This window comes from Sinocyclocheilus rhinocerous, unplaced genomic scaffold (assembly GCF_001515625.1).
Source record: "Sinocyclocheilus rhinocerous isolate Xijiao unplaced genomic scaffold, SAMN03320098_v1.1 scaffold28, whole genome shotgun sequence".
NCBI classification, from domain to species: domain Eukaryota; kingdom Metazoa; phylum Chordata; class Actinopteri; order Cypriniformes; family Cyprinidae; genus Sinocyclocheilus; species Sinocyclocheilus rhinocerous.
In genome coordinates, this window is record NW_015652416.1 from 1940729 (window position 1) to 2007088 (window position 66360).

The 66360-nt window shown below is 34.9% G+C and overlaps 2 protein-coding genes across 5 annotated transcripts; both read left to right on the forward strand.

Annotated features, from left to right (window-relative positions):
• Positions 1 to 115: 115 nt before the first annotated feature.
• cmtr1 (cap methyltransferase 1) lies at positions 116 to 14443 on the forward strand. 4 transcript variants are annotated; one of them, XM_016521046.1, is made up of 24 exons: positions 116 to 175; positions 1502 to 1634; positions 1740 to 1879; positions 1978 to 2136; positions 2224 to 2316; positions 3473 to 3544; positions 3656 to 3750; positions 3828 to 3912; positions 3981 to 4170; positions 5126 to 5244; positions 5334 to 5430; positions 6471 to 6603; positions 7991 to 8170; positions 8279 to 8335; positions 8453 to 8510; positions 8682 to 8750; positions 9641 to 9772; positions 9898 to 10023; positions 10173 to 10264; positions 11604 to 11672; positions 11868 to 11915; positions 12002 to 12114; positions 12204 to 12312; positions 13613 to 14443. In XM_016521046.1, the coding sequence occupies exons 2-24, from the start codon at positions 1526 to 1528 to the stop codon at positions 13746 to 13748; spliced, it is 2481 nt and encodes an 826-aa protein (XP_016376532.1). In that variant the 5' UTR covers positions 116 to 175; positions 1502 to 1525; the 3' UTR covers positions 13749 to 14443. The 4 variants fall into 4 exon arrangements, with proteins under 4 accessions (XP_016376532.1, XP_016376531.1, XP_016376533.1 ...); XM_016521045.1 differs by lacking the exon at positions 116 to 175 and adding an exon at positions 183 to 326; XM_016521047.1 differs by lacking the exon at positions 116 to 175 and adding an exon at positions 183 to 326 and having other exon boundaries at positions 3828 to 3900; positions 3972 to 4170.
• A 2978-nt stretch (positions 14444 to 17421) lies between these two features.
• On the forward strand, positions 17422 to 59557 carry LOC107715020 (copine-9-like). Its single transcript, XM_016521049.1, has 21 exons — positions 17422 to 17928; positions 23353 to 23393; positions 26300 to 26346; positions 30796 to 30899; positions 30991 to 31030; positions 31151 to 31153; positions 31600 to 31676; positions 42621 to 42684; positions 46595 to 46698; positions 48196 to 48300; positions 50003 to 50044; positions 50233 to 50308; positions 51117 to 51170; positions 51424 to 51485; positions 53325 to 53371; positions 53523 to 53704; positions 55035 to 55162; positions 57863 to 57965; positions 58067 to 58124; positions 58210 to 58283; positions 59069 to 59557. Exons 1-21 carry the CDS (start codon positions 17852 to 17854, stop codon positions 59249 to 59251), a joined length of 1671 nt encoding a protein of 556 aa, XP_016376535.1. The 5' UTR covers positions 17422 to 17851; the 3' UTR covers positions 59252 to 59557.
• The last annotated feature ends 6803 nt before the right edge of the window (positions 59558 to 66360 follow it).

Genomic DNA, 66360 nt, shown 5'->3' on the forward strand with positions numbered 1-66360 from the left:
AAGCCTTTACTAAGTTATTGGAAGGTTACTTAGCGACGATTGCATATTGTTGCAAGTAAACTTTCACCATAAGGAAGTTTTTTTCGGCACAACCTAATTAATGTTAATCATTTAGCTTTCAGGCATTTGTTGTCCAACACCATTGGTGACGTAATTATCATGCGCCAGGAATACGGTAAGACCCACTGAAAGTGGAACGCGGGCCAGATTTGACATTTGAAGTAGAACCTAAAGCAGAATTGGTCAAGGAATTGTACAGATTGGAGACAAATATGAGTTTACATTTCGGAGGTGACTCAGGATTATAGCTGCGTATTTCATTTTCGGTATGTTTACGAGTGTCGCAGCATCATTTCTTATGAAATCGAAACCTAAAAAGCTGAGTGTTGATTTCACATTGTGTTTATGTGTCACACAGTTACGTTTCTAAGACCATTAACTTTGTCAAATTCCCCAATAAATCTGAACATTTAAGTTACAGAAATGCGATAGCAAGAACGATAAACCTAGCTTAATAATTTTTTATTATGGCACATTTGAAACCGAAATAGACAATATAACTTAGTCATATTGCCAAAGCAGCTGAATAAAGCTAAATAATTAATTTTAGCTTAATTTTTATACAATGGAAGAAATAAATGATACATGTTCTGCTTGGCGCATGTTCAGTGTTTAATTACTATTAATTCTACTTATAGTTTTGACCTAAATATAAAAATCGAAATGTCGAGAATCTTGGGAAGGAAATGTATAGATTGTAAAGATTGCAGCAGTACTATTTATTAATATCACATTTTAAGGTTTACAGTTTTTAACTGTGTTTTTAAACTGTTTTCAAAGTTTTAAATCTAAAGAATGATTTGATGAAGAGAATAAAAAAAAAAATCCAGCTCAGTTTTTATTCACTTATATGGATAGTTGACGTAGGTGACAGACTGTACTCAAGGTAAAACTGTTTTAGATCGCATTGAGCTGATTCTTTTATAATTATTATGCTTGCAGCTTTTATGATTTTATGAACTATTTTGAAATTTTGGGCTATTTTTTCTTCATAACTTGTTTATTTTATGAATTATACTTTCAGACTAGTATAGAACATATGCAACATACATATTTAAGTGTTTATTTTATTAGAGTTTATCTGGTACTGTTAGTCATAAGACGTTTTTAGTAGTAAATAAATAGTTTTATTCTGATGCACAGTGTCTGAAATCTCATACACCATACTTTCTATTTTATTCCTATCTCTATTCTGAAGGTTTTTATAGAGGGATTTGACATTTATGGATTGTGATATATAGAGATATCCAAACCCCTTTGTGTTAAACACCTTACACTTAAAATATACTTATACTTAAATATACTTATAGCACACTTATAGCACCCAAAGTATATACTCTTTTATATGTTAATAGAAATTGTAACCTAAAATCTTGATGATTGTTATGCATCTTTGTTTTGGGTTTTAATCCAGTGATTTCGTGTTTTTGAATGAATGCAGGTTCTTGGACCTCTTGAATTTAAGATGAAGAGAGGGGCACAAGCATCGGACGAGCCTCTGAAGAAGAGGAAGGTTCTCCATGAGGACTCCTCTGATGAAGATGAGGAGTCTTCTCAAAGAACCCCCAGTCAGGGTTAGAGAGGAGTTTCCTTATGACACTTTACGCTCTTCACATGGCCATATTCTTTTGGTGGTATACGTTTTTGTAAGCGTGTTTATTTATTTTTTTGTCTCCCAGACTCAAGTCAGAGCGAGTCTCTCAGCGATGTTGAGGATCACAAACCCAGTTTCTCCAGACCTTCTAATTCCCAGAATGCCGAGGGCAATGAGGCCTCTTCCAAATTTTCAATGTATAACAGAGTCTCTCAGAAACTCATGGTAAAATAAACACCTCCTGTCATTCTTTTACTCTCTTGTCAGCCTGTTAATCATGAGTTAACACATATTAAAATGGTCTCCTGCTCTGTTTCCTAAAGGCCAAAATGGGTTTCAGAGAAGGCGAGGGTTTGGGAAAGTTCGGTCAAGGGCGGAAAGAGATCGTAGAAGCATCCACCCAGCGTGGTAGGCGAGGTTTGGGTCTGACCCTGAAGGGCTTCCAGGGCAACCTGAACATAGACTGGCAAGATGAGCCGGAGGTACAGCAACATTTCCAGAATGTTTCTTTAATATTGAAACCAAAACAATAGTAGACCAGGACCTTTATTTCTCATTTTTACTCTCAGCCAAGTGCTATAGAATCAGTGACGTGGTTTCCAGAAAGTTCTCCAGAGATCCCAGATGCAGATGAGCTGAAGGATTGGATGACTGTGGGCCAGGTATTGCAGCACATATTACCTGATGAACTGAAATGATTAGTTTAAGATCAAATGCTCATTCTTTAACTTTCTATGGTAAAAGTTGTTTTTGCTCAGCTGTTTGTTGTCTCTTGTTCACATGGGTCTGCTGTGCAAACAGTGTTTTATAATTATTAGCTTCACTAATAAACCTCACTATATAATAATCTCACCAACTGTAAATGTTTCACCAACTTCAAATATTGTATCATTCTTGTACAGTTATTACATGCTGGGTTTCCTTCATTTCCATCTTGTTTATGTGCATTTTGACTCCAGAAAATTCACCTCAGTGTAGTGCATAAACACTGATTTTATGTGCATTTAAATGCATATCAAGTGCTGCCATTCATGTTTTCTCAAGTGAAATTTTCAATTTGCATAAAAATGATATCGATTGAAACCCACTTCTTCATGCTGCTTTTATGACCTTGTATGAATTAAGAGATTAAATTAAATATTTGTACTTTATTAAATGCACCTCTCATACTGTAGTACTTTTTTACCTTTTGCAAAAAAGGCAAAATTAAAATGGCAAAAAAAAGGAAATGTGACAAGTTATAGGCCTAGTGTGTAAAAATATATACTTTCCCTTACACATTAATATAAATTCCCTTATGCTCTATGTCAAAAGTTTGGGGTTAGTAAGTTTTTTTTTAAATGTTTTTGAAAGTAGTGTCTTATGCTCACCAAGGCTGCATTTAAAAATACACTAAAAACACTAATATTGTGAAATCGTTACAATTTAAAATACGTTTTGCTAAGCTAAAGACTCTAGTTTTCAATGATCCTTCAGAAATCATTCTAATATGCTGATTTGTTGCTGAAGGAACATTTTTTATTATTATTATTGATGCAGAAAACAATTAAGTGTTGCTTAATATTTTTGTATAGACTGCTGCATTTATCATTCCTTGATGAATAAAAAGAACAGCATTTTTTTGAAATATAATTTTTTTGTAACATTACACATCTCTTTACAGTCACTTCTGATCACTTAAATGTGTCTTTGCTAAATGTATTAATTTCTTGTAAACATTTTTTACCTTTTGAAAGGTTATGTACATTCATATAAAAAATGTTATTTATCAGCTTCTAATGTTAATATGTATGACTGTACCTTTGCTTATATTTTTAGAAAAAATTAAAAATTGATGATGAAACTGAATTTTGCTCAGAGAATCTACTGCATCTCCTTCTTCGCTGCAAAGTGAGTGTCAAACATCTCTTATGTTTCTCCCGTTCTTGCATAAGACCAGACATATTGTGCTCGGTGTCTTGTAATAATGTAACATGTCTTTTTATTTGTATTTCTTTTCAGACAGTGTTTGACGACTTGGAGGGGGAGGAGATGAGGCGAGCACGTACTCGATCAAACCCTTATGAAACAATCCGAGGGGCTTTCTTTCTCAACAGGTGGGTGGCGTCTCCACATGCATGTAATAACAGAAGCATATCTTTTCTAAATTTCTTTCTCTCGGTTTTCTCCTCAGAGCTGCTATGAAGATGGCCAACATGGATCATGTTTTTGACTATATGTTCACTAACCCAAAGGATTCTCAAGGGGTGAGACCACAGTTACACAAGCTAGAAATATGTGCTGTGATTACGTTTTTGAATCGGATGTCTGTGTGCAGAAGCCCCAGACGCGTGATAAGGATGGTGAGTTGCTGTATTTTGGAGACGTGTGCGCAGGACCGGGAGGATTCTCTGAGTATGTGTTGTGGCGGCGGCGCTGGCATGCGAAAGGTTTTGGGATGACGCTCAAAGGATCCAATGATTTCAAACTGGAAGATTTCTATGCTGCTCCCAGCGAGCTCTTTGAGGCCTACTATGGTATGAGTTTCAACCATTTAAACATGAAAACACAACAATCTAATATTTTTACTGTATTGGTTCATATAGAAATATTAATGTAATACCTACACTGCTGTTCAGAAGTATGGAATAATTAAGATTTTTCAAATGTTTTTTAAAAGAAGTCTCTTATGCTTAACAGTGCTGCATTTATTGAATAAAAAAAAACGAATTTTGTGAAAAATTGACAAACTGTTTTCTTTTTAATGTATTTTAAAATGAATGAATGCAGAATTTTCAGCATCATTACTCCGGTCTTCAGTGTCACATGATCCTTCAAATCTTTCATGATCATTCTGGTATGCTGATTTATTGGTGCTCAGTTATTGTTGTTACTTAATGGTTCTTCTTATTATTAATAATTTAGAAAACAATTTTTGCTGCCTAATATTTAATATCAAATTTGGAAATCATGATAGAATAGAAAAAGACCAGCATTTATTTGAAATAAAAAAATATTTTGTAGCGTAATGTCATATTTTAACAATTTCAGTATTTAATCAAGGTAACTTGAATGGTAGGGTATCGCGGTTTACACAAAAATATTAGGCAGCACAACTGTTTTCAACATTGATAATAATTGGAAATGTTTCTTGAGCATAAAATCAGCATATTAGAATGATTTCTGATGGATCATGTGTAGAACTGAAGACTGGAGTAATGATGCTGAAAATGACCCGCTTTACCATCATAGGAATAAAAATATATTAAAATAGAAAGCAGTTATATTGTAATAATACTTTACAGTATTACAGTTTTTACTGTCTTTTTAATCGTGTAAATGCAGCCTTGGTGACTCTTTTAACAACTTTAAAATTAGTTATTATTCCAATTCCATTTACACTGGTAGTGTAAATGTTTAATCTAGTAATCGAAATTTTTTTAAATGAAATATTATGAATTTCTTTTGAATGTCTCATTACCGGTGTTTCAGGTGAGGGTGGGATTGATGGCGATGGTGACATCACGCGGCCGGAAAACATCACTGCGTTTCGTAACTTTGTCTTAGACAGCACTGAAGGGCGGGGCCTGCACTTCTTAATGGCAGATGGGGTAAGACATGCTCTTCTCTGATTGGTTAAAATGTGAATATTGCTTTTGTGTGATTGGTCGATATATTCTGATGGTGTGTTGCTCCTCAGGGTTTTTCTGTGGAGGGCCAAGAGAACATTCAGGAGATCCTGAGTAAACAGCTCCTTCTGTGTCAGTTCCTCACTGCCATGTCTGTCGTCAGACCAGGTATTGTGTGTGTTTTTGTTTGTATGCATATAAATAAATTGGCAATAAAGAGTATACATTCTCTTGGACTTTTTTGCAGATTTTTATTGAGGTACATTTTGCAATAATTGGTACAAAGAAAAACTCAACATCTCTGGTTTTCATGGGCCTCCATTTTTTGGGCTTTTTGTGTATGATTTGGCCATTTTCTTATTGGAAGCTGAGTTGTCTTCCTGGTTAAATCACTCAAAATCCTTGTTTTCCTCAAGGATGTTTTTCATTTCACTCAGTCTATTTTTTTCTTCCTCTTCGTGAGTTTTCCTTCCTTTGATGTTGAAGAAGTATCATTAAAGCTTGATCATGCTCCGCTCTAGGGACGATCAATAGTGCGTCTTCCATCTCTGTCATGACACACTATATCCTCTTTTGGGTTACCATAGGTCTCATGGCTTTTCTCAGTCCCAGACATTCTGTTTTGGAGGACAGCCAGTTCTTTAACAGCGGTTCCAAATGATTTAATCTCTTTAATGATGTCTCTCTCAAGGCTTTGAAGATTATTTCATGCTTTTTCTTGCCTTGATATTATTGTACAGCCTTGTCTCAGATCTGTTTGGATTTTATCTTGGGATGCGCCCAGACACGAGTCTATTTATTCTGAAATCCTGTAATTAGGAAGGTAATTATGTGACTACTGTATGTGAGAGAAGACTTGGTTACTTGAGAGCTAATTTTAGGTGTATCAAATCAACGGTAATACTTTTTACGGTTCTAGCATTGAAGAGCCATATTTTAAAACTTCTCTAGAGTACATTGTTTTTCTTTTTCTGAAGTCTACCTTTTTTGTCAAAGTTTGTGTTTAGTTTTACATGAACATTTTTCCATCGTTTCTCTTACCTCTTTATTTTAATAGGCTTTTTTTTGTTACTGTGCCTTTAAGATTATGTAAATGACTTCTGTTGTGATTGGTTGTTTTCTATTATATGGTCCGTTGAAATAGATGAATTTTAATTATTTAAACACTTTTGCTTCCATTTCTCCACACAAAATCTTGTGTTTTACAGGTGGCCATTTTGTGTGTAAGACGTTTGACCTGTTCACACCGTTCAGTGTGGGCTTGATTTATTTGCTGTACCTCTGCTTTGAGAGGGTCTCGCTCTTCAAACCCGTCACCAGCCGGCCTGCCAATTCAGAGAGGTGTGTGTTCATTGTCCATGACTTACTTTGAAAGAGAGCAGCTGGCAGTGGACACTGAAACTATACCTTTATACTTTATATAACTTTAAAACGGGTGTCACAGGATGAATTTTGAGTGTTTAGGTTTTCAAATGATAATACCTATATATTTATACCTATATACTATATATAACTTTAATTTGTATACCTTATACCAGTATATGCATTTTTTCCTGAATGAATATGCAGAAATTGGCCTTAACTTCAATGCTACATTTTATTTATGTTTGATTTACACTGCTCGTCATAAGTTTGGAATAATTTAGATTTTTTAATGCTCTCATGCTTTATACAGTATATTAAAATAGTTTAATAAAGTTGCATGAACAACAACGTTGCCATTGTCAACATGCCTAACAACGCCCCTTAGCTGTTATAAATTCACTGTAAACCACGGCTTCTTGGGGCTTATTACTTTTATAAAACGGTTATTCCATATATCTAGTTAGGTTTCACAAAATAAAACAGAGCAAATAAAGTGTAATAATATGAATAAAAACAGTATTCTTCCACCAAACAATGTAGTTCCTCAGAAACAGTTGTGGTTGCAACAAAGTGGTTGCCAAGCAACACACAAAGTAAACAAAGGTGTAAGTTTGTAGAGTAATTTACAACAGCTTTGAACGCAGCTCAACCAAATCAGAATCAAGGACCGGAACTATCTGTTTTATAAAATGTAATTTATTCTTGTGATGTGAAGCTAGAAATCTTTTGTAGCATTTCCTGAATTAATTTAATTTTCTTTTTTCCCCCCAAACTTTTGAATTGTAGTGTATCACGGCCTCCAAAATATTAACTTTTTTTTTTAACATTGGTAATAAATAAAATATTTCTTGAGCATCAAATCAGCATATTAGAATGATTTATGAAGGATCATGTGAGACTGAAGACTGGAGCAATGATGCTGAAAATTCAGCTTTACATGACAGGAATAAATTACATTGTAAAATATATTATAATATATATAGAAAATAGTTATTTTAAATTGTAATACTGTTTCACTGGTTTATACTATTACTATATTTTTAATTAAATGCAGCATTAGTAAGCTTGAGAAGTCTTTTTCAACATAAAAACCCTAATTATTCAAAGAATTTGACTAGTAGTGTATGATTATTTTTTTACATTTTTTATGATCAATTCTGATATTTTTGTACTGGGTCTTTTTTTAATAATAAAACCGTAAAATAATAATAAAACCCTATTTATTAATGCACATCCCTGATTATATTATGCATGCTATTATTATTATTATTATTAAAAATAAAAAATTTCCACTAATGTCGCATAATGTCACTATTGGTTAATGAGCACGTGGTACTGATTTTTAATGTCTGTCTGCATGCAGATATGTGGTGTGCAAGAGTTTAAAGCCAGGCACTGATGCTGTCAGAGAATATATGTTCACCATCAACCTGAAACTGAATCAGTTCCGACACTCAGACAGAGACGTTACCGAAGTCGTGCCTCTGGACATCATTAAAGGAGACACTGACTTCTTCCAATTCATGATCAACTCCAACGAAAGGTATCGCCATCGCTTTCTGACCCTCTTTTGTCTCTCTCTCGCTGGCTCTCTCGATGCATTCATTCATGCTTAGGTTTGTTTATTGAACTCTGATCCCTTGTCTTGCAGCCATTGTGCAGTACAGATCAAAGCCCTGGCTAAGATCCACACGTACGTCAGAGATACGTGAGTCACACATTCTTCCTCTGGTGTGTTTCAGGGCATTCATCTCAATCTCTCTTTTATTTGTTTGTGCACACGAGTCTGTATGAGCGTCACTGACAAGGCTGTGTGTCTTTCTAGGACACTGTTTGAGCCCAGGCAAGCAGACATCCGCAAAGAATGTTTCAAACTGTGGGGGGTGAGTCCAAAAACTACAGCCACGAGCTTCATAGTGGACTGAGGTTTAGTTTAGTGCTTTGTGGTGCAGTCTGAATGATTTCAAAGAACATTGTTTTGCGTAGGTATCTGTAAGGACAAACTGATGCTGATTTGAATGATTGAGACCTTGAACGTCTTTATCTTTGTGCAGATTCCTGATAAAGCCAGAGTCACTCCTCCAACATCAGATCCGAAAACAAAGTTCTATGAGCTTGTGAAGGTAAGAGTGTGTGTGGGCTTTGAGAAGTTAGCTGGGAATGTGGCAATGCTCTTGTGGACGTGATGTTCTATAATAGAAGAGCTAAGTGGGCGAATCAAATGAAGCCTATAATGTCAGGGTCATAATTCATCTTAAAAAACAAAGGAAAAAACAAACAAACCGAAATTAGAATTTTGGTTGAGAGAAATTAGCAAAAGCTTTTTAAAACTTTCATTTGGACGTTTTCCAGTGAGATTATTGATATATTATTTAAAATGTAAAGTTTAAGTTTACTGTAAAGAAAATGTACTGTACTAAATTTGTTTCATTTTATTTAAAATAAATGTTTTACAAAAAAAAATTGGAATCTAAAATTGCTGTAAAATCAAATGATATATGATAAATGATATAAAGTGAGTTATGTTCCAAATTTGAAGTTGATATCACAAAAATGGAGGTTCCTGAGAGGTTTTTTGCATTTTCCTGTCACAAATGTATACATTTCTGTCACAATATTTCTTCTATTACTAAATAGTCACTAAATATGGAACCTTGAAACTCAAGACCTTTCCAACGATATGTGTACTGTAAAGATTAGAAAAAGTTTTGGTTATAAAATACTATAGTAAATTTTGTAATATGACACGTGACGGGAGGAGCCTGGTAAATGGATTTTTAGTGCCATTTCTATGGTAAAACAATGCCCAACTTTAAAACGGGTTTCACAGGATGAAGTTTGAGTGTTTAGGCTTTCAAATGATATATAACTTAGGATAATTACATAAATGTGTGATAAGAAAAAAGCTTATAAAATGAGTGCCAAGCTGACAATTAACAGTTTAAAATACAGTTTATATTTTATATAAATGAACTATAACTGTATTTCTCTGCTTACTGTCTTTTTATCTCAGGGCTCAGATATGGACAGTTTTAATTCCATACCAACTGCACTGAACTCAGGAAATCTGGATAAACTACAGCACGTACTGGACTACAGGTGCATTGTGGGAGGAGGAGAACAGCTCTTTCTCCTGGGATTTGGGGTAAGGAATATGTCTATGAATGTGATATTTATATTTATATAGCCTATAATTATAATGTGTTGTTTTCATGTATATCCTTATATGCTGCTTAAAGAGTGAAAAACCTAAACTGTGGGTGTATGCAGAGATCTCAGATCTACACGTGGGACGGCAAAGCCCCGTCACGCTGGAAGATGCTGGAGAACTTCAAACTGGAGCTGCCCAGAGACACACTACTGAGCGTAGAGATCGTCCAGGAGCTGAAGGGAGAGGTGAACAGAGAGAATTAGTGTTGAGAGAGAATTGTTAAATGACAGCTTTACATTAATACTGTAAGGGGAAAGAGCTGTTATTTCAGTAAAATAATGACATGCTTATTTGTAAGAAGTTTTATTTTGAGTCTTTTTATCTATGCTTGTAGGGAAAAGCCCAGAGAAGAATCAACGCTGTGCACGTTCTCGATGCTCTTGTTCTCAACGGCACTGACGTCAGAGATCAGCACTTTAACCAGAGGTCTTTGCCAGAACCTCTTCCCAAATTATTACATGTAGAAATCATTTTTTATATATATTTTTCCTGTCTTTCACTAACTACAAAAATCAAAAAGGAGGAATTTTTCATTGAGAAGTTATTTTATTAAGCAGGTTTATAAAGTGCAATCTTTCCACTAAGATACAGTTTGTGACGTGTAAACAATAACAGAATATCGCTGTGCATTGCTGTATTGATTTAAAAACATTGCTATAATTCATTATTATTTAAAAGACTTCAAAAGGTCTTAAATTTGAGTAGAAAGTCCTAAATTCATGAAGTCATGGAATTAAAATTAGCATGCACTGCTAATTTGTTTTGTTTTCCAATACAAATATCTGAACATCTTTAAATCAACATTTACTTGAGATATAAGGATGAAGATATGACGCCGTGGTTTCTGAGAAACGAAAAAATTGAGCTTATGCAAATATCTGTCAATGGGGAATAGGGCTGTGCAATTAATCAAAATACCTCCCAACGATTATGAAAATACAATAATCGAGATGGAACGATTATTGCGCCCCATTTCTAGCGGTGCGCTTTCGCACCTCCATAAAAGCCCAATTTTATGTGCAAATCAGTAAAATCGTGTAACGTGAATTTTGCAAGATGGGACGTGCTTGATTTATTTAAATTGATTAGATGTATTCATGTTTTTAAAAGCGCAAACAAAAGAACTTGCGCTGGTCCTCGGGAGGGGGCTCCTGCTGCTGACTGTGCTTAATATTAATCAAACAACAAAATACAAAGAAAAAATCACTCACTGTTTGCGCTGGTCCTCGGGAGGGGGCTCCTGCTGCTGACTGTGTGCTTAATATTAATCAAACAACAAAATACAAAGAAAAAATCACTCACTGCTCTTGACTGAATGACTTTAGCTTTAATAAGTAACAAATTAAGTTTAATTATTACAGTGAAGACTATGCTGTATATTGGAAATTATATTATTCATATATATATCGATCGCTATCTTTAAATAAATCATTCATTTCAAGTTTTGGTTATATGGCCCACTCATGATTACAATATTGACCAAAATAAACGTGATTATGATTTTTGTCATAATCAAGCAGCCCCCTAATGGGGAATAAAACCATGTTTTCCCTTTAAATCTATTTTTAAGTTGTCTGTTGACACATATTTGTTTTTGTTTTATTCATAAACTCGCTTCATCTTGATCAGTTTCTCCAAAACAAGACTTTTTATCGAATGTAATTTTGCCTCAAGTAAAAGAGCATCTTTTTTGTTTTTTAATAGATATGATTGATATTTTGACCTCACAAATCAGAAAATAAAAACAATGTTGTTCTTGTTGCAGAATACAGATGGCCGAGAAGTTTGTGAAAGCTGTGTCCAAACCCAGCAGGCCAGACATGAACCCCATCCGGTAATATTCCTTTCTCTTTGCGGTTGTGCTAATTGCCATGTCAGTGACAGCCCTGGGGGCCAGGAAGTCCTATGAACACCGGAGTGTGCAGTATGTAAAATGAATGAAGATACTGTGTTTTACTAGAGCCTAGACAGGATCTTTCATGTTTACGATGAATGACATTCATTAATTTATTCTCTCTATATTTTTTAGAGTAAAGGAAGTCTATAGGTTAGAGGAGATGGAGAAGATCTTTGTGAGGTGCGTTTAACCATGGCAATCACATACATGTAGATTATTTACATTTTTTTTAAATTAGATATTTTCATTTTATTTTTTTCCCTCAGGTTGGAAATGAAGGTAACCAAGAGTTCGGGTGGGATGCCAAGACTGTCGTACACAGGCAGAGATGACCGTCACTTCCTCCCTAGCGGCCTTTACATCATCAAAACAGTCAATGGTGAGAGAGGAAGACGAAGTAACTGGATTAAATTAGTGAAGTGCCTTGTTAAAGATGAATTTGTCATTATTTGTTTCTCTTTTTGACAGACCCATGGACCATGGCGTTCAGCAAAAGTTCTAAAAGAAAGTTTTTCTACAATAAGCAGACCAAAGAATCAACTTATGCACTGCCGCCTGGTTCTGTGGCACCATTCCAGTAAGTATTAAAGTGCCAATATGAAGTAATCCTGCATGACTGGCACTACACTGGCAGCCGATTTTGGATCGAAGCCCTGAGCAAGAAAAATTGCATTACATAGCTAGAATTTTCAAGAAGATTTTGCACAAATATTTCTTGCCTTTATGTAGCATCTGACCTTCAAAGAAACGAGTATCTCTCTAAACCCCCAGCATTCTTTTAAATGTCTTTTTTAATCGTATTTTTTCTCAGATACTGGTTGGTTATTGCTCTGTAGTTTCATTAAAGTAATGTTCTGGGTTTAAAGCAAGTGACATGCTGTGGCGTGCTTTCGATTACAATGGAAAATAATTTTGACTATTCCTGTTTATAGTAATGTACTATAGAGCAAGGCATTCCAAAGTGTAAATACTTTTTTTTTTTTAACATTTAAAATAATTATCCCACACAAAAATCTGTTTTGTGAGCTTTAAATGAATTTGCGTTGTCCTTTTAGCAGTGGGAATTCTGGTTATGTGTAATTAATGTAATAATATTTGTGATCATAGACATGACAGAAGGTTTGAAATTCAATATATAATTTATAACTAGTCCAGTTACTTATTTTTTATCAAACTAGTCTCATGTTGAAGTTTGTATGTAATGTATATTAATTTGATCATACTACAGTACAGTGCCTTTCCTCATAGGTTTCTGTGCGCACAATTTTTTCTTGTCAAAACTTTTGGTATTAATCGACAGACACCACAGATGCAGTCAGGAGAGTTTAACATTCCTTTAATATTCATTGTTAATGTTTAATTGAATATATACACTATTATTCAATAATTTGAGATTGGTCATATTTTTTTTATGTTTTTGAAATAGGTCTCTTAAGTTAAGACTTCTATTATGCATTTATTTGGTCAAAATACAGTAAAAACAGTAATATTGTGAAATGTATGTTGTATGTTTCATTTTAAAATGTAATTTATTCCTGTGATGCAAAGCTGAATTTCAGCTGTAATTTTTAAGTCTTCATTGTCACATGATTCTTCAGAAATACCATTCTAATCTGATTTGGTGCTCAAGAAATATTTCTTATTATTATCAACGCTGAAAACATTTAATATGTTGTTAACAGTTAATATTTTTGTGTAAACCATGATGCAGGATCCTTTAATTAATAGTGAGTTCAAAAGTATTAATTGCTTAAAAAAATTGTACTGACCCTAAACTTGTATTTAATGTAAAGCATTCTCATTCATAAATCACCCGTATGCTTTCTTATTTCATAACTTTTTTTAAATTTGTTTCTCTCTGTTCTCCTGTTTCTCAGTGCATGTCATCAAGACAGGCTGTTTTGGGCTTGGGAGGAGGGTGTCCGAGTTCATGACTCCCAGACGCGGGTCAACCCCGACAAACTGTCTAAAGATGACGTACTTTCCTTTATCCATCAGCACTGTCAACAATAAAAACACAAGTACACATCACACGGAACATAGCATAGACTGGACGTTCTCCTCACCACCAGGGGGCACTGTAGCTTTCACCAGAGTCTGCTGAGAAACATTCAAACTCATTCAACGTGTTTCTTCACACTTCAAGGCTCTCTCCAAAATAGCCCCTGTGAGTTATACGACAGGGCGTCTTGGTGCTCGGTGGTGTGTATCTGCGTGTGTCCATTATCTTCAGAGGAGAAAGAAACTTAGATGACATTGCTTTTCCCTTGTCCACATGTTTTTTTCTCCTGAACTTCAAAACCTGCTTCCTCACATGAATTATTCCTCCACTAATCGATCAGATGTGTAGCTGCAGATTCTACTCATCAGTGCAAACCATTAGATAACCATGTAAAACAGCATGACAGTGTGCATTCGCTCTACTGTGTGCATGCGCTGCCTTGTTTTGCTCATTTAGTTTTTTCAAACATTAGAATGGGTATTACTTGCAACGTTAGAATGGGTATTACTTGCCATTTCTGGTGGTTTTGGAAAAGGATTTGAATTTTAAACCTGTTTGTGATGTTGATTACATTAAACCACTGAGGAAGTTTATTCCTTGAGTAATCGTGGTCCGCTTCATTATTCGTCTATTGGGTTTAAAGTCAATGAAATGGAAGCAGCGACAGATGTTTTCTTGCGTGTAAAAAAGAACAAATGAAGGGCGGTGGGACTACGTTCTATTCATCGGTTGTTGATTGGATTTTGAGATGTGGGTGAGACACTCAAAAGCTGTTTTTTTTTTTTTTTTCGACAAAAGCTGAAAGACCAAGAAGAGCATAACACTTGATTTTATGCTCCATTGTAGGAAAAGAAAACTGTGACGGAAGATTTGGAGCTGGGACCTCTGCTGATAAGACACACTGTCTGAATGAAGTGTTTGAACAATGAAAACTTACAAATGCTAGAAGAGAACTAGAATTTTTTTTTGTATGCGCTATTCACGTTACATGTAATTTCAAATCAGCTGTTCAAGGAATAGTTCACCCAAAAATGAGAATTTGCTGATAATTTACTCACCCTCAGGCCATCAAAGTTATTGATAACTTTGTTTCTTAATCAGAACGGATTTGGTGAAATTTAGCATTACATCACTTGCTCACCAATGGATCCTTTGCAGTGAATGGGTGCCATCAGAATGAGAGTCCAAACAGCTCATAAACGCGTCACAATAATTAACATGTAATCCACACAACTACAGTCCATCAATTAATGTCTTGTAAAGCAAAAAGCTGTAAGAAATAAATTTATGAAGATGTGAAAAAAAGAAAACTCGTTTGAATCAGGAGAGAAATATGCTCAGATCAAACACAGTTTACAAACAAAAACTGTTCAAAATAAAATATACATTTCTCCAAATCTTGAATCTACATCTTGGATGGCCTGAGGGTGAGTAAATTCTGAACAAATGTCAATTTTGGGGTGATCTGTTCCATTAATGTTTATATTACCGAAAATTTTCATGCTTTATAGTTGCATATAGTTTACGTTTTGTGACGATACATGCAATCATACATTTGAGATTTGTGATATAGTATACGTCTCTTTTGTTGCTGTGCAGTAATACGGTTATATTCTGTGATGAATTTAAAAAAGCAGGTGGTTGAGAAACTGAGTGTTTGCTTTTGCAAAAGTCACCTTAGGAATGGTGTGGCTACATGTTTGCTAAGGTGCCTTGTGGTTGTTATGGTGTTTGGGTGGTTTCTTGCAGATATTCTGGTCCCTAGATGTCCCTTCTTTAATAATAAGTCCATGGTATTTTTTTCCCGCCCATTTCATCCGCCACCGGTCTGATTGTGTTTTTCATGTCAAACTTTAATACTTTAGGCTTAGGAGTTTCTTCACATCTGAACCCCAGGTTTTATGATTCAGGATAGCGATGCCACCTTCGCAGGAGGAGGGAAAGATGGAGCATGGCAGGTCCAATTTTTTTGTTATGTCATATTCAGTACACTTTTATATCTGTATTTTGCTTCTCTAGAACAACAATACATGAACTGTCACCATGACTGACACATCACTAATGAGCATATTGTGTATCTTGCTGTGTATTTTCATTTCTTCTCCGAAGCTGTAGGTTTCTGGCATCTCAAGGACGGCAGGACACAGGCGGTCTTTTGTATGCAGGTGTAATGAGAGTCTCCCACACCCTGTTTCCCTATCCATCTCTTGCTTTGAGTTTGTGACTGGAAAGCTAAGCAGAGATTCACCTCAAAGGACAATTAAATTTCCCTTTAGATGGCTTCCGTTAGAGAGGTTCCTCTCAGCCGAGGGCTCGCTTGCTCGCTGGCTGGGTAACCAAATGGGAACTTATATAAACTCTGTTTTTCCCCCCTCCCCGTCTCCATTCACACACTCTTTCTTTTCTGGCCAAGAGGCTCAATGTGCCATCTCCCGAAAGCAATTGAGCAGCGCCGCAGCAATACTGCCCATCACTAGCCGGTAGGGAAAGCGTCCAGAAGATATAACAGTATTCTATCTTCCCGCTGGGCACCAGAGTTTTATTAAAATTAAGGTTAAAAGTCTGGTCATAGCGAATTTGTCTGGAAACTCAAATTAAATTGACCAAAGGGGATTCAATTACAAAAAAAGAAGAAGAAAAAAAAAATATATATATATATTAATTTTTTTAGAGATGTTCTATAATGTTACCATAGAAGTTGTGACATGGTATCATAGTAATGATATGTTTTTATAAATATTTATTTATTTTATTTTTATGATAATGCATAGTCCACAGTTGGTTATTTGTTAGTTTACCATTTTTGGGCAACATAAGTGCATTTAGACATTTGAATCAAACATTTTGAAAGTTCAAATGTTCGGTAAATTTCACTTTACAAAAAGCACTGTAGTGGTATATCATGCTATGGTAATGATAATATTTGGTAATATGATTAATATATAATATATCAAAGCTACTAAGATTTCCTAATTTTTAATCATGCCATTCCATTTTATTTAAATAGTTTAGACTATTTTTGAGCAACTTAAGCACACATTCAGTCATATGATGCCAAAAATGGCTGTCTAGATAGGCAGATCACTAGAGGTAGTTTCTGATTTATTGTCAAAACAATAAATTTATTAGTATTAAAAAATGGCCATCACATACATAAATAAAATGGTGCTTTTATATAGTGAATGATTACCAATTTAGTGTAGGCTATAGTATTATGGAACTTAAAATATTTAAACTTTTTTTTTAGCATAGCAGCATTTTTTTTTTTTTTAGTTCAGACGTTTAAATCGAACATTTGATGGCCAAAAATAAGCTATTTATGTTGGCAACTCACTAGATTTTGACACAAAACATATCGATGTATCAGCAAAACAATATCCTACTAATTTATTAATATAGAATACATGACTTTAAAGAACATTTGGAGCTTTTTTGTTAATTTAGACAGCATTTATGAACATCATAGATGTGCTTAGATGTTTAAATCGAACATTTGATGGCCAAAAATGCTGTTTATGCAGACAGCTCACTAGATTTTGAGACACAGCCGTAGTGCTTTCCGATTTATCAGCAGATTCAGAACTCGTGTATTGACATGTGGTGCTGAGGAGTAGCCTACTTGAGTATTTTTGCTATTTATATTGCGCAACATCGACGTTTACCACAGCTCAGCCGGATTTTAAAAGCCGTGGGTGTTTGGAAAACGGGATATTTGAAAATCGTTTCCCCACATCAATAGATTAAACGTCCCCAAAGGTTTCAGATCCATATCTGACACCACATCTCATAAATATTGGATGGCTTTTGTAATATTAAAAATTGATGTTTTCAATTTAAGTTTTCAAAGCGGAGTCGGTGTGTCCTCGCTGAGGGAGGGCGAGAGGAGGTCCAGTCAGACTCTACCTACCTGCCGATCAAACGCGCGCTGTCTCCTCAGGTGCGCGAAGGGGTCAGACTCAAACGGACCGGTGATGCTCGCTCTGCCCAAATTGTAAGGAAAGCCAAATTTCTGCGCCGATTTTCTGGGTTATATTACACGTGTGACGCCTGAGACGAGTGAGACCTAGATTTGGGAGTCATTTGAAGACTTACCTCAAACTCCCGAGCAGCTGCAATGGCATCGATCGGGGAGTTTGATCCGTTAAACAGCAGCGTACCTGCCACCAAAATAGAGATCACCGTCTCGTGCAGGTAAGAGCGAATATCGCTTATTATAATAGTACTGATGTTCATAATTCGGTATGTCTTAAAAGCGGTGTGTCTTTTCTCTCTTGGCTTTCGCTGTGTATGTTTTTTGTTCGTTGGAAAAATATTAGTAACTATTCAAATACATTTGCATTTGGCCATTTAGAAGATGCCATTAAACCAAGCGTCTTAAAAAATATACAAAGCAGCGGCTGAGGAGTTAAGCAAAAAATAAACTATTGGAAATGTTGGGTAGACTATGCATTTGCGAGACACGTATCACTCTGGCTTGAGGGGAATTCGAGTTTCGTATAAATACCATGGTACATGAATATGGCAATCTTTCAGCATCATGGTAGGCTATATAGGGCAGCAACAACCATACCCTTACAAAACAGTACTGTGGCAGTACTATGGTACAGTCAGGCAGTGTTGGGCAAGTTACTTCCAAAATGTAATACATTATATATTACTAGTTACTGTCTTTTGAAAGTAATTAGTTACATTACAATATTACTCTCTCTGAATTGTAATGCATAATATTCAAAATAGTGGTCAGTCTTTTTTTTCTCTATATTTTCCAGGTCATTAACTTGACATTAGGTCAATCTTGATTTTTTGGATATATATATATATATATATTGACAGCATTACTGTACCTTGGTATTACCACGTTCTTTTTTTGTAAGGGTTTTAGGTGAATCTGTTTGTCCGAGTTATCTGTTTGCATTCATGACTTGCAGATTGTGTCTCAAAATCTAACGAGTTCCCTACGTAGACAGCATTTTTGGGCATTGTACGTATGGTGCATTCGACCTCTTTCTTGGTCATATGTGATTTGTGGAGTTAGATATCATAATTATGTTGATCTTTGAGTCATATTTTATTTTTGTTATCTATTTGTGCTTAGCTTTCATGTTGAAAATCGCTCGTAATTGTCTTCTGCTGCACGTCAAGTCTTTGCTGCCTGAAGAAATGATTGTTTAGAGGCATGTTTTGAGTATTTTGCATTTTATGATTTGTTGCTTTTCATAAAATGTAAATTAAACAAACACTTAATCCAAATCACAGTTTAATCTGTGTTTATAAAGGGCGACCTTTTTTAATGCCTGGCTGACCTCTTCCCTTGCTGTGTCCCTCTGGACCGTTCTCTCCTTGTTGGACAGACACCACTGGCAACAAACAACAGCACAGACTCTTTCCTGAATAATGAATGTGTTGACTGCTGATGCTGTCTGTGTGTTTGCATAAAGCCTTCACTTCAGACACTGCTTGCCCAGATATCCAAGGGAGGTCTCTTTATACATGAGACACATCTGCGGCCGCCAGGCTCTGCCCGCTGAGCCTTCAGCAATAATTTGGCTGAGGTGGAAGACGGGGGCAAGAAAATAGAACAAGTGGTACCTCATGGTACATATTTCATAGTAGCCTGCTGGGATATGAATGCAACAGATCAGGATTTATGAAAAATGAAATACAGCAACGAAATAAGCTCCGCTTCTAGATGCCCAATGGGTTTCTGCTTCACTTTGAGGCAGTGTCTGGTGGCATGACTTCTCAGTGGTAAAAGAAAGTGTATCAGGACAGGGTACAAATGGCTTGAGTTTGTGGACTTAATACACTACATGGCTGAAAGTATATGGACATCCTGTTTAAATTCTACTGAAGGGAAATATTAAACAAAACAAAAAAACTAAAATTTAAATTGACTGGAAATTTAGTGGCCCTCAGGCTGTTCAAGATCTATATGAGTTTATTATTCATTGCAACAGGTTTGGAGAAATGTAGCATTACATCACTTGCTCACCAATGGATCCTCTGCAGTGAATGGGTGCCGTCAGAATGCCGTCCAAACACCTGATGAAAAACATCACAATAATCTACCAGTAATCCACACAACTCCAGTCCATCAGTGTCTAGTTTTTATAAGAAACAAGTTCATCAAGATGCTTTTAACTTCAAATAATTGCTTCCGGTTAAAATATAATTATACTTCTATCCATAATATTGCTTTCTTCAGTGAAGAAATTGTCTCATCTGTTTTTGAAGAGAGATATGCACAGATCAAGCTCTGTTTACAAGCGAAAACAGTCCAAAACAGTTCTAAACACACATGTTAGTGGTTTTTGATGTGAGAGGATAATAGGAGATGGACTTTTTCACTGGAGAAAGTGTCATTATGAATTATGGACTATTATATGGATGTTTTGGCCAGAAGTGATGGTTTAAGCAACTAACAATTTTTTCAAAATATCATCTTGTGTTCTGCAGAAAAAAAAGAAAGCCATAGAGGTTTATAATTAAATGAGGGTGAGTAATTAATGGCCAAATTTTCATTCTTGGGTGAATCAATAATTTATTTTACAACCGAGGTTAAAAAACGTGACTCTGCCTACATTTCCGCAGAACTCCAAAAATGAACCTATATATAATTCACTGCATGAAATGCCTGCTAGTAGCAGTAAAACACCAACGTTTATTCCTTATCACACAAATGATGTTTACAGGGACAGATTATTATTTAATAGACTTACTTTCACATGTTTTATTGTGCAATACAATGTTATCTCAAAATAATTTTACTATATGGTGCATGATTTGTAAACTAATACATTTTGACATGTGCATCACATAATCAGCTCCATATATGGCTTTTCTGATATATGGTATATATGGTAGCTCACCTGGTACAGAATTGCACTTGCCATGTGGAGCGTCCCACAAAAAATGAGTCACAATCTGGGTTCTCTACTGACATTCTAGAGAATTCTGTGCATCTAACTTTGTTGCAATAGTTTGTTGCCCACCAAGGTCCTCAATGGTGTAGCCTACTCATAGAACCTTGGAGAGAGGCAGCCCACTCATTAAAATGATGTCCCGGGCCCTGTGAATTTTAGCGTCAGCTCTTTATACTTGGTGTCCACATACTTTTGGCCATTTTTAATTAGTATTTTGCGTGCTAACTGTGCTTTTCTCTAGGAATTAGCGATGAAAGCAACCAGCAATTACAGTTTTGATGGCTTTGAATAGTTACCCATATTCAAAACTCCACAGGAAACTTTAATCTATTATGAAGTCGCATACGAGCATTCAAAACTGATACCACTTTGCAAGGCAACAAGTTAGTGAAAGAGTGTCTTTCTGTCACTGCATTATGCCGGCAAATTGTGGAAGCTGTTCACAGGGGAAGCCAATTCATCAAGGTTGTTTGTCACTGTCAACACAGATTGCAGCAGATGCCGTCGTGTCACTCGATAAGGGAGAGTCTGGAGGGAAACCAGAACGAGGGAATGTGTTGAAGACTCTCAGACCCGGAGATCTTAAAGGATCTGTTGCGTTTGTCAGGGAAAGCTTGTAAATTCCTATCTTCTCTATCATATTTCGTGAAGCAAAGGAAAACAATTTCTCTGTATATTTTTTCGAACGTATGACTCAAGCCTGGCAGCCTCAGAAAGGAAAATGCCGTACTGTATTGTCAGTCTGTTTTCCTTTGAGTGAAGATTTCATGGTGTCTTGTTTAAAACGACGACAGATATGTAGGTCTACTGGGCTGTTTTTGAGTGCGTCAAAGTTTGAATTATATATCAACTGATCTTCATAACCTGATTTGGAGGTTGCTGGCTGGCTAGGTGATTTGATTACATCCAGTAATAAAATTCAAATGTTTGACTAACGTGATGAATATGCCCAAACATAACGGAGGTGAATGCGTAAGTAGGAAGTTTTGCGGTGTGTTGATCAAGGTCATCACCTAAAACCCAACGACCGAAGCCACACGGTATGTCAAGGGATCCCCCTCAGTAAGGTGCACGTGAAAGCGCTCCCTGTTGAGATGCCAGAGCTTCAGGACCCGTTGATTCGGGTTTAAAACGTCACAGCTGGCGTCACACCAGATGTCAGGCAATACCTCCTGTTGCTCAGAGCCGCATCCTGCAGACTAGAGATGGAATCGATTCTCTGCTCAGTCGGATGGATTAATGTGCTCTCTGCTGTACTTCCCTAGCCTTTCTTCTATTCCTCTATCTATTTATTCCACAAACACAATTCTCCTGTGCAAGAATATCTATGGGTTCCTGTTACTGGCCATCCATCATGTCCTTTTTAACGCGGTCTGATCTTTCAATTTAAATGCACCGTCAGAGACCAATAACAGACTGAAGGATGGAAACTCAAAAGTTAAATAGATGTTGTTGCTGTCGGAGCAGTTATGAAACATTACTTTTGTTAAAATATATTTATTTTGACAGAGTTTAGGTCAATTTGAAATGCTGTTCACAAGCCATTTAACTGCTGTAGCGTGATGCATTTTGAATTGAAACAAGATATGGAAAGAGACTTGATTTTATCAAGTGGGAACTGATAGGATTGTGTAAGCTGGCTGTTATGTGCCAGAATGGAGTCGAGTGGTTGAAAAGGAAGAATTTATTTGCAAAGGAAAGTCATTTTGAAGAACTCCAAATTATTACATTTTGATAAAAGATTATAAAGACAGATTAATTTTTCTTTATAATGGCATGTCTAAAAACCAGGAACATGCATGAAAAAGTAAATGGGGTTAGCCATATGCTGACAAAACATCCCAGTTAAGTTCATTATATATGCTCATAATTATAAAAAATTTTTTTTATAATTTCTCATAAATAAATTTTTTTCTTATTTATTATCAAAGGAAACTACTGTTTTTAAGTCAGTGTATATGTTTTCCACTAAAAGATCACAAGGCAACTGTATCATTAATAAGAATAAAAACGTAAATAGGGTCAGTTTTGATTTCATGTGTACTTGTAATGTTCATGACCTTCATTATTGATGTTTGGCAGGAGAAAACTCAAGCCAAGCCTGCTCTGACCTGAGCATCAATGAGTCTCTTTGTTCACGCAGGACAAACATAGAAGCTGCTTTTGTTTCTGTGAGGAACATGCATTAAAAAGTAAATGGGGTTAGCCATATGCTGACAAAACATCCCAGTTAAGTTCATTATATATGCTCATAATTATAAAATTTTTTTTTTATAATTTCTCATAAATAAATTTTTTTCTTATTTATTATCAAAGGAAACTACTGTTTTTAAGTCAGTGTATATGTTTTCCACTAAAAGATCACAAGGCAACTGTATCATTAATAAGAATAAAAACGTAAATAGGGTCAGTTTTGATTTCATGTGTACTTGTAATGTTCATGACCTTCATTATTGATGTTTGGCAGGAGAAAACTCAAGCCAAGCCTGCTCTGACCTGAGCATCAATGAGTCTCTTTGTTCACGCAGGACAAACATAGAAGCTGCTTTTGTTTCTGTGTAACCATCTGTTTTATCTGTTACAATAGTTACAGTAATCTCCTCTAGCTAGGTTTTGTTGGTTTATTATTGCCAGCGATTATTTTGTTCCGTCTGCGTTGTGCTTGAGCATCTCTGTGTTTCTGTTTCTCCAGGAATTTGCTGGATGCTGATGCATTCTCAAGGTCAGCGCCAGGTAAGTCCTGGTCTTAGTGATTGCTCCTTGATGTGAGACTTGACACAAGTAGTCTGTGGATATGTTTGAATAATACATTATCATAATACTCATACTGTTTGTACATTAGATATGCACAGTATGCAGATTTTTTGTATTATGCATGGAACACCTGGGATAACCTATTATTTTTGCCAAAACATTGACATATACAATAAAGGTGCTGTGTACTGTATCCCACAATGCAATATGCTCAACAGTGTGATGACTGAAACTATATATTTTATTGCTTCTATTATTAAATAGGAGCTTACACAAAATTGGATTTAATATTTTAAATAATTGTTTTATTTTTTAGTATTTTAAAATACCTCTTTTGCTGAGCTAAAAATGAAATGTGATCAGATCATATGACAACATTGTCATTATCATGTATGATTTTCTTATTGTTTTATAATGTGTTCTAGCTAATTTTAAAGAACGAGCATATTGTGTACTGCACAGTATACAGGAAACTATTTTATTAAAACTTGTCTGGTGTCTCAAACATCTGCATGCATAAGCTTTAATATAACTAGCATTTAAAATGTAGCAATTACATATTCATTTAGAGCTTTGTGATTTTCTTGACTGACTAATGAGCATATAATAATTCTGACTGAGTTGTATTTACTATTCTTAAGGGTAATAAAATGGTCGTCATGCATGATAATATAAACGTGGCCAAATTTTATTACTGCATTATTCAAAGTTTTTTTCTCTGTCTCTCAGAGGGTCAACCACTGAGCAGAAACACAAAGCATTTTCCCTTCCCAAATGATGTCAATAGCCATGAATGCTATTCACATTAATTATTTTGCTGTTGCCTTGAAAACAAGTGAAGGTTTCGGATGAGTGTTTCATGGCTATTTGGTATGTGAAGCTATTGCTGAAAGTGTTGTACCCTTAAGGCATATCTTTTTTTCCTACTGCTTTTTCTAGTAGTATCAAAGGGGCTACTTTCCTTCCAAAGTAATCTATGAGCTGAAAAAAAGCTTGCCATTTTAAACCTGCCTTAGTCAGAGAAGCCAAAATTATAACATGTATTAATCCTTCACCCTAATGCTCATACAATCAAACGCTTGACTGACATCTGAGTTGCCATAATTTGCACTGAGATTTATTCTAAATCAGTTCCTCGGTTGATCTGGCAAAGGTCATACCTGAATAGGTGTCTCTACTCTTCCTGAAATGCTTTTTGTGCTCTGATGGTTGTTCCATGTAATTGATGTGAAATCGTTAAACATTAGCCGGCCCAGTGTAGTTACTGCAGATTTTTCGAGGAGTTGAAAATAATGAATGTGGTCAGTCTCATCTTGTTCAGAGATTATGCATTCGTAATGCCCTGCTTCGAGTAACATTTGCATCTTGAAAAACAAGAAATGCTATTTTGGAGTGATTTTGTTTTGTTAGTTATGTCTAAATTCCTGGGCCATGAATTCTCAGGGGAAAAAAGACAATTGTGTCTATTGAGTGTTAACTGACATAATTAACAGGATACTTATTTGCATACAGGATACTTATTTTGAACTTATTTACAATACATGACCTAATTTACTGTCTGATGCAAAATACATAAACATCCATTTTGTTTTTATAATTAGAATCTCAGCCAATTTACATATCCCCATTCATAACCATTACCTTTCAAGAAAGATTATATATAATTTAAATATAACCTTATGAAGTGTTAAAAAAAATTTTATGCAGATTTTATTCATATCCTCGCATTTTAGTCATAAAAAAAGAATGGTTTAATCTTTTTCATGACATCATTTTAAGGGACTGACATTCCACTGAATCATTCAAGAGGAGTCCAAACAGGAAGTGCCCTGACCAACAAATGGACTGCAGCTAGTAGTAGTTTGAGAAATGTTCATTTGAGAAAACATTATTTGACACACAGGGTATTTTTCTCTTGCTGTCTTATCAGAGTTTATTACACGGCTCTGTGGAATACTTGATTCTGATTGGTCAGTCGCGACATTCCGAGGTATGTTTTTCACGGAAGCTTTGATTTCAAATATTTCAACTCAAATCAATATTTTGCATCTAATTATTTACTTATGTGGCAAGTAGCCATGTAATAAGTGGGATAGTATGGAGGGAAACCAGAACGAGGGACCCCTTCGCTTCGCGTCGGGGTCCTGATCACCCTGTCGGGGTTTATTCTGAGATAACAACCGGCTGGATGTACATTATCCCTTACTTAATTTATATTTTCAGTTCTTGCAATGAGAGTTGCTTTTGAACATATATATTTCAGGATTTATCTATTTATTTGAAAATGTTACTCTGAACATTCAAAAAAATATGTATAATTGTATCCTCGAGAAGGATCATTTTCGAATGAATGAATGAATGAATGAATATTCATTCGGACACAAATAACAGTTTTTCTGAGAATGAATCTCATGCTACATTTTTTTTCAGTGAGATTCACAACTGATTGCTCTTTCACAAATATTCAAGTCCAAATTCTTTATGCTCGAATTTTCATATTTTCGCCAAAAGCTTGCTGGCCGGAGACATTTCGGTCATTTTCTCAAACTACCACCCACAGAGCTGCAGTCCATTTGTTGGTCAGGGCATTTCCTGTTTGGACTCCTCTTGAATGATTCGGTGGAGTAATTGATGAGTTAGATTCTCACACCTGCTGCTCCACACTTAGACTTAACAGGCCTGGAGTTTGGACTAATACTCCATACTGGTCACAAGTAGGCACTTCTCCAAGCCATTTTCTAATTTAGATGGTAAGATGAAGCTCAGTGAAGCACCTCCATTAGCTTCATTTAAGGAAACTCACTGTGCACATGCTGCAAGTGTTTTTTATCAAATTATTGATTGTTTCTCTCTGTTTCCATTATTTTTCCATTTTCTCTTCACAGTGGTTGTGTTGTATGTTCAAGGAATCGGTACTAAGGAGTGGAGAGAGGTTAGTATGCTTTTTATAGTATATACAGTATGAGCAGAACATATAGTGCTCAGCATGTTCGTTTTTTTGTCTTTTGAAAAACTGTATTATCAATTAATATGGTCCATTGGCCACAACTATAGAAGCTGCAATCAGGACACAGTTTGCAGTTATATTGATGTGATCCATTGTTGTACTTTTAGATCCACCATGAAGTTTTTTTTTTTCAATTCTGCTTATTATCAGATTGTAGTGTCTATCAGTCGATATTCTCCTCCATCCTCCTCCTCTATCTGCTCTTGTGTGGATGTTCTGTTTTTCTTTTTCTTTCATGATGTGCGTTCTTTTATTTTCCTTCCAGATAAATCTCATGAGACTGTTTCTTTTAGAAACAGTATCCATAAACTTGCAGAAGCTTTTAATTACAAAACATGAATAAAACATTAAATAATACTATATTGTTATCTTCTGAGTTGAATTTTTTTTCTACATATACACTACCGTTCAAAACTTTGTTCTTTCTTTTTTTTAATTGAAATTAATACTTTTATTCAGCAAAGGAGACAATAAATTGATCAAATGTGACAGTAAAGGCATTTAGAATGTTACAGAAGGTTTCTATTTCAAATAAATGCTGTTCTTTTGACTTTCTATTATTCGAAGAATCCTGAAAAGAATTCCACAAAAATATTATGCTGCACAAGTTGCACAGCTGTTATCAAGATTGATAATTAGAAATGTTTCTTGAGCAGAAGGATCATGTGACACTGAAGATTGGAGGGATAATGCTGAAAATTCAGCTTTGCATCACAGGAATGAACTACGTTTTAAAATATATTAAATAGAAAGTAGTTATTTTAAAGAGCAGGTCATATGGGTTTTTGAAAAATATCTCTTTTGCAGTTAATAACGTAGCTATACTTAAATGAAAACAGTCTGCAAAGTTGTTAATCAAAAAAGTGCACGATAAATAAAGACATTGTCTCTCAAAAGAGAGAGTCGATTCTGAATCGCCTTAACGAGTCGTCATATTTTCGAATCTTTTGCCTGTTACTGGTATACGTCACTGGGTAACACATTTGCATAATCCCCGCCTGCCCGAGAAATACGAACAGAGTCTGACCTGCCCACAAACACTTCCGCTAGTTAGTGTGTTTACATCATGTTGAGAAGACGCTGTGTTCAAGGATACCACAGAAATACAATTCCAACCTTTTGTTGTGTGCATGTCATTTTACCAAGGACTGCTTCTCTAATCTTGCCTTTTATCTTCGTTGGCTTCTAATACGTCACTGGGTAACAAATTTGCATAATCTCCGCCCACAAACATTTCCGCTAGTTAGTGTGTTTACATCATGTTGAGAAGACGCTGTGTTCAAGGATACCACAGAAATACAATTCGAACCTTTTGTTGTGTGCATGTCATTTTACCGAGGACTGCTTCTCTAATCTTGACTTTTAACTTCGTTGGCTTCTATCTATCTTTATTTGGACTAACAAGCTCTCCGAACCACAACCTGTAAGTACAAAGTTACAAAGTTACAAGTTCATTACATTTTATTGATCACTTTGAATTTACTGAAGAAAAAAAAACTTGAAGGAAATCAAATTGAAAAGTTCACTGTCAAAGAGAAAGAAAAAACCTGTGTTGTGAATCTGATTGCAGAAGCTTTATTAGAGATATCACACAATAAGCACAGATAAGCTCTGACACTACCAAACTGAAAACACAGGGAAAGGAAGGAATTAAACAAGGTACAGGTGAACATAATCAACCAATGAGTAATTATTACAAACTGGAAAAATGAAACGAAGGAAACAGGTTCGAAATACAGGAAGAGAAATTAACACAGAATGTGACACTCATAAAATTGAGTAGAAATTATTATGCCATGCTAAATGGATAAAAGCAAAGAATTCGTTTCCAGTGCTGAACTGTCCAGTTCGCTGTGCTTTTGGGTGTTTTATTACCTCCCAGTGTTCTAAAATCAACTTAAGATGACCCTTTTGGCAGAATTGTAAATGCAGCTACTAATTGTATCCCACCACCTTGCCAGGATTCGAGGAATCAGCATTCAGCAGTCTCTGGGAAAGTCTCAAATTGAGTATTGGAAAAAATAAAAAAAGTGTTGTTTGCCATTGGAAATTTGAGGAATGCAGCGAGCAATCTGGACTTCTCTAGAGATATCTCGCTCTCCAGATGGCATCATGAAATATTCACTGTACTTTTATATAGCTGCCGTGTATCTGGACCAGTGGCTTTCTCCGCATGCATATCAACACTCAAGTGCCCACTCACATTACAAGTACCTCCAAAAGCAAGCATAGCAACTGCATTATAAACAGCCAGCTCCCCTAAACAGATAATGCAGCAACCAACGGTCAAGGACCAATCGGCTCCAGGAACTTCTCCAGGAGCAGATAATGGAAAGCGTGGCTACTAAGTTGATAGGTGGGATTATGTGTCTGGGGTGTTGAGAACATGATCTTGGGTCTGAATCTGAGTTAGGAATCAATAGTTCATTACTCTGTGCCGTCGGTGAGCTCCAGCGAGGACTCCTGCCCAATGGGAATTACTGTCTGATTGCTTCAGGGATGTGTATGTTGGCAGGAAGCATGTACGAGCTCACACTGAGCTGCTATTCCTGCCCCACATTCATGCAGAACTCAGGCTGCTGTTAAGTCTGCCGAGAGAAGGGAAGTCTGAGGGCTGATTTTGCTTCTGATCATGAAAATATGATTATAGCAACTGTTATAACTTATTATGCTTCGGAACATCAGTAATTCCTTCAGTGCAGATTTTACTTGCAGCTGAGTGAATAATATTAGCTTCTTTTATGCTTTTCTGTTCTATTCATCTCAAGTGTCATGTTTCATTGGAGGATAGTGGCATTTATTGTATATATATATTTTTTTATTGTGGCAATAAAAATATAATGTTTTATTACATTAACTATAACTACATTATAATGTTGAGTGTATCAAATCAGCAGGAACCAGATTCCGCCACGGAATACAAAAATAAAAGAGGAAATTTTGACTTTTTTTCTCACAATTCTGAGTTCATATCACACAATTCTGACTTTGATTCTTGCATTTTTGAGAAAGAGAAAAAACCAACTAAGTCTGCCGAGAGAAGGGAAGTCTGAGGGCTGATTTTGCTTCTGATCATGAAAATATGATCATAGCAACTGTTATAACTTATTATGCTTCGGAACATCAGTAATTCCTTCAGTGCAGATTTTACATGCAGCTGAGTGAATAATATTAGCTTCTTTTATGCTTTTCTGTTCTATTCATCTCAAGTGTCATGTTTCATTGGAGGATAGTGGCATTTATTGTATATATATATTTTTTTATTGTGGCAATAAAAATATAATGTTTTATTACATTAACTATAACTACATTATAATGTTGAGTGTATCAAATCAGCAGGAACCAGATTCCACGGAATACAAAAATAAAAGAGGAAATTTTGACTTTTTTTCTCACAATTCTGAGTTCATATCACACAATTCTGACTTTGATTCTTGCATTTTTGAGAAAGAGAAAAAACCAACTAGCAACTGCGAAATGTAAACTCAGAATTCAGAAAAAAAATATTGAAAAAAATAAAATAAAATAGGTGATTGTAACTTTTATCTCACAATTTTGACTTTGATTCTTGCATTTTTGAGAAACAGATAAGAGAAAAAAAAAATTGTGGGGGAAACAAAAACAATTGCGAGATGTAAACTCTAAAAAATTACATAAAAAAAAAAAAATAGGTAGGCTGTTTGTGACTTTTATCTCACAATTTTGACTTCTCAGAATTGGAAGTCTGTATCTCACAATTTTTGAGTTTGTCTCAATTCTGAAAAAATTCTGAAACTCAGAAAAAAAAATTCTAATTGTGATATCTCAGAATTGCAATAAAAGGAGGGGCAGAATTATGGGTCAAAGTCACAGTCTATTTATTTTTTATTTTTGTATTCCATGGTGGAAATAGACTTCCATACAGCCCTGTTAGCCATGCCGGTGTTTTTCAATTTTAATAAAAATGTTGTTTTTTTTTGTTCATTTTAAAAACATTTAAATTAGCTTTTTCTTGTCTTGTCTTTTTAAATATATATATATATATATATATATATATAAAACAATCACACAATTCAGAGTTTTAAACTGTATTTATACACCCCAAATTTTGGCAGCAAGGTTATAAATATTGCAAATCTCATATAAAATGAATGCTTAAAAATATTTTAAAATAAAAACAATGATTTTAAGTTATTATGTTTTAGGTATTTGTTTTGACCTTCTGACAAGGCTAAGCATGCTCTTTCACTAATAATTTAGGCTGAGAAAAAAATTACTTCACCTTCAAGGCCTGTTTTGCACCCAATTTGTGGAGAATGACTTTTATATATTATGTTTTTATTATCTAGCCATGAAAACATTTAATCTAATGATGCATCTTTCATTCTTATTTAGTTTGGTCGAACAGAAGTGATTGACAACACTCTCAACCCAGACTTTGTGAGGAAGTTTGTCTTGGATTACTTCTTCGAAGAAAAGCAGAACCTTCGGTTTGACGTGTAAGTGGATGACAACACTTTTCCGCCTTTAGTTTCAGGAAAAAAAACATTAAACAGTGATAAAATGCATTCTTTTGCTTATTTGACACAGATACAATGTGGACTCCAGAAGCTCAAACATCTCAAAGCATGTAAGTAAACTTTAATGTCCCACATGGCGTGCTAATGGATGGACAAGTCACGATGCAATGCCTGCAAGTTTTACTCTGTTGATTTAATGTCTTTTCTGCTACAATGGACGTGGATGACAGAAGGTACAAGCTGTAAATGAGTGTAATTTATCCATTGCTTGTTTTCTCTGTCATGCCAAAAATAGTTACAAAGAGAATGCAATTTGTTTTTTGAGTTCTCATTCTTTGGAAAAAAATAAGTGTCACGTTCAAAGCCCAGACCCTCTGCATCCTTTAAATCTGCATGAAAGAGTCTGTCGTAGTCTTCAAAGTCTCGTCTTGTTTTTCTGTTGTTTTTTCGCTCGCTTTTTTGTATGCATTTCCATGTCATTGATTCACCCCTTCCATTGCTTAGAGTTTCATCAGCCAGACCTCACCTGTCTTTATACTCAGTGACATAGAGTATCCAAGGTGAGTCCTCATACCATCTTTCTGAGATTTTCCAGACTGGACTGTCACTGCTGATTTGTGTCTGTGGAGCAGGAACCCCACAGTACTGTGATTTACCTTCATTGTTTTGTCTCCCACAGTCCTTCCTCGGCCAGACTTTCTGCACTCTAGGAGAGATTATTGGGTCCTCTGGGTCAAGACTGGAGCGGGTGCTTTCGTAAGTCTTTGATTATTTTCCACCCTTGATACGACGTTGACGAAGAAACCGCACCATGGAAACAGTTCTTTAAAAGTTCTCCAAATCCTATGGGGTCTCTATTCAGGCCACAGACTTAACCACATGGAAGACATAAGTTCATCTGGCCCACATGGCCCAGCTGAGCTCATTTATATAGCAAGTGCTCTCACGACGATTATAAGACAAAAGGGTTGATAAATTGGTCTTTTTCGTGCAGCTCACGGTTCGAAATCCTTTTACGCTCTCCAGCTCTTTGACGGCGCATCTAAAATCAATGCTTTTAACCGCAGTCGAGGTGCTTGTTTGGGGTTTCTTAGTATAGCAGACCTTCTGTGTCCATATCAATCCAGAGCAGGTCTGTGTACGTATAGATCCCAAAGCTTTGGCGAGGGGTTAAGAAGGGAAACTAATTAAGCTTCGGCTCGAGTAAGGAAGGCACTCTGGTGACTGGGGCATTTTAACATTAAGATGCAGACTGCCACTGTCCAGCATATCTGGGTCACATCAATGATCTATTTCAGTAGCACAAAATAGGGTGTCTGGATGATGCCTTCAAAGGGATTTGCTTGCATTTGGTCTTGCAGAAGAACCACATTTTTCTTGTCATTTTACAGAATCATATGTGATTTTGCCAAATGACATGCCATTTTCACAGAAAGCCTCAAATGCTGTTTTATATGATGACATGAGTGTTATTGAAGTGTTTTTATATACAATTATAGCATTTATTAATATCTTGAATTAGCTTTTTTAAATTTCAGTTTAGTAATTTTTTATGTGCTTTTATTTTAATTAGTTTTTAAATGTTTCTATATAGCTTTATTTCAGTTTTAATACTTCAACTTCATTTAAATGTATACGATTTTATGTTTTTCATCTAATATTTGTTTTATTCATTTATTTCATTAAGTTTTTTTCAGTTACTGAAAACAATTTTTAATAGTTTTAGTTAAAAATAACAACTCTTGATATGAAATAAAAATGCATGATTAATGCTTTCACATGTAAAATCTGAATATAAGCAGTTTTAAGTTGCTTTGTTTCAGTTGTAAATTTCATTTAGGTTTTTTAAGTTTTTCAATGTAATATTTACATTTTACTTAACAGCTTTACTTTAATTACTGAAAACAATTGTTAATAGTTAACAATAACAATACTGCATATGAAGCAAAACACGATTAATGCTTGTACAAGTGAAATCTGAATATTTAAAAGGTTTCAAGTCACTTTATTTCAGTTGTAATTTCCATTTACATTTTTTAAGTTGAAGTTTTTTTACTTACTTTACAGCTTTACATCAATCAACGAAAATTATTTTCAATAGTTTCAGTAAACAATAACAATACTGGATATGAAGTAAATTTAAATCTAAAATCTGAATATATAAAAGGTTTTAAGTCACTTTATTTCAGTTGCTATTTCCATCAAGATTTTAAAGTTCCCTTTCAGTCGGTCACTCTCGACGTCACGTCGGATGACCGACGAATTGGGATCTCGCTTAGAGGTACCAATCTACTTCGAGTGTAAACTAAACGAGCCAATGCACATTGGCATGCGATTATTGCATCCAGCTGCTGCTGATCACAGCGTGAGTATAAGTAGGCAGCAGATGCAACGCATATTCAGCTTTTCGCTTCGGAGCAGAGCGGTCTCATCGTTCTGCTCCTGATCTTCTGCTTCAGTGAAACTACGAGTTCGATTACAAGCACGCTCTTAGGAAGCTCTCGTTCTGGTGGTGAGATCCCAATTCGTTGGTCATCCGACGTGACGTCTCCGTTCCCTCCTTCAGGGAACGAGGGTTACATACGTAACCGAGACGTTTTTTTTTAACTTATGTTACTTATATATAAGCTATGTTTATATTTTTCTTTACTTTACAGCTTTATATCAATTACTGAAAACGATTTTTAATAGTCAACAATAAAGACAATGGATGACATGTGAAGCAAAAACACGCAATTAATGTGTTGAAATGTGAAATTCACATGCTTTTCCATAATGGGGCTCAGTGATCGGAATATACGCTGTTTTAAGTCACTTTAATGAGAAAGCAAAATGAAAAACATTGAAGATATGGCTAGACAGTGTGACTAAACCCCTTAAGAACATGAAAAATAGTTTGTAAGTCCCTTCCAACAGCTGATTTTCTTCCTCGAAGAACATGACAGGCGCTGTGCACGCGCTCTGTATCGCAGCATGGTAGACGGGGAGCTTTTTGCGAATGCGTCTGATGGTGACACGGCATGGGGCAAAAAACACTAAATGGGCCGTCTCCTTTTGGCCTTTGTGTCACGCTTTCTGCTGTGCTGTGCAAGCGGCGAGCAGCGGATTAGGAAAAAGGTTGGCGGCAATAGGCATATTTTAGTAGGTCAGCCCGTCTCTCTAAAGAGTTAGTGGGCAGATACTGTAACACACTGGGGTGGAAGTGTGGAGGAAGAGGTACTACTCTATTACCTGCTGGTTTCTATGGCAACCCACCAAGACTAGTGGCTTTTCAATTACATAGCACTGCATTTGGGCAAATACATCTAATTCCCTCTGTTTTCGCAAGATAAGGCCAGGGAGTCCTAAGGACAAAGAGATGCCACGGGAGGTTCGGAGATGGGGATTTCAGGTTCCGCGCCACATTCGGGGGCCCTTCGGGCTTGATTTTTCTCCAGCCTCATTTCCACGTGTGAGCGTGGTGGATTTGTGGAGAAAATGTGTGTGGATAGAAGAGAGCCATATACTGTCAGGCTGAGCAAAATATTTTTAGACAACCTGGTTTCGGTCCAGGAATGTTTGAGATGAGAGAATGTAAAATGCTGTACAATAACAAGACCGGGTGTCAATATTTCAGCTCTGGGTTTTAAATTGTCACAGAATGCAATCTATTTGCCAAGTATGAGTATTGAAAATATTTCAAATAAGCTCCAAAAATACATCTCGCCACGCAGGTAGGAAGATTTACTCCATCAGAAGGTGGGTAATTTGTCATTGGTCACTGTTGAAAAACAAATTACCTAATGTTACGCCCATGTGTTTTTCTACACACTCGATCAATCTGTTTCATACTTAATTCGCTATTTAACTCTCTACCCCCCCACCACACACACACACACACAAACTGAGCTTCTAATTAGCTAAAAAGAAAGCATGACATTTTCTGTGAAAATACCCTCAGTGTTGGAGACATTCATCATAGTAGCGGCGCTGTCACAGGTTTATACTGAGATGTATGAGGGTGAAGTGTGTCCAGATAAACTGCCAAACACACTACTGTCAGTGTACTGATGGCTATCACACTTAGACATCACTAGCTCAAATGGATTTTCACACTCCATTGCATGGAAAACAATTACATGTTCAGTACACTACAGATGTTTAATAGATTTATAACACATTAGACATCTGTTGTGCATTAAAAATATATTATATAAATTAACATTACTTAAAAGAAATATATAGAATTTTTATATATTATGAATGTATTATCTACTGTAGTCAATGACCAGTACATTGGATATTGGATAGGCCAACTATTGGCTCATATTTGGCTATTTTTATATTATCAGGTGACATTCATGTGGCTCAGTATGTTGAAAGTCACTGATGTTCAGTACACACAGTAATTAGTGATATATACTCTATGAACAAACCAATAACTAAGTATTACAAGTTGTGCTGTACTGTTTGTGCTATAAATGAGATGTTAGATAGTAAAGTTTGTTGAGGAGAAGTGTGCCATAACTTTTCATATTCCATGGTCTATCTGAATACTGGATTCTGATTGGCTGGCAGGTATGCAGTAAAACCGTTTAATGCGCAGGTAGTTCCAAGTCAGTTTAATCACCGTTCTATATTAATGCGCTGCTTTAATTGATACACACTAACCAAGTCAAATATTGTGCTGCAAAGAGCAATACTAGTTTTAACTTGTCTATAACTTGGCAAATGACCATAGAATAAGCGGGATAATCAACGGCTAGCCGTGCATTATTATCCCTTACTTATAAAAATAAGTGACTTTTTTGCCTCTTGGACAAAATAGAGAAAAAGTCCATTAGAGTCGCATTGAAGAATGGATCTGTGCCATTTTTAGAGACCAGAATATCATAGAGTCTTGCTCTTTTGACTTAGACAACATGGTAAAACCATAGCAACCATTTAGCAAAGACCATTCCAAGCATTGTGGAGTCACTTTTACATCAAATTTTGAAAAATTCTTGTTAAATGTAAATAATAGAAAAATAATTCCTTAGCCATTATTAGTAATACCTGTATGAATAATACTAATTATACATTTTTTTCTTTATAATGGTAATTAATGATAACTTTAATACTTTTTTTTATTATATTAAATATATTAAAATGGTTCATTACAAGTAATACAGTTCATTAACCTATCTGTAGACTATTTACACACTGCAAAAAAAAAAAAAGTTCAGTAAAATTATTTGCCAGTGGGGTAAGTAAAATGCTCTTAAAACAAGATTATTTTTCTTACCCCACTGGCAGATAATTTTACTTATTTTAAGCAAAATGCTCTTAATTTAGTTTTTTTCCTCCAGGAAACAAGACTAAATATCTTGTGTCATTTTGCTTATCTAGTAAATGCGTCTTGATTTAAGAATTTTTAGATATTTTGAATAGAAACAAGACAAACCTTTTTTAAGTGCATTTTTGTATATAAAGTACATACAGTATACGGTTAGAAATATTTTTTATTGATTTTTGAGTAAATATGTAAAATCGCTTTTTGTTTTAAATAAATAGTTCACTTTAAATGGGGAATTCATCAATTAATGATCAATTATTCACTCTCATTGTCTTCTCTGGAACATGAAAATAGATATTCTGAAGAACCTTGATGCCAGATGTCTTAAGAGTAGTCCATGCAAATTGTGTGCTGCTGTATGGCATACAAAGTCTTGACTCTCAAAAAAATATTGCCCTGTGCCATAGCTCTTGAATATATATGTAGAAGATATTTTTTAAAAATCTGTTTTTTTTTTCTTCCGTACAATGAATGTCAGTGTGGTCCAAAATCTTTTTTTTCTGCAGAAGAAACAAATGCATACAAGTTTGAAACGACATGAGGGTGAGTAAATGATGACAAAATGTGCATTTCTGGCTGAAATACCCATTTGAGTTCCAAAATCCAAAATCACAGGAATATCTCAGTGTTTACTTTGTATTCTGGTGATGCTATTTTAGTGGATGAGGTTAAGCGTATCTCAAGATCTTTTTATCTGAGGACACAGCTGTTGCGTTTGACCTTCAGATGCCTTATTAAGAACAAACCACAGGCTTAGAACTTAAGCACAGTTCCTGATTCCTGTGCCAGATGTGTGTGCGGCGAATCCGTAAGCCAGCAGACCTGTAAACACAGTGTGGCCTTTAAAATTCATTATGCATAATCGAGTTAACTGTCACATGATCACCGTCCTTATCTGGATCGGGCACTTCAGATACAGTATGTATTTGCATTTCTCTACAATACTTCCTCCCTGACAGACATTTATCGGCTGCTTAATTGCTCTGATATGCACCTCTACAATCTGTTTTGAGTGCTGTTGGGAGCAGGGCATTTTTGACAGCTTTTAACCTGCCCTGACCGAACAGTGAGATCAGTTAATGCATGCTCACTAAAATCCCCACCATCATCGCCTAATTGGCCGGCTTACTCATTCTCTGCAGTCTGTTCCCACGGCTGAACCTGCAGCGTACTTCAGCAACACAACGTGCTGGTCTCTCGAACTGTATTTTTAGCAGCTCGAGTAATTTAAAATTCATGTAGTTCACCTTTATGAGGCACCATTATATTGATGATGCCATTTTATCTACATGAACAACAATGCTTGGCTGCATGATCTTGCCACATTTACATGCCAGTTGAAGAGCCGTGTGACAAATTAAAGCAATAAACCCCAAGAGGCTGTGCATTGAACTGGTTTTATCACCATTAAGAGTTGTTGTTATGCATGATACAAAGCAACAACAGCGATATGATAAAAACACAGATGTGCAGTAAATAATTAGTGGTATGTGTTCTATGAACAAGCCAATACCCTGAAGTAGTATAAGCCGTGCTGTGCTGTGCTGTACTGTTTGTGTTATAAATGAGACCTTAGATAGTGAAGCTTGTTGAGGAGAGTTGTGCTATTACTTTTCTAAATGACTTATTTTTGCTTGTTGAACAATAAAATTAAAGGGATAGTTCACCAAAAATGAAAATTCATTATTTACTTACCCTCAAGTTGTTCCAAACCTCTATGAGTTTCTTTCTTCTGTTGAACACAAAAGAAGATATTTTGAAGAATGTGTATAACCACACAGTTGCTGGTAGCCATTGACTTCTATAGTATATATATATATTTTTTTTTACCAGCATCAGTTTGGTTACCAACATTCTTCAAAATATCTTCTTTTGTTTTCAACAGATGAAAAACCAAATTCATACAGATTTGGAACAACATAAGGGTGAGTAAATGATGACAAAATGTAATTCATTTTTGCATGAATTATACCTTTAAAGTTGCCATATTTAAAGACCGTAATAGAGTGCTTACAGAAGCGTCAAATGCTGTTTTCATATGATGACATCAGCATTATTTTAATATTATTTATATATTATAGTATTTATAAGTATTTTGAATTAGCCTTTAGTTTTGGATTTTCAGTTTCCTTTTTTATATTAAACGTTTTTAATATATTTCTATATAGCTTTAATTTATTATTTCAGTTTTTAAAGTAATTTTAAGCTTGTTTTAGTAATTTTAGTACTTTAACTGTCCTTCTAATATTTAAACTTTATTGCAACTTTATTTCAATCACAGATGATTTTTAATAGTTTTAGTTAATACTATTAATAATATAATAAAGATTAAATAATTTACAGTGTAACGATGGTTGCCTTCCTTGCCATTATTAATAATAATACATTTTACTCTATACATATATACACACACACACACACACACACACACACATTTGAATACACTACTAATTTGAATAACAAATTTGTACTGGAATGATATTTTTGTGCTTTTGAAGGATCTCTTGGTGTGCTCATGACATACATACAGCAGCGCTGGATATCTGTGTCCTGTAAGAGGGACTCAGCGTCTCAGTTCTAATGATGCCCAGATTTATCCAGGCTGCCGAGGACTCTGATTAAGCATGCAGGGAGGATGTTTTTGGCACCGAAACAGTAAAGGGGGGGGGGGTTTGAAGCTCTCCGATAAAATCTTGAGATGCTTTTGTTCTGTCTGTCAGATATGCTGTGTTAGAGAGGTGACAGCCCAGCTGGAAAAGAGTGTATTGTTCTCCTGTGACCATGAACAGTTTCATACCACAATGTGGTTTAACTGAAAGCAAGGTATTTGAGTGCAATAACTCTTAATCCAAAGACGTATCTTCTCGAAATGTTAAATGTCATTCATTAAATGTTATAAATTTTTTCCCTTATTAATTTCCCGCCTGTCAGTCAGTGATTTAAAAAAAAAAATTTTATTTTTTTTTAGCTCTCATTCTTTTCCTTTCTGTAGACTGCAGTATTACTTACACTAGTGGCACTTCCTGTTCTTTTGTGCATGGTAGCAGTGATGGAGCCCTCATTCGCTGCAGAAGTTGGGATTGAAAACCTCCTCGGCTCACCTTTAAAAGTTGTTTCCATAGCAGCGGGAAAGTGAATGCCGAGAGTTAGTGACACTGACAGCTGTCTTGAGTTATACATTCGCTGGTACTGAGTAATGAGAGAGTCTACAGTTATGATGAGCCACGTGTGACCTTGAGCATGATGAGTTGATGCCTGGGCCAAGACGTGAACTCTTCAGACAAGCTGAACTCTCTCCTACTTGGTCTTTGTGTTTGTACAGCAAAAAATCCTCTAGTGGTGTCCTTGGACTCTCAAACTCCCTAAGTAGCTTGCTTTTTAATCCGGTATTGTTTATTCTCTACTTTAGATGTTGCATTTGTGATCTTAGGTCATTCTGTGAAGATTTTGCATTTCAAAACTACTTTTGACATTATTTCTATATGATACTGTAATACTTTCCCAAAAGTAAAATGGTTGATCGTAATCTCTCTCTCTCTCTCTCTCTATGAAATTTCTCTATGAACTGTCTTATACTTCTTACCTCTTATCACCAAGGCTGCATTTATTTGATCAAAAATACAGTAAAACAGAAATCCTGTGAAATATTATTACTATTTAAATAATAAAAACTGTTTGTTATGTTAAATACATTTTAAGATGTAATTTATTCCTGTGATGCAAAGCCAATTTTTTATCAGCCACTACTCCAGTCGCATGATCCTTCAGAAATCATTTTTTATTTAATTATCAGTGTTGAAAACAATTGTGCTGCTTAGTATTTTTGTGGAAATCACAAAATTCTTTGATGAATTAAAAAAAAAAAGACTAAAGATTTTTGTAACAATATAAAAGTGTTTACTTTTGATCAATTTAATGCATCCTTGCTGAATTAAAAAAAAAAAAAAATCTTACTGACACCAAACTTTTGAACCATAGTGTATATAAATACAGTATATGCATGTTTAAATATATTTCTATACATATTTACACAAATTTGATTTATTCAGTGCTACATCATTTGAAAAGACAGTTAATTAAATGGCATGTAATATATAAAACAATATCTAGTTTTTATTTTGATGTAGGTATCAAGATCTAAAAAAAAAAAGAAACATGAAAAAAAAAAATATAATAAAGTTACTAAATTAGCTGGTTATTTGTTAATGAAAATGTGTAATAGCATAAAACCAAAATTGGCGTTAGCTAACTCATTATATTATTAACTATTATTATAGTTAATAATAACTATTATTAATAATTATTTACACATTAATTATGGACACAAAAGGCATCAGTTTTGTAGAGTGATCCTCTTGGTGTTTTATTTATTTATTTATTTATTTTCTCCAGATTGCAGTGTGAAATTTGCAAGAAAGTAATATGCAGCAATGTATTTTTAAAAACTATTATGTAATTACATTCATTACAGCTCAGCCGACTGGAGATAACTTGATAAAACACTTCCCACTGCAAAGAGTCATTTTCAGCCTCCATGCCACCTCTAGCCTTCTCCATGGCAGATCCGCCTCACTGAATCTTACCTGCATGTCTGGATCTGACATGTGTCTCAGGAGGGGGGAGATGAGAAGTGTGGTGGGATGCTTGCCTGTCTTAGATGTCCTTCAGTCTAAATTCCTATTTGGCATCATTGAGCTTTAACTGGATTTCTAGCCTGCAGGTGGTCAGGTGTGCATGGCATTGTGAGTTTATGCACGTATGTGTGTGTGAATAGATGGAGGGTCAAAGGCTGTACTAAAGTATCAAGCTAACCTGCCACTCAGCTGTTGCGCTGATATTTGTTCCCATGGGAATCCGATTTTAGCCAATCAAATGCAAAGATGGCATGAGACCACTTAGAATGGGGTTCAGAAATGATGAAAGAGAGTCTGTGGCCATGGAGACAGATCTTTGGAGCTGGAATCAATCATCTCATTTTATAATTTTCTGACTAATGTACTAGACTACCCAGACTCCAGTATATATTGGATATGTTTTGTGCATAAGCCTCATTTCCACTTCAACATTCACTCTATTTGCCTTCTTAATGGATGTTCCTAATGTTATTTTGAGCGATTCATCGCTGCATGTTATAAAAAAAGTTTTTCCTTTCCAGCTGACGTCACCAAGCTCTATTTTTCACCACTTGGTTTTCATAAACCTATCAATTCCTTATAGATATACAAGTCAGAAGTTTGGAATAATTAATTAATTCATTCATTTTTTTGTTTGTTTTTGAAAGAAGCCTCTTATTCTCACCAAGGCTATATTTATTTGATCAAAAAATGCAGTAAAAACAATTATACTCTAAAATAGTATTACAATGTAAAAGATGTTTTCTATTGTAATATATATATAATATAATTTATTTTTGATATTGCAAAGCTGAATTTTCAGCATCATTACTCCAGTCTTCAGCGTCACGTGATCCTTCAGAAATCATTCTAATTAGCTGATTTGCTTCTCAGTTAATATCAATTATTGGTGCTCAGTTATCAGTGATGGTTCTTATTATTATCTATGTTGAAAATGCTACTTATTATTTCCTTTGATGAATAGAAAGTTCAAAAGAACAGCACTTATTTGAAATAGAAATCTTTTGTAACATTATAAATGTCTTACTGTCACTTCCTTGCTGAATAAATTATATTTTAATATATATTTAAACAGTAAATATATCACATTTTTAGTGTTTCTAATATATTTTAGATCAAATAAATGCAGCCTTGGTGAGCATAAGAGACTTCTTTCAAAAAATATAAAAAATTATTTTAACCATTGAATATCCTCTTTCACTCAGAAATACATCAGTTCACGAATGCAAAATGGTTTGTGAACTTCACTTATTAACTTCCAAAATCAAACTGTGTTCAGCGTCTTTCGTTGCGTTTATGTTCCATCACTTAATTTTTGCTGCTTCCTCTCTATCACTCAGAGTCTCTCTCTTTTCCCTCGCACAGTCTTTCAGTCCTCAGCCTTTAATCTTTTTTTCTAGCTAACCCTCATCACCTTTTCCCCCTCATTCCCTACACTTTCCCTCTTTTCAGGTGAATCATGTTCTTTTCAGAGGTTCGATGTGGGCTATTCAGCGACTGAAGTGGCCCACCATTACCGGCAGTGCAATCGAATTGTTCCGCAGAAAGCTCTTAGCAGCAAAAAGCGCTCGAGCAACTCTGTAAAAAGCACACAAAAATGGAGTTGTCTTATTTGTCCTGATTTTGAGTGGGCTCGCAGTGCGCTTAGAACTGTGCCAGTCTTCATGAGGGGTTGACTTGAACTCTTGTCTTTAAAAACGTTACCCCACATTTTATTGAAAGTTTAAAAGCATTCATCTATCTTTTCTCAAGGGGCATTCCTGGGAAGAAATGCGGGAGCATTATCTTCACAGCTGAGGAACTCAGCAATTGTCGGGTCAGTACAAAACTATCCTCATGCACACACACTTAGTCTGACTCTACAGTCTTTCATCAAGCTGAATGCCTAAGGCATTGTATTTAAATATCAGAGGTGAAGTGGTTTTTCTTTTTTGCTTTTTTTGCTAAGATTAGGCACAGGGAGACAGAAAAAGGAATGAATATCTATATTTACCAAGTTAATCCACCATGGATCTCTCTCTGTGGTCGCTCAAGAGTGAACGAGTGAATCTCATGAAAACTGTCAAGCACGTGATATTTTATCATGGGGCAAATTTCCATAGCAAAATCAGAATAAAAATGTATAAAATACATTTTGCTTAAAGTAATGGAAGCTTGTAGGACTTCAGTTCACATCACTGCTATGCAAAATATGAATAAAAAAATTGTGAAAATTATATATTTTATTTAAAAGGTTAAAATATATATGGTTCATTGAAGTATTTGTTGCACTTTAATTTACTCTGTTGATTAAAAAAAAAAATCAAACATTACATTTTGTTTAAAGGAAAGGAAGTTTGTAGGATCATTAAGATTTATTTTGCATTACATTATTTTTAAGGTAATTAGCACTTTTCCTGCCCAATTCACATTACTGTTATGCAAACAACAAATAAATAAATGATATATATATTTTATTTGATATATTAAAATATAAAATATAAAAAATTATTTTAACCATTGAATATCCTCTTTCACTCAGAAATACATCAGTTCACGAATGCAAAATGGTTTGTGAACTTCACTTATTAACTTCCAAAATCAAACTGTGTTCAGCGTCTTTCGTTGCGTTTATGTTCCATCACTTAATTTTTGCTGCTTCCTCTCTATCACTCAGAGTCTCTCTCTTTTCCCTCGCACAGTCTTTCAGTCCTCAGCCTTTAATCTTTTTTTCTAGCTAACCCTCATCACCTTTTCCCCCTCATTCCCTACACTTTCCCTCTTTTCAGGTGAATCATGTTCTTTTCAGAGGTTCGATGTGGGCTATTCAGCGACTGAAGTGGCCCACCATTACCGGCAGTGCAATCGAATTGTTCCGCAGAAAGCTCTTAGCAGCAAAAAGCGCTCGAGCAACTCTGTAAAAAGCACACAAAAATGGAGTTGTCTTATTTGTCCTGATTTTGAGTGGGCTCGCAGTGCGCTTAGAACTGTGCCAGTCTTCATGAGGGGTTGACTTGAACTCTTGTCTTTAAAAACGTTACCCCACATTTTATTGAAAGTTTAAAAGCATTCATCTATCTTTTCTCAAGGGGCATTCCTGGGAAGAAATGCGGGAGCATTATCTTCACAGCTGAGGAACTCAGCAATTGTCGGGTCAGTACAAAACTATCCTCATGCACACACACTTAGTCTGACTCTACAGTCTTTCATCAAGCTGAATGCCTAAGGCATTGTATTTAAATATCAGAGGTGAAGTGGTTTTTCTTTTTTGCTTTTTTTGCTAAGATTAGGCACAGGGAGACAGAAAAAGGAATGAATATCTATATTTACCAAGTTAATCCACCATGGATCTCTCTCTGTGGTCGCTCAAGAGTGAACGAGTGAATCTCATGAAAACTGTCAAGCACGTGATATTTTATCACGGGGCAAATTTCCATAGCAAAATCAGAATAAAAATGTATAAAATACATTTTGCTTAAAGTAATGGAAGCTTGTAGGACTTCAGTTCACATCACTGCTATGCAAAATATGAATAAAAAAATTGTGAAAATTATATATTTTATTTAAAAGGTTAAAATATATATGGTTCATTGAAGTATTTGTTGCACTTTAATTTACTCTGTTGATTAAAAAAAAAAATCAAACATTACATTTTGTTTAAAGGAAAGGAAGTTTGTAGGATCATTAAGATTTATTTTGCATTACATTATTTTTAAGGTAATTAGCACTTTTCCTGCCCAATTCACATTACTGTTATGCAAACAACAAATAAATAAATGATATATATATTTTATTTGATATATTAAAATATTTATCTATTATTAAAGTATTTTTGCACATTAATTTGCTACTTGTTGATTAAAATAAAATAAAACCTTACATTTTGTTTAAAGGAAAGTAAACTTATAGGGCATTATTTTTTATGATAATTAGCATATTTTGTGCCCCAGTTCATATTATTGCTAAAACAAACAAATAAATAAATAATAATAAAAATAATGATATAATAATATATATTATGTGATTTATTAAAGTATTCGAACATCATGGAAGTACTAATTTTGTTGGTTTTAAATAATACAGTAAAAATGTTTTACAAAAATGAGAATTATCATGTATATACAATGTACACTGTACAAATGTTTGGGGTCAGTAGGACTTTTTTTCCTTTATTGAACACATTTATTCAGCAAGGATGCATTAAATTGATCAAAAGTGACAATAAAAAACATTTACTAAATAATGTTACAAAAGATTTCTATTTCATATAAATGCTGTTCTTTTGAACTTTCTGTTAATCAAAGAATCCTGAATAAACCGTATTATGATTTTTCAAAAATATTAAGCAATCAGAACGGTTTTCAAATTTGATAATAGTAAGAAATGTTTCTTGAGGTGCAAATCAGCATATTAGAATGATTTCTGAAGAATCACGCGACTGAAGACTGGAGTAATGAAGCTGGCAATTCAGCTTTGCCTCACATGAATTTATTACATTTCAAAATCAATTTAAGTACAAAACAATTAATCTAAATTGAAATAATATTTCACAATATTACTATATTTTTGATTGAATAAATGCAGCCTTGGAGAAACAATACATTTTACTGACCTCAAACATTTGAACAGTAGTGTATCTTTATTTATGCAGTGGGGTAAATTCAATTCAGTTCAATTCAAGTTTATTTGTATTGAGCTTTTCACAATGCAAATTGTTGCAAAGCAGCTTTACAGAAAATGTAAGTTTCTCCATTATATTTAGTAATAGCTTATCAGTGGTGACTATCTCAAGTTGATGTCCATATGGCAGAAATATACGGTAAAACAACAACAACAACAAAAGTGTAAATGCGCTTAATGGTCCTGAAAATGATGCACAAGAAAACAATTTTGGGGTGAAATGTGACCCGGACATAATTTTGTGAGATTCCCTCACACATTTAATCCTAAACCCTTGTAGACTTGGTGATGCCAAGTTTAGCATTTGGCTCACTATTTTGACCTGCCCATGTTAAAAACTGTTTTAAACCGTCCCATCTCTTTTCAGTCATTCCACTCACAGTTTGACTGTTTCAGTGCCGTGGGCCAGTTCATAAAATCACATAAATATCATTTCAGATGACATAAATTATGTATATATATTCAATTTCGTCCCTCTGTGTCCTTGAAATAGCATGTAGCTACAGGGAGTGTTTGGCAGAAAGCCGTGACAGTTCACCTCAAATACAGCTTGAGTCTCCCCAAGAGAGATGGCCGTTTTAAAAGGCAGATGAGCTATCTGTCCAGTGTGACACCCGGACCGTAGTTCCTCGAGTGCTCCCTAGACATTCTCTCTCTATTAAGATCCAATTAAATCAGTTGCGTGTGACTTCCTTCCTGGTCTTGAGGGTCTCCCCAGAGATCTGGTAATCTGAAGAGAACAGCACCAATAAATAGCTAAACACTGGAGACCTCCGCTCAACATTAATATGTATGAACCAATTGCTGTTCTCCTCTAACACGAGTGCATCCTCTCTGTGGAATTGATTTCTTGCCCTAGTATTTTGCCTTTTGTTGTGTCCTGAACTCCTGCTCTGGAGAGATGTTAACTGAGGCCAGCGATTAAAATGCATTGTTGGATGTAATAATGCCGGTATCGAAGACTGTGTCAGGGGTGCATGTGTTTTGTTTGCTTGTTTGTGAACCTTGTTTGTTTTTGGTATATTCTATTCCCATCTATCCCGAAGTAATCAAGTGTTTTATAACAGGACATTGCAACCATGCAGCTCTGTGCTAACAAGTTGGATAAGAAGGATTTCTTCGGGAAGTCTGATCCCTTCCTGGTGTTTTACCGCAGCAATGAAGACGGCACGTGAGTATAAGCGGCTAAAGGAATATATTTACTCACCCTCAGGCCATTCAAGATATAGATGAGTTTGTTTCTTCTTCGGAACAGATTTGGAGAAATGTAGCATTACAACAGTTGCTCACCTCTATAGTGAATGGGTGCCGTCAGAATGAGAGTCCAAATAGCTGATAAAAAACATTACAGTAAGTAATCTTCATGACTCCAGTCCATCAATTTAAGTCTTTTGAAGTGAAAAGCTGCGTGTTTATTGGAAATAAATCCTTCATTACGGAATTTTAACTTTAAACTGACACTTCTGGCCAAAATATGTCCATAATTCATAATAATGCTTCCTCTAGCAAAAAAGGCACATCAAAACCCACCAACATATTTGTTTAGAACGGTTTTGGACTGTTTTCACTTGTAAACAGTGCTTGATCTGTGCATGTTTCTCTCATGGTTCATATGAGACAACTTTTTCACATTAGAAAGCAATATTATGAATGGAGGACTCATATTTAGCTGGAAGCAGTGGTTTGAAGTTAAAAATGTCTTGATGGATTTGTGTATTACAAACATGCAGTTTTTCACTTCACAAGAACTGATGGACTTGAGTCGTGTGAATTACTTATGAATTGTGATGCTTTTATCACCTGTTTTGACTCTCATTCTGACGGCACCCATTCACTGCAGAGGATCTATTGCTGAGCAAGTGGTGTAGTGCTAAATTTCTCCAAATCTGTTTTGATGAAGAAACAAACTCATCAACATCTTGAAAGGCCTGAGGGTGAGTACATTTTCTTTTTTTTGGTGAACTATTCCTTTAACAACATGCCCTAACCAGGCATGATGCAACATGCGCTTTTGTCAGGTAACCTAAATTAATAATTTTTTTATTCAAGTAAAAAAAAGATCAGCCTAACTACTACATTAAATCACACCAACAAAAGTCATTTTTAAGGGTTAGATCAGGTACAAATAGCTCCTTAAATGCATAATTCAAACAAAAATGATAACTCTATCGTCATTTAATCACCATCATCGTTCCAAACCTGTATAACTTACTTTCTTATGCAGCTCAAAACTTGAAAAGAAATTAAACAACCAGTAAAATGTCCTGCTTTGTGTTGACTGACATGGTTGAATCTTTTTTTGGCAACTGTCCTGAAAGAAGAAACATGGTAGAGCAAGGATTTATTGCTTTTTTAAAAATCATTTTGTGCCTGGTTGGGACATGGTATTAGCTAAATGTTTCTAGACTGAACATAAAACCCCATAAAAGTCAAAATTATCCATAAGTGTTAGCTTACTTGACTGATAACAGAGGGTTATGGTAGTGTTGTGAAACCCAAGAGGCTCTTCATGCCCACCATGAGCTGCTCTTGATGATAACCACTTTTATTGATGTTTCACTGTATTTGGTTGGTATTCGTTTTCAAACGTATTCCTTCAAAGAAAACCGTACAGGTGTCATAACAAGCCTTTAAGTAAGATTTCCTTTTTGATTTGGCTCTTTTGTAGGTTCACTATCTGTCACAAAACAGAGGTGATAAAGAATACTTTGAACCCCGTGTGGCAGCCCTTCACCATCCCAGTGCGAGCTCTGTGTAACGGAGACTATGACAGGTGAGACGCTTAAAATCCTTACGAAGAGTAGAACCCTGCTGCATGGCTACTTAATGTTGACATCAAGCCATTTTTCACTGTATTAACTTAAAGTTAAAATGGCTAAATAGAGTTAAATGTGGTTAAATAGCTTTTTTTGTTTACTTAAAATATGTAAGGGTTAATGTTTAAAAATATTAGGGCTGTCAATCAATTTAATGTTTTTTTTGTAATATTGTAATTCCTAGTTAATGCATTCAGTTCATCTTTCAGGAAAGAAAACAAAATAACGTGTAATTATTGTTCTCTATACTTAAATACAACTGCATCAAAACACACGGGAATTGCAAATCTGAAAGAATTACATTCTAAAGTATTAACTTAAAGTTAAAATGGCTAAATAGAGTTAAATGTGGTTAAATAGCTTTTTTTGTTTACTTAAAATATGTAAGGGTTAATGTTTAAAAATATTAGGGCTGCCAATCAATTTAATGTATTTTTTTGTAATATTGTAATTCCTAGTTAATGCATTCAGTTCATCTTTCAGGAGAGAAAACAAAATAATGTGTAATTATTGTTCTCTATACTTAAATACAACTGCATCAAAACACACGGGAATTGCAAATCTGAAAGAATTACATTCTAAAACTTTATAATTTCTCTACTTTATAGACTTAATCTTTCATAACGGATGTTTTTGCTGCTACCCTGTGCATTAGTCTTCTTGAGGTTTGATGATAATTAAATTTCACCACATAAAGAATGCAAACGACTTTTGTTAAACTTCCCATCTGGGTTTGGTTTCTAAACAAGTTTTCCATAACAGGGTTATTTTAGTATATCATTGAGATATTATTATAGTTTTTATTAATAGTTTGAATCAGTTTTATTTGTACATTTTCTGTTTTCATTTTAATTTTAATTTAGAATTGTAGTAATTGTGTTGTGTTTTTGTAATATTTAGTAGTTTTTGTTTATATACATATATGTCTTTAAAGTTTATAAAGTTAAACTAAATTAAAATGAAAAATGATGCCTTGGCAACTAGCTGGAATAAAATGTTTTTTTTTTCCAATACTTTATTTTGGTTAATGTTTATTTTATTTCAAGTAATGGCATAACCCTGATAAATAAGAAATGCAGTTTGTTGAATCACACAGAAGAGACTGATACAGTTATCATATCATATTGAATAAATGCATCAACAATGCAAAAAAAAAAATGTAAATATGTATTTTAAATATGTATTAGTGCATAATTTTGACACTTATACAATGAATATATGCCCTAATTGCCCTAATACAATGAATATATGATATGATGTATTTATATATAATATATGATATGCTTTAGATTCTTGGGTGCATTCTGAGAGCCAGTACATTTGTATTTATGTCCGTAACATGTAAATAATCTTTTTGATAGGAGTCTATGCTTTTTGATAGCAAGCGATTTTTAGTTGCACCTTTAAAGCATCTCTCAGACTTGTGTAGCAAGCTCTGAGGTGTTTAAACGAGACGCCGCTGGTGCCGTGAGCTGTGGAAACTGGCAGTCGGAATAATCCCAGAAGTCAGCTGGAGTGGTGCTGGTGTTATTTTGGACTGGCTCTGTGGACTCACCAGGCTGCTGTCATACTCTGGCCTTTTGAGAAAATTCAGGCTGTCTGCACTTCATTTTAGATATTGACTTGCTGTGCGGTTTGATTTGTTTGTAATCTCTCCAGAACAGTGAAGGTTGATGTTTATGACTGGGACAGAGATGGAAGGTACGCTGTTCTTCATGGCTTTTGTTCCCCCTCGTGGGTAGTAAATATTGTGTTTCTGAATACATAAATTATCCTGCATAACAAGAATAACTCAAATTTTCATTAGCCAAAATAATTTCTTCTCGGCACGCTTGTGCAATGTTCATTAAATATTCCTCGCTCAAGTAAACACTTTCATTTTTCTTCAGTCATGACTTCATCGGAGAGTTTACGACCAGCTATAGAGAGCTGTCTCGCGGACAGAGCCAATTCAATGTTTATGAGGTAAAAACATTTTGTACAAATGCATTTTGATTCTGAGTTCTGGCAAAACATAATTTTCCAGCACTTTTAGAGTTATTTTGATGCGATTTAAAAACACTTACCAGGAACTGAGTAAAGAATTAGACGTGCAAATCTTAAAAAGTGAAAAAGGATTTCAAAAGAGTTGGTTTATTTTTGAATGTGTTGTTTGTATGTGTATAAATTATACAAAAATGTGGGACACAGCTAAATACTGTGTTTTAGAACTTAGTTAAAATAGTTTTTTACGACTATAAATTCATTCATTGCTGTTTGATTTTCATTTTCGTACAACAGATACAGTGAAGACAGGCCAAAGGAGGGGATACAGACATTTAATGTGTAATGATAGTTTTTATGTTCGATAACTGTGTATCTCACTTAGCTAAATAAATATATAAATGTGCTTCTGATGCCTCCAAAAAAGTGATTTGAATATAAATTCATTCATTGCTGTTTGATTTTCATTTTTGTACAACAGATACAGTGAAGACAGGCCAAAGGAGGGGATACAGACATTTAATGTGTAATGATAGTTTTTATGTTCGATAACTGTGTATCTAACTTAGCTAAATAAATATATAAATGTGCTTCTGATGCCTCCAAAAAAGTAAAGGGACATCAACGTGGGCTGTATTCGTGAAGTGGCAAAAATGTTTCATGAATCAAGAGTATTGAATCAATTCAAGAGAATGAATCAATTCAAGAGAAAAACCATATGAGGACACTTCAGTAAAATGTCATATTTCTTTCAGCCATGCTTGATGGGTGTCTTTTTTGTTTCTTTCAGGTTCTGAATCCCAAGAAGAAAGGGAGGAAAAAGAAATACGTAAACTCTGGCACAGTACGTGGGAACAAGAGAAAAAACCTTATGAGGACACTTCAGTAAAATGTCATATTTCTTTCAGCCATGCTTGATGGGTGTCTTTTTTGTTTCTTTCAGGTTCTGAATCCCAAGAAGAAAGGGAGGAAAAAGAAATACGTCAACTCTGGCACGGTACGTGGGAATGAATTACCTGTCAAGCGCTCTCCTCTTCTGATTTATTTTCATAATGACTTCCATTATCTCTCCTCTCTCTCTCTTTCACTCTCTCTAGGTAACACTTTTGTCCTTCAAAGTGGAATCGGAGTATACATTTGTGGACTTCATTCGAGGCGGGTGAGTGCCCCTTAAAAGTCCCTGGATAAATTAGGCTGGAGGAAGATGCAGATTTACTGGTTAGAGAGCAGATGGAATAGCCGTGCATGTTTTGTGGAATTATGATTAGTCGATCTGAATAACTTGCATTCAAGACAATGCCAATAAACCAGAGTGGATCTTAGTGTCATTGAGGCTTTAGGGCAGTTCACTTACCATTTATTTTTTCAGGCATGGGATATAGGAGATTTTTTTTGCATTAAAACCTAGTTCTGGATATGTGCTTAACCCAGTAATGGTCAAATAGTTTAAGGGGTCATGTAAAAAATTTGGGCTGTCAATATGATGTATTCATTTAATGTAATATTTAAAAAAAAAATGTATGCAAAAATTGACAATGTCACTTACATAAATTCCATAACTGGAGCCATGAAGCATTCAAGCCTTCATGTTTTTGAAAGTAGCCAGCAAGAAACCTGGTTCCCCAAGCCATGCTTACTGAGAGCAGGCAGTAAAGAATGAGTAAGAAGCACATATTTAATCAACTGACAGCCCTAATAAAAAATGTTTAAAAAATTTAAAAAATCTAAAGCAATCATCACATACTCATTTCCAGACATCTGAAATCAAGGCAGTGATTCAGTACACCAGTATATCATACCATATGTTTGCCTTTTAATTGCAGCTGGACCTTTAATTATGTATTGACTTGATAAAAAAAACATATGTTTGTTTATTTTAAACAAAAACAATAGTATTTCTTTCTTTCTTTCTTTCTTTATTGATTGATTTAACATGTCTAGGTTAGAAGCATTTTGATAATTTGCTCGGATGATTAAATTATTTAAATTATTATTATATGCATTTATAGTTTTTTTGACTATTAATAATGTGCATATACAGTGTCATCCAAAAGCTCCATGTTGAAAATCAATTAAATTTAAACCTTGAAATAAACGAAGTATTAGTATTTTGAACATTTAACCAAGAAATTTTGATGCAAATGAATTCAAATGAATAGGAGATATTTGGACTATAATATTTGGACTCTGGACTATTTCTAGGTTACTAATCAAATGTGTGACATTGAGTATGCAAACTCCTTTGTACTAAAGGTCAGGTGTCTTGCTACCTTTGAAGTATGAATAATATGGATTCGGTTTTGTTCATGTCGGCTTGAGTGCTGCTGTCATTAAAACAAAAGGGAGACCAAATAAATACTAAGATCTTCTGAAGTTTTTCAACTCAGTTTTTGCAATAAATAAATGTGCAATAAATAAATAAATAAATAAACAAACAATAAATAAATAAATAAACAAGCAATTTAACTAGTAGCCTTTGTATACACCACCAATCAGAAGTTTGGAGTCTAACATTTTTTTAAATGCTTTTGGAAAAATGTGATACATTTTAATATTTTCTATGTTAATATATTTTAACATGTAATTTACTGGCAAAGCTGAATTTTCAGCAGCCATTACTACAGCCATTATGTCTTCAGTCTTCAGTATCACATGGTCCTTTCATGATCTTTTTTTTTCAAAATTCTTTGATGAATAGAATGTTCAAAAGAACCGTATTTTTTTTTTAAATAGAATTTTTCAAATTTTTTTGTAACATTTTGTAATTTTTTTGTAACATAATAAATGTCTTTACTTTCACTTTTGATCAATTTAAATAAGCCTTGGTGAATAAAAATCTTAATTAAAAAAAATCTTTCTGACGCAAAACATTTGAACCGTAGTATATATATTTACACACCCTGCACATGTAATATAGCATGTCATATTAAGTATCCATATGTATGTACTGCATTGGTTACAAACTTTTGACTGTGATTCTTTTCAATGTTGAAAACAGAACACAGCTCAACTTCACTGTAGCCATAGACTTCACCGCCTCTAATGGTAAGACCATCTTCATTACATAAGCATTTGTGTTTGTGTAGCATGTGATTGTCTCATGTCCGTTTTAGATTTAGAGCTCGGCACTGATGTAAGTGACCACGATGTCTTTGCTCTTGTGTCTAAGCTTGTATTGATTGATACCTGAACGCAGGAAACCCATCTCAGCCGACATCGCTCCACTACATGAACCCGTATCAGCTGAATGCGTATGCCATGGCCCTTAAAGCCGTGGGGGAAATCATCCAGGATTACGACAGTGACAAACTCTTCCCTGCCTACGGCTTTGGAGCTAAACTCCCTCCTGATGGCAAGATCTCTCATGCTTTTCCCCTGGTGAGTAACAGCTTGAAAAGGGCCATCATTAACCCTCGAAAGCCTGACATTTGGAATCATAGTTAGAAAAATCTTTTTAAAAAAAAAATGGAATAGTTTTTGAACCTTTAGACTAAAAATAAAATATTTTATATAATTTTTAATACATCAGGAGAATATGGAGCTCATACGTGAATAGGAAAGAAACACCTCAATTTTATTTAGAGGCCCAAACTGTGCAAAAATATACAATTTGGTGCAATTGCTAATATTTGTATAGCCAGAAAATATGATCAAATTCTGATAGCTTGTTATGTACATTAATGAGAGCATTGTAACAGTATAACAGACTACTTACATAAAATGCATTTATGGCAAATGCATTTTTGTCAATCTGTATTTTCCAATAATATGTCTTAGTAAGATGATATTTAAATGCTTTGTTTTATGATCAAACGCTGCAGTTTTTATTGTGGAGGTAAAATAAATGCAACAATGTAATTATGACTGAAAGATGTACAAATAAACGTTCCTCAAAAGCCTGAATTATCATATTTGATGCTCACATTTCAACATGATTAAAAAAACTAACAAATTATGTATGAATAATCAAGTAACCCTAAGTTGCTTTAGCCAAGTAAGTGTTCATCTTGAAATATTACTAACAATATGAAAATTATTCTTACATTTACTTATATTAAATTAGTAAAGATTTCACAGACAAAAGACACAACCTGAAGGTGAACGGTTTAACAATGATACTAAAAGTACTTGATAAAAATGTTTAGTAGATTGTGTACAACAGGTTTTTAGCGAAGTTTTGATCATGTTGATCATTAAAAAAGAAAGTGTATCAGATATGACACAGTAGGCTTTAAAGGGTTAAAATCACATCCAATAACACAACAGGAATGTTGGATGGTTAAAAGAAGAAAATGCAAAGTCTGTTATCATTTACTCACTCTGTATGACTTTTTTTTTCTTCTTAATTTAAAAACAAATTCTTTTTTCTAAAATAGGCAACATTGGACCCTGTTGACTTTCACTGTATAAACAAGAACAGTTCAAATATCTTATTTTGAATTAAGCAAGGTTTGGAATAACAAATAGTGACAGCATTTTAATTTTTGAGTGAACTATCCCTTTAAAGCACAAACCACACAGACATGATATTCATTATTAAAGCTAAACTATGCTGTCATGAATTTTTAGCTTTGGACATAGCATATAACAATATAAAATATGCCTCAGTCCAGTATGAATAAGTCAGAAACGACTGGCATTATTCCTCATGTGTTATATGTGAACTTGTGGAGATCTTCTCAAACACGTGTGTATTCTGACCTCGTAGAACTCCGACTGTGAGAATGCAAACTGCGTTGGCATCGAAGGCGTGCTGGAGGCGTACTATGACTGTCTCCGGAAAGTGCAGCTCTATGGCCCCACCAACTTTGCCCCTGTCATCAACCAGGTGGCACAGTAAGCTAAACCGTTCTCCTGCAATTGACACCAGGTTGAGCTCTCTTTCGGTCTCTCTGCCCTGCTCTTTTTTCTGTCTCCCCTGCGAGCTGAACTCCTTCCTGTCACTATCCACTTGTTATTGACTCTAAAGCCTGTCCTCTCTCCACACAAATGCACTTTCGCGCACACGCGCTCCAAAGACTCCTCCAGAATCCTGCGCTTGACTAACACTTCACTCAGTGTACCTGCTGCTCAGATGCAGTCGAGGTCTGATGTTTACCACGCAGGAAAAAATAACTTATTTTAAAGGGACATATCATGGAAACACAAGATTTTGATGTGATACTACAGTATGTAGGCAGCGCTCGCAACACAACCCTCTCGCTCAGCGATTATTTACTGAAGCTGAGCTGCAAAAATGGGTCATTTAGAAATTAGTATGGTTGTGATGTGAAGCTATGAGCATATTAACATTTGAAATTTAAATATCACGGCTTGAATGAGAGTTTGAACTATTTCAAATATGAAGAGGTTAGCCAGTCACAAGAGAGGTCATTTACATTGAAGTGTCTGTAGCAAAAATAACCAGGTTAATTTTAAGGCTCAGATACTGGTGAAAAATGGTTGTGTGAAAATTATAGATATAGAACAGAATATAGAACAGGCTTTGGTGCAAGAAATTTAGGTGAAATGTCTGTGAAATAGAATATTTAACAAAAATAATTCAGATTTTCATCTGAATTTTATTGATTTATTTATAGAGAAATGTCTTCGTGAAATAGAATATTTAACAAAAATAATTCTGATTTTCATCAGAATTTTATTGATTTATTTATTTATACAAAAGCTACTAAAGTAGGAATGAAAAATGTACAATTAAAATTTTTTTATTGTAGTTAAACAAAATTTTGAAACAATTTTTAAAAAAAAATTTGTGAATCAATTTGAAACAATTAAATTTTTTTTTTTTTTCCAGAAATTATTAGTAAATGTAACAATTAATTACAAAGAAAAGAGAAGTAACATACTGAATAAATGAGAAAATTTTAAGCATTATTTTTTACAGTATAGATTAAAGATTATTATATAGAATATTGGCTGATACAACTACCACTATTAATTATTGTTAATAATAATAATAGTAATAATAAATTGCATAAAAAATACAGAATATTATTTATATATTTATTTAAATTTGCCATTTTTCCTTTATTTATACTATACTCTATTATTCTGTTTTTAATTGAACAGAATTCATTTCAATGTTATCATCAATGTAATTTCAAAATAATTATTTCTGTATGAATATTTTCCACATCAATTTGTTATATAATCAGGCCCAGTATTTTAATTAATCATGATAAAATCAACCAGAAAACGTGGATAGTTAGTATGCTTTAAATTTGCCACAGAACAAGAATGTTGGATTTGAATAAAAACAACTGATCTCTGATCTGCTTCAAATATCACGTATGTCATGAACCGCTCATCACACAACATGACAAAAGATCTAAACCTTGTACACACATGTGAAGAGGCTTTTAATTGCCCTTGTCAGTTTCGAGGCTTTTTTCAAATCCAGCTAAATCTCTCAATCTGAAGAAACTCAAACTCCCAGAACTGCAGAGGTGCTTTAAGAGGCAGATATTGATCGGCCGCTGCTGCAGTGGTCAACTTTTCTCTCCTCTCTCAGCTCGTCACTTCTTACGTGCCGTGACTGAGACAATATCTGGAGGCGGTTATTAGGGTCGATGAACTGGATGGAACAGACAGATTTAATAAGGAAAGTTCAAGAAAAGGCTTAGATAAAATAATGAGGATTTTACCAGGTATTTCTAGCTAGAGGTCTGCATTCCCGTGGGAACCGTGGGACCCGACCAGATTTTTTGCGCCGCGGGATTACATTCCCGAATAAAACTCGGTAGCGGTCGGTAACTCCGGTGTAATTTGAATGGGAGCGGGCGGTCTAACAATATCCCGTTCCCGACGTCCATTTAGAACAGCATATCTGCGCTTTATTCTTATTGACCACCGGTACAGCTTGCGCTCAGGACTGTTATGCACGCGCTGCACGCATGCTTTAAACGTCACGCGTTTTATTTGCGGGGGCTGTGCATAACGATGCTCAGAGCAGGCTGTAGGCCTACCTGTGGTACGGCCCTCAGACAGAACAGGCAGGTTGTCGATTGAAATAAACATACAATTTTGTGAAGACTACACTTTTATTTGTCAGCCTATTTCTCTTTCTTTCAGTAGCGGAAATTTAAATGTGAGATTCTGGAAACGAGATCTAAATTTAGCGGGAATGGTCGGGTCGGGAAGAAAATTATTCTAAGCGGACAGCGGGTGAACAAAGAGTGAATATATAGCGGGAGCGGGTGGGTGTGGAATAGAACCTTGCGGGAGCGGGACTAAAAAAACAGTCCCGCGCAGACCTCTATTTCTAGTCACATGCTATAACACAAAAGCATAATCTCCAAATTATTAGCAGTGCTTTATAAGTCATATAGTGACCAAACCCTTATTAATTTTTTTCTTGTAACCCCAAGCCATTTCTAGGCATCAGAATATTTGTTTTGACTTGGGCCCGTTAATTCCATAGCAACTGCTTTGAAATGTACTAGTTTTAGTGCAACCATACTGCATCATTTTCAGTTTCTGAGAAGCATGTTCTTGTTTTGCTTAAATATAGAGGCGTTTAACTCTGTAAATCCTCAGGTGTGCGTCAGAGGTGACAGATGGCTCTCAGTACTTCGTGCTGCTGGTCATCACAGACGGTGTCATTTCCGACATGGTACAGACTAGAGAAGCCGTGGTCACCGTGAGTCATTTTTGCTTGTAGACCTTCACAATGTTCTGTAAATACAATAATCTTTTTAGCAAGGTATTGATCACATACTGCTGCCCCTTCCCTGTTAACAGGCGGCGTCTCTGCCCATGTCAATCATAATTGTGGGAGTCGGCCCTGCTGAATTTGATGGTGAGATTGTGGCACTGCAAACACAGATGCTCTCAAAAATAAGAATATAATATTTGATGTAACTGTTCTCGTGTTAATGTAACAGCAATGGAAGAGTTGGATGGAGATGAGGTCAGGGTGTCCTCCAGGGGACGTGTTGCTGAGAGAGACATTGTCCAGGTACATAATGTTATCCATCTTTATGTGGTCCATCTTTTGGTCTTTTTTTCAATTCTGAAAAAAATAAATGAATAGATTTTTCCCCTTGTATTTAATATTATTTAATATTTAGAATTTTACCACTTGCTTTTTTGCCGTTTTGATTTATTTTTTTTGTGCAATCAAAAAGCCTTTTTAAAACTTCAATTCAAATTTTTTAAAGCTTTAAAACTGTTGCAAAGTACAACATTCAGGACAAGCAGTCAAACAGTAAACATACAGCAATATACCATGGCAGAAAAAAAGATTGCATTTTTTTGTGAAGTTAAAAAGCCTTTAAGTTTGAATACTGGAATATTAATAATAATAATAGTAATTTTTCCTTTTTTATACCCTGAATAAATTGAACACGCTCAATTGAGCTCTTTTAAACATACAGCAATATACCATGGCAGAAAAAAAGAGAGAATTATTAGAATGAGAACTGAGGAAAAAAAGAGTGCTGATATGTTTACACACTTTGGTATCCCATGAGATTCTAATGTTTTATGTTTAACTAAGTAATTACAGTAAGTAGTTTTGTAAGTTAAAAACTTTGGTATCCCATGACTTTTTAAAGCTTTACAGGCACAAATGTATTTATGTGAATACTATTAGTCATTTTACATTACTATTTATTATATTATATTATATTATATTATATTATATTATATTATATTATATTATTCTTTTTTATCACTTACCTTAAATTGTTTAGTGCAATTAAAAAGCTGTTTTTAATAAGATTCATCTTTGTGTTTCTCTAGTTTGTGCCGTTCCGGGACTACATCGACCGATCCGGAAACCAGGTGCTCAGCATGGCCCGACTGGCCAAAGATGTACTGGCCGAGATCCCCGACCAGCTGCTGTCGTTCATGAAGAGCAGAGGCATTGAACCCAGACCAGCCCTCTTCCCCTCTCCCACACCACAGATAAACATCCACCTCTGATCCTAGAGCAGTGTTTTATCCACAGCTATATGTTCACGCCTGAAACCCCCGGGTCCGTCACTGGGGACGCACATTTTTACTTTCCACATCGGTTAGCAGTAGCACATAATGTAGTTACAATAATAATCAACTGAAATCAGGAATATGTTAATGTAAGTGTGTGGTGTAATACTTTATAATCGGTCAGCGATCAATCAAAAAACACAACAGTGTTTGCTTGCCTTGGAATGGAAGTTGTTGAAGTAAAAAGAGGGTGAAATTACTGAAAAGAAATGTCTGGGTCATATTTTCTCAAAAAAATCTAAAGACGAGAAAAACAATAAAATATGCATAAAATTTTACATGAAATGCAATACATAAATTACATAAAATAAATGAATCCCATTACAGTAAATGGAAATGTATTGCTTTAAGACATTATTTTCTCATTCTCAAATTCTAAAATCTCTCATTACCCTAATGTTTACTGAAATTATATAGTACATTTATAAATGCAATTGTAAGTAGCCTAGGAGAAATGTACTAAATTGTCATGAAAATAATGTCACAATGAAAATAAAAAATTAATTTTCAGACTTCCAAAAATATGGTACACTTTAGTATTTGGTAATTGTTAAACATGTAACAAAACTATTGTCTCACATATAATTATTAAATTTTATAATGATTGAATATTTAGAATAAATAATTTATATTACATAATTTTTATATACTCAAAAAGCCTTTTATGTTTAAATGCTGAAAAAATCCCCCTTTTATGCCCTGATTAAATTTAATGATAATAATTTTTTATTACGTTATAATTGTGTTTAATTAAATAATTACAGTGGCTGGAACACAAATATGGTACAGTTTAGTATACTGTGACTTTTTAAAGCTTTAGAGACACTTTAGACTGCCTTTATTATACCATATTTAGTTTTTTCGCCTTTATTTTGTGTTGAAATATCATCTGGACATTTCTTCTACTGAAATTTCCCCAGGAACATGAGACTCTGTGTTCTCACACCCGGCAGAGACAGACGGAGCTGTACGCTGTAATACTCAACCACGCATGCACAGGTCACCTTTAACATCATCATCTTTATATTTCACGTAGTTTCGTAGGCCGAGATATGTTTTCATTTTCTCACTGGCTGAATTAGTTGCACTGGCACACTCTTGAGTGTGTAAATATTTTCTAATTTGTGCCCAATTTTGAAAGGAGCTAATAAGTAGCTGCGTGTGGCAGAAAAACAGATGCCTGTGCAGGAACACCGACGCACTCGGAGTCTTCCGCACACCTCGAGTGGATGCAGCTAATTACCTGCAGAAACAGAGGTGCCAATCAGTGCAATTCAACCAGAGAGAGGAAGATTGAGGGAAGAAATATCCAGAGTGTAATCAGCAGAGGTTAATGGGCACAGGAAGTAGGCAGACGTATGGCGTGACAAAGATAAATCAGGTGATCAGCAGAACGACAGGAAAAGAGGGGCATTTTACAGGTGAATCTCACGGAGAAACGTTTGGGTCATATTTTACCCCCAAAATAAAAAAAGGACCATTAATAACATGCATTGTGACATTTTTATAACAAAATTTCTCCCTTCCACATTCTCATAACTGTAAACTCTCAATACTGTAAAATGTCCAGACCCAATTATTTTTAAAACATAAGTCAGCATAAATTTAATACATTGAATGCAACCATTAAAAATAAAAAATATACTTTATAATTTAAATTAGGTATGCACTATACTGTATGTTGATAACTTATTGGTTAATGTTGCATATATTTAATTGGACATCGTTTTTTTGCATTTCGATTGTCTTTGGTTTCTGTTAATGCTCATCTAAAGTTTATATTTAAAAAAGACATGTTTTATGTCTTCAGCAAATATCAAAATAAATATCTATTTTTCGTACTGTACATTTATAGTTGTTTACAATGTTGTGATGCCTAAATTCACTTGTAGCATTTAAAATACTTTATTTTTATTCAGTGCTTTATTTTTAATGTATTTAGACAAAATATTATAGAATTTTAGTATCAATATCGGTTTGATTTATCGGTTATCGGCCATGCACTCTTAAAAATAAAGGTTCTTTATTGGCATCAGTGGTTCCACAAAGAACCTTTACCATCCATGGAACCTTTTCATTGCACAAAAGGTTCTTTACAGTGAAAAAAGGTTCTTTAGATTATTAAAATGTTCTTCACATGAAGAAAAAATGGTTCAAGAACTGATCACTGAAAGGTTCTTTGGGGAACCAAAACTGGTTCTTCTATGGCATCGCTGTGAAAACCCCCTTTTGGAACCTTTATTTTTAAGAGTGTAACAAGAAAATTATTACATTTTAATAGTAAAAATAATAGTCAACATTGGTGCATAGCTAATTAAAATAATTTGTCTTTTTTGCAGTATTGATATTGAAATTAAAAAGCTCTTAACTGCCATGAAAATAATGTTGCAATGCAAAAAAAAACCTCAACTGTTCTAAAAATAGCATTTGTCCCCCCTTTTGAATTCGGGATGACACATGACCTGGACATTTCTTGAAATTTTTCATGGGGTTCACCCTTGCGTACACTGCCATGTTGCAAATTTAATTCCAAAAATGATTGTAGACTCAATGAATGTTTGCCGAGATTGGAGCATTCGTTAATTTTTCCATTCTTTCATCCTGCTGTACATAATGAATAGTGCAATAACATTTGACATGCATTATTGCATCTCACCACAATTTATGGCTGTATTTCCGTCACAACCCTTGTTGCTAAGATCAAATATTCCTCAGATACTTTCACGTTGAATACCGTTTTCTCCATATACAGTAATCTATCAGAAATGTTCTAACTGTTGCTGAACTGTAGATTTGAATGATATTTGTTTCATAGTAAAGACAGCTATAGTAAACAGCTGCATGTGCCAAAGTGCTACCATGTAAAACATTCCTGCCAAGGTTGTGTATCAATATGTGAGGCAAAGATGTTCCTTTTATATCTCCTTGTCGTGTTTTTAATAAAGCATGAACGTCTTGTGCTGACTTCTGAAGAGTTTGCCATGCTTATTCACGGGATGAATGTGAGGTGTGTGTTTGTGAATCTTGTCAATCCCCGTTCATTGTAATTGCATGGAAAAGAGGAACAAGGACATTCTTCAGAACGTCTTTTGTTTTTCCCTCAAGAAATAACACCATGCAGGCTTGGAACGACATGAGGGTGAGTAAATCATGACAATTTTATTTTATTTCTTTTAGTGATCCAACACATGAACATGTTTCTGAACCACATATTGTTTAGTAGAATAGTCACCAACCATAATTACCAAACCTGATGACAACTATTAGAGAAGACGAGCAACCGAATAGCTATTTAAGTCTATATGTTAGATTCTGTTGACCATGTATTCATGTTTTGTAATTCTAATGTAGGCTCTTGACTGGCATCTGGTGGTGAATATATAACCGTTTATTCCCTCCAGTTGCATGTGTGTAGGAAGGGATGGATGTGTCACAGTTTGCAGAGGTAAAAGGTGAGAAGATGTTGTACAAGTTGTACTCTGAGAATATGACAAAGCAGTTGAACTAAAGCATAAACGGCCTTAAAAAACACCAAAGCACATTATATGATAGTTTACATTTATTCATTTAGCATTGCATTGCATTCTCAAACTACATTATATGGTAGTTTGAGAGTGAATTGTATTGCAAACCATGTTCCAAGATTGCATTAGTCAGCTCATCTTGCTATAGGGACCAGTCTCCAGTGGTGATCAGTGTGAAGTGTTGATTGTGTGTGACACTCAAGGGTCTCTTGACATCCGCTGGAGATCTATCTAGAACTTACCGTCTGTCCTCAATGTTGGCTTGTGGTTATGCACATTTCATTCTACTGCCTATGAGAGGAGGGAACTTTTGTCATCATGTACTCACTTTCATGTGGCTACAAACCCATGGAACATAGAAGGGGATGTTTAGAAGGATCTCCAAAATGTCAAGCTCCAAAACGGCACCAAAATTAGTCCACATGACTGGAGTGCCGTATTTAGTTGAGGAACAGATCAAAATTATTTTTTCACCCTCATAACTCATTTTTGAAAATGTGGTAGCCTGTAGGTTTTTTCACTCTTAAAAATAAAGGTTCAAAAAGGAGTTTTCGCTGTGATTCCATACATAGAACCATTCAGGTTTCTTCAAAGAAACCTTCAGTGAACAGATCTTAGTGATGTTTTCTTAGTGTGTAGAACATTTTAATATTCTAAAGAACCTTTAGATTATCTTTTGTGCAATGGAAAGTGTCTTCATGGAACCATAATACCAATAAAGGTGTCAAGTGGGGGTTTTCACAGTGATGCCATTGAAGAACTATTTTTGGTTCCTCAAAGATCCATTCAGTGAAGTTTTTAAAAGAACCTCTTTTCTAAGAGTGAAGAACATTTTAATAATCTAATAAACCTTTTTGCACAATAAAGAACCTTTTGTGAAATGGAAAGATTCCATGGATGTTAAAGGTTCTTCATGGTACCATCGATGCCAATAAAGAACCTTTATTTATAAACCTACAAACCTATATGAAGGTTTCTTCACTCTTAAAAATAAAAGTTACAAAATGAGTTTTTGCAGTGATTAAAAAAAAACAAAAAAAAAACATTTAAGGTTCTCCAAAGAAACAGTGAACACATTTAAAAAATTTTTTTTCTTAGTGTGAAGAACATTAAGAATCCAAAGAACCTTTTCCCACTATAAAGAACCTTTTGTGCAATGATAAAGGTTCTTCACAGAACCACTGATACCAATAAAGAACCTTTATTTTTAAAAGTGCACTTCATCGATGGTTCGATGAAGAACCTTTAACATCCATGGAATCTTCCCATTTCACAAAAGGTTCTTTATAGTGGAAAATGTTTGTTGGATTATTAAAATGTTCACTGAACGGGTCTTAGAGTAACCAAAAATGGTTCTTCTATGGCATCACTGTGAAAACCCCCATTTAAAACCTTTATTGTTATTATGGTTCCATGAAGAAACTTTCCATTGCACAAAAGATTCTCAATAGTGGAAAAGGGTTCTTTAGATTATTAAAAAAATAATGGTTCTTTTAAAAACTGTTTACTGAAAGGTTCTTTTGGAAACCCTAAATGGTTCTTCTGCAAAATCTCCTTTTTGGATCCAGTGTATCTTATGATTCTTACCTGTTTTAAAACTACAACTATCGAACTTTTGTTTTCAACATCTCGGGAACGATCTGCCTGGCAACACGTTGGCCGTTCTCAGTTCATTTCATCAAACATTTCCCCTGCAGACAGATACCGTGTGTGTGTTTTATGTAGGTACTATTCTGGCTCTCCTCTCTTTCCCATGGGTCTTCTCAGAGGATTCAAGTCCTCCAGCGCTTCTCCCACATGGATCTCGATGAGTAAACATCTCCGGAAGGCTAAGTTTACCCTCACACCTCTCCACACACGCTTCTCCAGCACCTATACAATATTCTCACCAATCCTCCTCAGAGAGACAGAGGTGGGTATATGCAACACTGTAAGGGAACATTTTGTTCGATCACTGTCCTCTAGTGGTAACAGAAGACAACTTCAAAGTGCAAGTTCTTATTAGCAGTGCATGCTAAGGCATGTTTGTATTGGAGGTTAAGGGTTCTTCAACCCCATATTTAGCTATACTTAGGGGACAGATTTCCTCAGAAGTGACCTTAATTTGACACAACCTCCTTTTGGGAATGCTTGGGGATATTCCCATTTGAAAAAACATCCGTAAATCATGTTTTAGGGGGTTTTAGTTCTAAAAATGCAGTTTTTTGGAATATGTTTGGGTTTGGTTTGTGGCAACTATGATTAAATAAGCATTTAGTTCAAGTTTAGCTCACTTTCTCAATGGAGAGAAGGCAAAAGAAAACTGCATTCAAAGAGGCCGCTGTATCTTTACAACTGACTGTAATGTTATCTCAACGCTCTTACTTCCATTTCCTTTAGATTAGATAATCTTTGGTCTAAGTGGAGCTGTTAGGTAATGATAACTGAAAAACTCACAGCGGATTGATCGACCGCAGCAGAGGACATTTAGGAGAGCGTGAAAAGAGGCAGATCCACAGTGATGAAAGACTCTTTACTGCTTCTCATTAGAGCTGAGATCTTTGTGGTGCTGTCGAGGAACATCTTGCGCAACCCGGCTCAAAACCACAAAAAACAAACAAACAAAAAAAAACATAGGGGTCTGGATCAGCATCCAATGCTGCAATAAAAAGGCAATTAAAATCCATGTGTTAAGAGAGTTTAGTCTACAAATCAATTACACTGAATAACTCGATCGGGATCTTTCTGTTGTTTTCTTCTGAGGCGCAGTAAAAGTTTTCCAGTTTTAATTAAAACCATTTGAAGTTTTCTCATTATTTGTCTCAGATTTTTACAGGAGCGATTCTCCACCCAAACATGTAAATTCTGTCACCATTTACTCACCCTCATGTGTTTCCAAACCTGTATGGATTTCTTTCTTCTGCAGAACACAAAAGAAGATATTTTGAAGAACATTGACATCTGATGGACAAAAAAACATATCCTTTGTTATGATCCACAGAAAAAGTCATAAGTCATATACAGTTTTGGACTGACATGAGGGTGGTAAGTGATGACAGATTTTTCAATTATGTGTGAAGGATCTCTTTAACTTCAACCACACCTAGCAAACCTTATGCCAGCAATACTGAACACACAAAATGATTGACAGGCAGATAATCTCTCAGGATCTGTCAGGCAAATTTTTTTTGGTGATATTTAATTCACCAAAATTAAATGTTTAGTATTGTAAAGATGTTTAGTGTTTAGTATTGTAAAATAATGTTTAGTGTTTTGTATTGTAAAGATGTTTAGTGTTTAGTTTTGTAAAGTAATGTTTAGCGTTTAGTATTGTAAAATAATGTTTAGTGTTTAGTATTGTAAAGATGTTAAAAATACATCTAGGCTACATATAAAGTATGCAGTCTTAAATGTAAAAACGTTAAAGCCAAAAAGAAATTTATGAATTCACAAATCATCTGGATTGTGAAAAGTGGTCTCTATTTGGTAATGGAGTAAATCTTTATTTTATTTATTTATTTATTATTATTATTATTATTTATT

What these genes read in the sequence shown, in the direction of transcription:
- cmtr1 (XM_016521046.1), top strand. Translation starts at nt 1,526, where the DNA reads ATGAAGAGAGGGGCACAAGCATCGGACGAGCCTCTGAAGAAGAGGAAG. An exon ending in TCAAAGAACCCCCAGTCAGG is followed by an intron (nt 1,635 to 1,739) that starts GTTAGAGAGGAG and finishes TTTGTCTCCCAG; the next exon opens with ACTCAAGTCAGAGCGAGTCT. An exon ending in AATGTTTCAAACTGTGGGGG is followed by an intron (nt 8,511 to 8,681) that starts GTGAGTCCAAAA and finishes ATCTTTGTGCAG; the next exon opens with ATTCCTGATAAAGCCAGAGT.
- LOC107715020 (XM_016521049.1), top strand. Translation starts at nt 17,852, where the DNA reads ATGGCATCGATCGGGGAGTTTGATCCGTTAAACAGCAGCGTACCTGCC. An exon ending in CGCAGCAATGAAGACGGCAC is followed by an intron (nt 46,699 to 48,195) that starts GTGAGTATAAGC and finishes GCTCTTTTGTAG; the next exon opens with GTTCACTATCTGTCACAAAA. An exon ending in TGTAACGGAGACTATGACAG is followed by an intron (nt 48,301 to 50,002) that starts GTGAGACGCTTA and finishes TAATCTCTCCAG; the next exon opens with AACAGTGAAGGTTGATGTTT.